This window comes from Haemaphysalis longicornis, unplaced genomic scaffold (assembly GCF_048455015.1).
Source record: "Haemaphysalis longicornis isolate Haplotype H1 unplaced genomic scaffold, Haemaphysalis longicornis Haplotype H1 scaffold_12, whole genome shotgun sequence".
In the NCBI taxonomy this organism is placed as follows: Eukaryota; Metazoa; Arthropoda; class Arachnida; order Ixodida; family Ixodidae; genus Haemaphysalis; species Haemaphysalis longicornis.
In genome coordinates, this window is record NW_027526225.1 from 24924035 (window position 1) to 24996123 (window position 72089).

Below are 72089 nucleotides of genomic sequence, written 5' to 3' on the forward strand. Positions count from 1 at the left end.
TGCAGCCAGCGCGGGAAGCCGACAGTCCGGCCATGGTAAACCACGACGTATTGTGTCACGTGACCCGTCCTCCCGGCCAGATCGCGCCACGCTCCCACTTCGAAGTTACAGCGGTCGGGAGCGCTCCGAGTCGGAGGCTGACGTTTCGAAACAACCAACTGAAGGTAGTTCGAGCGCTCGAATTCTACCAACCGAAGGCGCGGCCGCTCTTCAGAGCACTCCAGAGCGCTCGTAAGCGCCCAACCGAATACGCCATTAGTGATCAATGGTAAGTGCTGCAGGGCCCATTTAAGATGTAAAAAAGACGTTTCGTCGTCCTTAGGGAAGCATTGTTCACTATGTTTTTTTTAATAAACCTTTGGTCGGCGATGCCACCTGTTTTCACAATGAATCCTTTTCCCGAACAGAGGACATTCCGTCAAACCTCATATATTACGCAGTCAGTTTTCGCCGCAGAAAAAAAAATTGGTGCGACCGCTTCAGGGAGTACCCGGCGCCAAACCTTGACAAGACGGCACCATGGGGTGCGGAAGCCTGGAGAGAAAAGCCCGGGCGAGGCATCGTCGGTGCCGGTGGCGTACCCGACCGGTCCGCAGGCAGACCACCCGCTGGTGAGTGTGCGAGACAAGGCGCACACCGGCGACGCGAGCGTCGCAGTTCAGGAACCGGTGACCATCCGTACAAGGCAATCGACGTTAGCGTTGCCTCTGCCTAATGGCGAAGAGTCCGAGTCACAAGAGCCGAGAATCGCCGGCCAGACACCAACCAAGATATCGGGTGCATCCGACCAGCTGGACGGTCAATGCAAGGACGCGTCCGCTCGACCACTCTACCAGATCGAGGCGGTGCTCCGCGCGGCCATCTCTCCGCCGCAGCCTTCTTCAGCCGGCAGGAACACCAAGGGGGAGGTATGTTTCTTTTTCTTCAAAAATACTGCAGCCAAACCATGAACCACGTGTCCCAGCTTACTACCGTAGTCCAACTCATAGCTGGGTACCATGTCATACCTGACTTGAAAAGATCTTGCGTGTGCATTTAAAGAAAAATTAATGCCGTTGCATTCGACGTGAAAGCTCTGGGAAGTACAGAGCAATGATTCGCCGTACTGAGCTGTAGCGCCGTGGGCCGCTCACTGCTACCACCCATCACGATCTTCAACGCCCCGTCTCATTCCACCCTCCATGAATTGAACGGAGGCGTGTCCAATGCAATTCAAATTTCGCGCCTTCGCAGTACTCGTGCGCCATCTGCGAGTTACATGTAGAGCGCTGTTTTTTCCTTAGTTTAATGTCGCATGTCCCTGCGCCTTACTACTCAATTTGGAACGCACGTTTTTTGGCGGCCATTCTTTCCGCTGCTATCGTAAAAGCCAAAACAACGGGCGTTCCAACTAAATGGACGCCGGGCCTGGCGGTTATATACACAGATTTTGCATAAATGTACCAGACGTTTTAACACGAAAGTGTTTTAATGCGGTATTCATGAAGATTTCACTTATATCATATCCGTTACGGAAGTGACGCCAGAGCAACTGAGCAAGCAGCCTGCAAAGAGTGCACCCCTGAACAGATGGCTTCTTGTGGGGAAGCAACGTTTAGTACTGAAGAGTACGTTGTTAAGCGTCTTGTTCAATTTTGGGTTTTATATTTTAACAAGAAAGAGTTTGCTGCTGAGCCCTTACAAAAATGGCTATTGAGATCGAATTGAAAGTATTGACTTTACTCAGTACATTGTGCTCACAGTCAATTGACTCTGAAGAGAAATTTCGTATTTAGTGCTAGTTGAAAATTTGCCGGCGCGTTTCAATTGAAACTGAACTCTGTGTTTTAATTGAAAGTCTATTGACTATAGGCAACATGTCTGTTGATTTCCAATACACTTTTCTTGCTAGTTCCTGTTGTGACGTATCAATTAAACGTCTATTAAGAGAAGGGTGTTGCGTTTCAGTTGAGTCTCTATTGATCCTCATGTTGAGAAATGTGAAATAAAAACCTACTGAGCAGATTCAAGACAGCCCGTTCGCTTTCATTTTATTTTTTTATCAAGTTATTTCAACAATTCCCTAGTTGAGTTGACTGTACTAAATATATACTAAGTCTGCTTCACTAATGCAAAAATGTTCCAAAAACTTTCATCAAGGTGTGCATTTAGCAGGTGAAACAGTGATTAAAGTTGATGCTTGGGCGAGTTGGTGTTCCATAATCTTGAATTCACAGCGCAAACAAGAAACGAGGACGCTAGGGAGAGCACGACATACAGGTGCTGACTAACAACTGAAGTTTATTGCTGTGACGTCTGGCATATAAATACAGCAGAAATGAAGGGAACAAAGAAATCGACATATAACATGTGAAAATAAAATATAACAGTTCCGCCACGACATCACTACCACCATGTGCTTACAAACCGTCTAGATAGTTGATTTCTTTTGATGATAGCGCGACTGAAGGGACGCTTACACACTTTTCTGCTCTTTTTGCTATCTTATGAGCCTCAGTAATTTTCCTCGTCAGTTTATGCTTATTTCTGCACAATACTGCGGTACTACTGAATATAGGCTCGCACCAAGGACAGTCCCAACAATGTACTCCTAGACGGCCACTTTTGCTTTTTTCCACGTTGTAACTGTGTTCCTTTAGCCTGTCATTAACACATCTCCCCGTATGCCCAATATATTCTCTGCCACACAATAAAGGTATGCTGTAAAGTACGTTTGTGGCACATGGGATGAACTGTCGCTGGTGCTTCTTCCTACAAACCTCAGAACTTGGGGTATCGCTGTTCACGTGTCTACATACTCTGGAAAATTTATCTAGAGCTGAAAAAATAACACTTACATCGGCACGCTTGGCAATTCTTTTTAGATTAGGCGACACCGTATGTATGTACGGCAATACTGCAACCTTCCCTTTCTTTTTGTTATTCCGATCATTTTTGCCTAGTCTTCATTTTCTTCAACAAACCTTCGGCAACGGACGTTAACAGATACGTCGGATAACCTGCAGTAATTAGGCAATTAACCTGATCCATGAAAGTAAAGCACGTCATATGACCGCATGACTGCTTGAAGCCTGTAATAGTAACCCATGAACTAACCGTTGGAGGGTGTATCCGTTTTCTCGATCTTCACCTTTCTTTTAATCATGAGCACATTTGTTGGAAATACGAACCTCGAGGCAAGACGTCGCTTCTTGCGTATGACTCGGCGCATTCGAAACTGGTTAAAAGTATAATTGCGAATCTGTGCCTGAAAAATTCACTTGTTAATGTGCTAGAACAAGGTGCCTAATACCTGAGACAAAAAAAACAAACAAGAAATTCACGGAAAGATACGTGCAGAGGATTAGAACTTAGTGGTAAAAGACTAATATATGACAACATTGTGCAGTCTGTTTCCAACTGCCACACTTATGCAGCAGGTTTTTTTTTTCTGCATTGGTTTTAAAGCTAAAGTACCTGCTTTCCTTCAGGGTGTCAAGGTAACGCATCAGATTTGTGTAAAGATGCTTTGGGTTCAAACCCTAGCTTCTACGGATATTGTCGTCTCTATTTTGACGTTTTTTTATCTGACGCTTTCTATGATCGCGAATTAGCCTTAAAAAATTGTGATGACCCGCTATTCCCCTATTGACTGCAGAAATGGGCCAGCTTCGCGTGCGCTTTATTTCGCTTTAAAATACGCTTTATTTCTTTTTTCCTTAGCGTTAAAACAGCCTGTTTTAATTTTGAGTTATAAAATAACACACCATTCTTTGCGTTTTTTTTTTTGTGGCACTATGTTGGAATATACGGCCAATAAACGTTTCAATCCAATCCAATGACGAAACTAGGGCGGGCTCATGGTATAATTGCGGCTAATGCCGAAGCAGATGGCGTTCATATGAGCCGCAAAGACGCTACCGCCAGATTCCTCTCTAGTGTATATAGTAGGAAACTATCTGTGCTGAGCGCCACGGTGAAGTGCCGTAGCAGACGACAGAGAGGTTTATCCCCCCTCATGCGGTCAGTGCGCATGCGCCTGCTGCCTTCGATTCTCTCCACATCTCATCGCCGGCGCTGCGCAGAGCGGCGAGGCCATGCGCTCACCGATTCCCTTTAATAGTGGTCCGCTGTAGGGCAGTTGTGTGAAATGATAATTGCTCGCTAGAAACGTAGACAGATGGTTTATCCCGTTCGTCTCTGAAGTCAAAAACATATGACCAGGGGCAATTGTGACGACGGAAATATGCCTAATGAGCTATCAAAGATACGGTTGAAAGCCATGGGCATGTTGCATGGCAAAACCGAAACCGAAACTAGCTTGAACTTTCCGAAAATAAACTACAATAACCACATTACTACGCATAATGTTGGGAATTGAAATAAAGTATTTCCGAAAAAAACATGCTTTACACAAACGCAGTTGCTTATGCTTCAACTGTAAAATGATGATCGTAGTCAACTACATCGCAAGATGAGTTTGCCTCATTACACGTCACTGCTTCAGTTGTTGCGGCCGCCACCCACCTCCCATGGTATTTTCTTCTTCTTTGGGGCTTTTAAGCCTAAATGCGGAGTTACCGACAGTATAAAAGGCGAAAACGATGTTTATTTGCGCCCGTCTATGCATGCAAAAACCAATAGAATTAAACAAATAAAACAGCGGTTGCTTACGCATTAGCAACCCATTATCTAGGCTGCTTAGTATCCGTAGAATTCCAACGAGTTTTTCTTTCGTGGTGAGTGCAATATTTATAAGACCCTTCATGGGCTCAACTTTCACCAAGAAGTTCAACGAGTGCCCGAAAATGAAGACCGTCACAGATTGGTGTGAACCTTCGGCAGAGAGCTCAGAATAGTGCAACAGTATTGCTGCGCTTCAAAGCATTGATATTATAAATGCATTTATATAACAATCACGCGCTGCGGTGGCACAGTGGCTAACTATGCAGCTGAGCCCGAGGACGCGGATTCGATTCCCGGCCACGGCGACCACTTTTTTTTCTGGAGGCGAAAAGCAAAAACGGCCGTGTGTTCGACATTTGGGCGCATGTAATTATCCCCAGGTGATAAAAAATAACCCGGAGCTCTCCACACGGCGAACGTCAACACCTGTGCAACGTCGGGGCATTAAACCACATAATCAGTCAGTCATTTATAAAATAATTTAGATTGAAACCATCCCATCCCTAGAATATGGCAGCTAAGTGCATGAATAAGGTACCACGCAAGTGCACACGAAGTTTCGGTTTGATTACTTGCGACGACAGTAACTTTTTTCATCAAGTAAAAACAATGCAGCCAAACGATAAAGCGGCATCAGCAAAAACGTCTATGTACCTCGAGAGTTGCGCACGTTCAAATCATTTATGAGTCCGAAATTCATCCGTAGCCCCTCCACTCGCTCCGACGGCTGTCCGCAAAGCCTGAAAGTATCGTTTTCTCCGAAATTTCAAGTTTCAACTGAATTTCAATAATTTGAAAACATTTGTCTTCCCTAGATCAGTTTTCCACTTCCGCACATGTATTATTCTACAACTGTACTACAATGAGCAGCTTCATTTAAAACAACGCAGTGAAAGAGTCACAGGGCTGGTTTCTGATGCTTTTGTCTCCACGTTTGTTCCCGTCAGACGTAACATGATTAAAGTTTCAGTAGGCTGCCGGTCACCACATTAGGACAGATCATGCGTTGATTTCAAAGAAAGTGACAAGTGCGAGAAGTTTGTTTTCCTAGCAGCATGTCATTATCGAAATGGGATTTGTCGACGCCAGCGTTTACGTGTATGTAGTGAGGACACCACACTATGTATGGCGAACCCAACGGATCAGGCACTGAGCTATTGTAATACTGAAAACGAAATATTATTGTTTGCTTTAGTGACAGACAGCATTGCTGAAATGAACCTGCACATAGCGGACAATGCGCTCACGTGCAACAGGTTACATAGGCGCAAAACTGAGTCGTGCATGCATAAGGGTAACACATTTGTGATAATAGTCAGTTACGTTTCGTGGTGTAAACGTTTACGCAACTGATTCAGACCCGTCGCTGCCAACGTTATCCGAATGAGCACACAAAATCTTTCTTATTGCTGAACCTTTAGTTTCGGTGAACCTTTCATCTCGATGGACATTCAGGCTCGTTTGGACATTCCATTTCGGTGGATCTTTCGTCTCGTTGGACATGCAGGCAGCAGGTGCCCTGAACACACACACACGATGGTTAGGAAGAGTATTACGACGTTTGTCTTCTTCACGGCGGGTGATGCGCAAGACTCCAGAACAAGTGGCAATGGCGCTCAGAACAGCATATAAGCTTTGCGTCCAGAATCAATGCAGTGGGAATTACAGTATTTTTGCGCTTCTAAACTTCACCCGATTCTAAGCACCCTCTCCTACTTTTGAGAAAAATTTTGTAAAAATGTTTTCATTCGAATCTATGCACCCTCTTTTCTAAGCAACCATAACAACGTAGATTTCAGACCTGTGAAAACCGGCCCAAATTGATGTTGTGGTCAAGTCATTTATGAAGTTTTTCATTATAAACCATTTCGACGGAACAGAAGGCGACCTGGCGGGGGACACTGGTACTTTTGGCATAAGCGGCACAACAGACTTGAATGGTAGTGAGGATTACTGAGTATCAGGCGTAAGCGGTAGGTCCACTTTACCTACGTTTCTTTGGAATATTTGCCAAATAAAACATTATTTGTGGCGCGAGTCTCGTTGAGATACGGCGGCTAAAAAAGGGGCTAGGGAGAACGTTTTCCAATCTAAGCACCCCCTCACATTGGGCATCGGGATTGTGGAAAGAAGGGGGTCGTTAGAATGGCGTAAATACGATTATTTTACGTGGGAAGCAGTAAGTACCTCAAAAGTAACAATATATTCCCGTGGAGGCATATGCAATGGAAGGGCTTTATCACACTCGTAGTACGGAACGCTACTCAGCGACCGTTAGGGCTCTTCAAGACGTCCTCCCTAAGTTCTCCTGAAGTGAACTTGCTTCTCAGGCATATTACATGCCATGCCCATAATCCATAACTATACCCATTCTCATCACCCATGCCCATAACAAAGCGGGGTGGGGTTAAGGGTTCCTGCAGAAAAAATTCCCAATTAATTATTATGTTACGCGAACACACGCGAAGACAAGTGCATTTCGGCTTCCAGCGGCAGCTTTCACAAGTGCATTTTCTCGTTGCAGATGTCCTTCTCGTTCCAACGTTGCTTATCAAAGGCCTGCATGGTGCTCATCATCGGAATGTTCGTGGTGGCTGGGCTGGTTGTCACCCTGTTAGTGGCCAACCTGGCATCCTCACGGCGTAACTTGCCGAAGGTGTGCCACTCCGAGCAGTGCCGCGGATACGCGCTCCGGCTCTCCGAGTCACTGAACACGTCCCTGGACCCTTGCGTGGGGTTCACGCGCTTCGTGTGCGACGGCTGGAATCAGCGGCATCGGCTGTCGGTGCGCCAGGAGGCCTTCCTTGCAGAGCTACCACGGGTGTCTTGGATGCTCCGCTCAATGCACGTGCAGAGCCGAAGACAGAGCCCGCTGCAGAGGGCGGCCGCCTTTTACCGCAGCTGCGAGGCCCTGCACGACGCGAACGTCGACCAACTGGAAGAGGTGGGCGAGCCTCTCGTCGCTCTGCAGATAGGGAGGGTGTATGTGCCGTAGGGCACAGGAAGTCAGGCCACGTCATTCAAGAATATACTATCACGTACTAGCGGAAAATACAGTGCCTGTGGCTGGGCGGGCTGCGCTTGATGTAAAAGTTTTACACCACCGGCGTATGGTGGGGGTGGCACTGACAGGTGAGTGGGAGGTACCCTTCCTAAGGGTAGTGGCGGAGGTTGGCAATATTTTATGCGTGTTAGATGATTCGCGTCATGTAGAGTGGTGATAATGTTTTTTTTTTTTTTTTTGAAGCCCGGAGTAATGAGGTATAGTAGTATATTCCAGGTTGGCCGGTGGCGAAACGTTTCCGTTAGCCCGCCGCAGAGCATGAGCCAATTTTTTTGGCATACCTAAGTGCGTATCGCGCTGCACCAGCTGCGAGCTGTGCGAGCCCCTTGTTCACCTTGCGTTTACGATACCACTCCATGATTCCGAGGCGGCCATCCCACATGAGGAGAAGCCAGGCGTTAATGCACGTGGGGACAGCGGTGCTCTGTAGCTTTTTGGTTTGTGCCTACAAGTCTTGGTGGTCATCACAGAGCACATGTGTATCCTGTTTGACTAAACCCGCGCATGATCAAATCTGTACGTATCACGTCATACACACGAACGCAAGAAAAAAATCAGAAAAAACATTTTAAACTTTGCATTATCTTATGTCGTCTAACAACTTAATTTTCTTATCGGGCAGGGCTACTGACGATTTACTTATGCACGTTCCCTTCAACTTTGACATCTGCCAGGCTTCCACTATATCTCTTGGAGTCCTGTTTTGGTGGTGGAACTCCGCCGTCGTTAGTCAAACAATGGCTCGCAGTTTGCTGTTGTGCACTGCGCACTATGCTAAGTCGGGTGTGTGTATGCCGACCTTTAAGGCTGGACGCGTGTTCTCTGAGCCTTACATTCACACATCTAATCGCGTGACCGACGTGTTGCTGGCCACATGTGAACAGAGTGTTGTACACAACGTTTTTTCTGCATTCTAAAAATATATACGTGTGACGCATGGTACATTAGTAGCCTTGCTTTTAGCCCTTTCTTCGTACGTACAGGTTAACCGCTGGGGAAACGCGTCCCACTGTGTTTTTGGCAGAAAAAACCGCTTTCGCGTTGTACCTGGCGGCGGCTTTTTTGAGTCTGTGACACAAACCGTGCACATATGGGATTACTGAGATGCTTTTGTTCTTGTTTTCGGCGTTTTTCCTTCTCCTTACCCTCCATTTTACTCGTTTTAGTAGCCTTTCGCTAGCTGTCAGCAGCATCGTCGTTAGGTACCTTGCCTTTTCAAGACGGTGTCTCTGCGCACAAAACGCTGCTTCCATTCTGCGTTTGTAAGTTTTGTCGAGAGCTGATTTTAGATACCCCATCACTCTCCCACTCTTAGGTATCCTTTAGTGGCCAGACATGTACTCTAAGAGTGGTTTTTCGTCCGTGGTGAATACTGCCAGCACATGTGGTGTTCTTCAAAGGTTAACTGCACTTCCAGGATTTGTAAACAGTTTTGCCTTGGCATCTCATAGGTGAAGTTTAGCCCTCCCCCTTTTAACGTGAATACGTCAACTACCGGTGCACTGAAAGTTTCTATTTCCGTGAAATGTTTTAGTACCAAATAGGCGTCAACATTTCTGAAGATCCGTGAATGCCTGACGATGCGTGGGCGCGTGGACGCGTCCTCTCTTCAATATAATGGATCAATCCAGGCGATATGGCAGGATCAAGTTCATTCGGGGAAACTTCCAATATCGTGAGACCACAGTATACACCGAAGCCGGGGTGCACAAAAGCACGAGGCCTCAATTGTGGTGGTTGACTACTCTGGCAATGTTTGTGACTGCATGACCCTCCAACATACAAGAACAAACATGTGGAATTTGGAGCCATCCTCTTGTCAATCCGAATAGTGCAAGTATCACATAGAAACGCAACATCATTACAACCTCATAAAACATTATAGTCTTTTCTGCAGGCAGAATAACTAAGCGCTTGATGGCATTAGTCCAATTCACAATAGAAAAAGTTAAAAACGTCGCTTGGACACCCGAATCCAATGGTTTGGAAGAGAACGACGCACTGACCAAAGGCTCGTCAACTCGCATACGATGCTCCTTTTGACAAGACTACCACCCTGCCCTCATCGAAAAACACTCAGAGCGAATCCTAATCCTATGCCTACAAACACGGTATTTCTCCTTGCTACAACTACGTCTCATTGGCATAGAATCTTGAACTCTGTGGACGACAAACATACACAAGTATTTCAAAAGCTGTGTGCGTTAAGGTGTTTGTAGGAACACGTGCGCGTTAAGGTCTTCTATGGCAACACAAGACATTAACCTAAAACTGTGCTGAAATATGGGAAACTTCCACCCTCTTGCACGAAACCTAGCCATGTCCATGGGTATGGTTAGGGGGAACAACTCAAGCAAATAACATATTCCACTTCTTCGAGACATGGGAGGCAGATTTGACCAGCTTGTAACCTCAAGATCAGCGCGAGCTGATTGAGAGGGCAAGGGAAGGAGCTGCTGCATCTTGTGCCGTAGACAGAGGTTCCACCTTTAAGCTACCTGCTCTTTACCCCATTTTCCTACCAAAACTATTTCTCCCTGAACAAAGATCTTCTCTATCATTCTTTCTCTCTCTCTCTCTATTCAAAAAAAGCAAAATCGTTCAGCCCGGCCTAGAAATAACAGAATCATCATTGTCATACACTGACAGTGATGCCTCCTCGCTAAAACATACCAACACCTCGCATCCGCAATCTTTCAGGCTCGCATTTTAAGACCCAGAAGCGCAGAGAGCTTTTGTCTCTTCTGGGCCACAGCGATTAAAAACCACCGTTGCCAGAGTCTATTGTCGATTAACTTCAGTGCTGGTGTAGCATAGATCAAAAATACAGCAACTGCGTAGGAAACGCTCCGTGGGGATCAAAGTATCGCTATCATACCTTACTTTTACGAACCAAACCTTCATGTCTCTGATACTTTTTTGTTATCTCCCATCGTTTACAAAGCTGGCCAAACTATGGGCGATTGTTTTTCGCCGAAAACACTCAATCACAACCATTGACCTTACAGAGCATTGCCGCCTCTCAAGTCGACAATTTCCCCCGCCTCATCCATCCCTTACCGTAAGCCAGGCGCGTATTTAGAGGTTCTTGCAAAGGGGCGCCTTTCCAATCAGAGCTAGCCTCCATCATATCCATCCAACAGAAGTTTCTTCGTCAGCATGTCCTGTCTGTTGGGAGCAGTGACATCGGGTGAGCTCGCGTTTCTGATGTACAATGATATCTGCGCGGATGGTTGTCTAGCCACAGCTGGCGCCTCACTTTGAGTCCACTTATTGCCCTCTATACCTGAATATGGGGGAACCCAAGCAATTACCGGCGACAGATACTCCGCCGCCTTCTTTGGGAAAGGGATGACCATACTGAACAGCATGAGCACCCTGTTCCTCCCATGCCGTACGCGCTACCGCGGGGCACATAGACATTGGTTCCCCGCCTTGCCACCAACAACGCCTTCTCCCTGGGGCTTCGCCACAAATTCTACGGCGATGCCACCGCGGAAAAACTCTGTCGGCGCTGTCGTGTGCCTGCAAGTTCGGTCATTTGGTCTGGGACGGTGAGTGTTACGCTCTCTTCTTTGATCGCCCCCTCCATGCGTTCCCCGAAGACATTCGTCCGACGGTGTATTTCGACTGGGTGCTACCTTTCACACGGGGAATCACCATCATTCCTTTGTTATGGACCTTTCTTGTCGCGTTGGTATGTGCCGACGAGGTTTCGAGGGAAGTGTTACGTAACTATCGGAGACAGTCCCGCCATCCCACCCGCACTCTTCGACGACCCTAACAACCTCACAAACCAGCACTGATGCAGACGGCCAGATCGCTTAGGTTAGGTCTCAAATAAACATGTATTTTTCCCTCTCTGCCCCTGTGGGGAGCACGCCTCACTAAGTTATGCAATATGGGAGTGCCCCCAAGACCCCTTCCCTCGTTGGCTAGCTCTGACGCACCTATACAAGAATCCCTCATAAAAAGAGCCACCAAATTCGCCACCAGCCTTAGGCCGGTGGCCGCCGTGCTTCTGTGACCACTTGCTTGAATAAAGCTTTCTCCTTCTCTGCCCCAATCTGTGGAGGACGTCCTATTACAAATTAAGGGGTCGTTTGTCGTTTTTGAGAAGCAAAAGTTAAAGCAGTGTAATGACGGGGTAAAACTTGTTTACGGACGCTGCGTAAGTTGACACCAGCGGAGAGAATGAGACCAGTCGTACCATTCTGTAGAACTTGGACAGATACCACGCCACTCCAAAAGCAGTACTTTTCCTAAATAATGTAGTGGTTGCCTAGGCTCGGGGTGGTTTCCCCTGCAATTGGACGACGTATACCTCTGTTATTTGTTTTCGTTGGCTGACACATATACTTTCAACCCCTTCACACACTCATCTCAAAATGTGCCTATCCTTCTACCTCTTCGCGACAACCTACTTCGCGAAGATATGCAAGCGAACCTCACTGAAATTTTCTAGGTCCTCTACCCTGCATCGATCACTGTCCTGCGGGCGCTGGACCACTCATGGATTACAGTAAATCCGCTGGTATACTAAGTGACCCGCGGAATTACTAGCCGTGCACTGGTGATCTCTCGGCTTTGCCCATCGTGGCAGACAACGCACATTTCCACAAAAACACTTCCAACCAACACTATCAACACCTACATCACTCGCTACAGACACTTCGTCCCCCACACCTCCCTATCTCTTCGTGCGATCCAGATGAACACCCTCATGGCTCCAGGACTACTCTACCTCCATAGCGTTATCGCTCTGACCAATTCTGTCCCAACTCCCCTCTACGTACGGAAATTTCGAATACGTACTTTTCTGCTGTCTCACCTCCCAACAGTCTCCTCATTATCCTAATCTTCCTCCTACCAACTCTCTTGTGTGCTTGGCGTCAGCGGCCTTCGTAAACCAGCCGGCCTTTCTTCTCGTGGAGGAAGAATACAAGTTATTCTTTGTCTGACCGCAAATTAAGTCCCTCTCTCTCTCTTCCACAGTCCTCATTACCATATGTTATTGCCTTAAGTTCTCCTTGGGGACATTATATGCGCTACTTATATATAAGTAAGAAATAAATATATGGCACAAAATATATATCAGAACTGGCGGGTCGTGCGATAAAGCTATTCAAGGGGGCTTTCATTGACCAGAAATAAAAGAAATAACCAAATGGAGCGACTTTCTGCCAAGAAAAATTTGACATCCAGGCGAGGACGAAATTTCCAAGAGCGAAGATCCTCACAAAGCTGCATAGGATTCCTGTGTAGCCGCACGCGTGCATTTCAGGTGGACGTGAATTTTTCCTTCGCTTGAATAAAGGGGCTTCCATTCCTGTCCGTTGTTATCACCGCTAATAAAAAAAAAACAGCACAACACAGTATGTGTTCATTCCATGTTCACTATTTTTGCCGACTTTCGCCTCACGCTTCTTTTCCTACTTTTTAGGTGAAGGCGGCGCTGTTAGAGGCCGGAGTTTCGTGGCCCAGAAAACCGAACAGTTCGGAGCAGATGGACCTACTGTCGTCGCTGATTTTCACCTCCCTGGGGCTTCACTGGAGTTCCCTCGTGCACGTCTACGTCGAGCGGAGCAAGAACGCAACTAGAGTAATGCTACTGCTGCCTCGAGATTACGGGCGCATCGTGCAAAAGCACGAAAGCCTGGCAGGAAGCATCGAAGACGCGAAGGCGTATTTCGAACTACTCAGGTGGGCTTTCGAACTCGGATACATTATGCCCTTTCACTTTGGCTATGCTATTGCTAGTGCCTTTACTATATTGTCACGTGTCCAAAGACGACGCAGTTGCCTTGATGGAAAACAAGTTTATTGGAGGGAACTTGGGCTCCCCTAACAACTCAAACAATACAGGCAGCGAAGCAGCAGTCAACCAAGTGGCGTGCGAAGGCGAGCGTCAACGATTCGAATGCCGCGGCGCCTGCTTATCTGAATGAGGTAGCCCGTGCGGCATAAAAATAAAGAATGGAAGACGCGCTTCGCTTGGGACACTGATAACAGAGCCGGGAGTGGTCGGGCAGTAAAAACAAACAATAAACAAACCTATACATGGTTCTAGGCAATATAAGGGCCACAACCTTGAGTATATTTTTGCGCCGTTCACGCCATTGTGTTTTGTAAGTATATAGGATGTTTGGCAGCCGGTGTACGCGGAGAATTTGTGAGCTCATAATATTGCTCGCTGGTACGCCATGTGATTCACCTTAGCCAAAGCGCGGTCGTGCGCGATCTGTATGTTATCCGCTTACTAGTGGGCTTCGAAAAATTCAGTTATAGTGTTCACGCCGTCAGAAGATGTGCCATAGATTCCGTGATAGTGGTCACCGCCAATCCGGGTGGCTATTTTTCAGGTTATCTGCGTAAACGCCTGTTTGTTCTAGATTTCGGCGACCGTTTAAGAGCCCCAGGTAGTCAACATTAATCCGGAGCTCTCCACTACAGCGCGCCTTATAGCCTGAGAAACGTCGTCGTGTTAAACAATAAATGAAATCAAGTTTTCTGCGTGCTCTACTCGACTCAGGAAAAAAAAAGTTTCACGGCCTGACACACTCAGTAAACATATAAACTTGTACCGTAATGAAATCTCTGAGCTTAAAGAATGAAAAGCGGTCGAAAGATGCTTTATTTATTAAATGGGAAAGCAAGAGCAGGAGACAAAAAAAAATGGCTCCAATCTAAGCCTTGACGGTTATTAGAAAGCAAAGCTTTAAACGACACACCGCAACAATTGCCCATGCGAAGTCACTTGGATTCGCACTTGCGGCGCTAAAAAAGTGAAACCAGAGATTCTGCCAGCCGTTACCTGGGGTTCGCGGGGGCGGCGTCCCGAACGCACCAGCAGCGTCGGCCACTGCGTGTTGGAGCGGCGGACGGGGCCGCTGTAGCCCGGCCACGTGTCGGCACATGTTCACGTGCTCTGTATTTCTGGACAAATTACTAAATAAACTGTATCTCGACCGCCACTTCATTTGTTCAGTTTAGGCTGTCTATAAATGTGCACGCTTGTTATGAAGGAACCCTGTCTTACCTTTGGTCACACTTTTCAAAATGTGAAATGTTTTCAGTCAGAGAGCGCATCATAGATTAATGTTAAAGGGCCCCAGGCGAACATTGATTTACACTTACCACATAATAAGAAAAACGCTCAAAATGTACCCTCACATTGTCGGCGTTGGCATCGTTTTTGCAATTAAGTTAGTTCATCTGAGCTGCATGGAAGTGGTTGGCCGGCTTCCTTTCCTTTTTAGGGATAAACACATTGGCTCAGCACTTTACACAACACTGCAACAAAAAGAAGCGCAAGCAGGAAGGCGTATCTGTCGCAACGACAAACTCACGCCGCGCTGCTTTGTGCAGGTGATAACTATTGCTTTCACAGTGCTTCCAGGAACTAGGAATGAGAGGAAGAATTTATCGGCAGTGCAGCAGCGTTGCGTTCTATTTGCAATCCCCTTGTTTTGATTGCATCTGGCATATAATGCATTGCCAACGCCGCGCTGATCTTGATATATTGCCATATACTTGCATCGCCCCATTAGCAAGTCGTCAAAACTGATTTAACGAGCTTCAATCTGATGAGAATAGACGCTAGGCGTCACTTTTCGTTAAATGGCTAAGGATCGGCGACGATGCCCTGTAGTTAGGAATTATGCAATGCGTTGGTTATTTAGACATGCTCTGCAGCACTGTTATGAAGTCTACGGGGAGAAAGATGATGGCCTAGAGATGAGTTCGCCGCTACTGGAAGCAGGGATGCCGCGAGCGACGCCCTTGATGCCGCTTTTTCATGTCCTCGTAGCTGCGAATGTGGCCATAAGAATCCACTTGACGAACGGCGACGAGTTGTGAAGGTCAAGGTTTTTGCCCGTCAACGCGTTCTTGTCTGCTTGGAAGCTGATAGTGGATGCTTCTCCTCTCGGCTTCCTTGTGAGTCCGCGTAAAATTACAATTATTGAAAATGTGTCTTTTTTTATCCTACCTTACCTGTGCACTGTTCTGTGTCTGTGCCGCTGGGACTGAGAGATGGAAAAATTGTTTCTGGGGATTGTTAGAGATTGACATTCGGCTAAGGATCAGAGCGCGAAAAACATGGACAAGGCACACGAGATGAAACACACGTACCGCCACGGGAAAGTGCCTGTCCTGCGTCCCTTCTTGTACGCTGTCCCCGCAGTTTGAGCAGTGCCCATTTCAGATAGAACGAGCGTTCTGCATTCCGAAACTTGCGTTTGGTACCCAAAAGAGTGTTTAACCACGCGAACCACGCAGAACGCACTTCACTGATGTCCGTGGGTCCACTACAGACGTTGTGGAGACGGTGACGTTTGAGGATACCTGGGACCTCTGTAGGACGCACCTGATCCCTCTTTGGGAAGCCGCTCGTGAGACCACCGGCTTCCGGGAGTTGGAGACAGGCGTCCTGTTCGGTACAGTACCGCAGCTTACACGAAGGCGTTGGATGGCGTCGCTGGAGTTACACAGCGACGGGCCATTGCGGGAACCCGTCTCCTTCGGGTCGGACCGACCAAACTTCGTCGAGAGCTTCTTGAAGTTGTGGAAGAGCAGCGGTGATATGAAAATGCATCAATTCTTTTCGTGGTGCACCGTTCAGGTGGCAGCGCTGTACGCCAACCGCAAGCTGCTGGTCAACTTCTATGGGAGGTGAGGCTCACGGCACCAGGAAAGCTGCCACCGTATTTTTAAACAAGGAGCATTGAATTTTTATTCTAATGAATGGTTCTACGCGTAACTACTGTACAAGAGGGGCACCAGCAACAAAACTGGCCGAGGCTATAAGGGCAAGCTACAAAGGGATTCCCTACAGCTAAAGCATTTCTTACTCGGTAGGTCCAAAATCTGATGTCATGACCGAGACCTGGTGTATGAAATACTCAACGGAGGGTACAAAAATGGCACGCGGATGGCGAACGAAAATAGGGTACAGTTTATTTTATAAAAAGGGGGTAAACTAGTTCCTAAACTGACAGGGCCTTCGTAATTAAGCTTCCTAAAATAAAACTAATGGTTTAGGTTCAAAAACCATTTGCATTTTGGGTCCGGAATACAACTGCGTTTGTCCAGAATGCGAGACGGGAACTCGGTTCCAATATCATGCGTATTTGTGGCTCTGCTCTCTAAGGCGAACCTAGTGACTCCGAATTAGAAACGTGTTAATAATCTACAGAGCCTAATTGAGTTATATAAGCCTTCTAATTACGCGTTGACCAATTAAAGGAATAGGAAGGCGCATCGATGCTAAGTGTCCTATTTGCTTTGTCATGATAGCAGGAGTATGTTCTGCATCGTAAGAATAGACAAAACACAAGGGGAAAAGAATGATGATTTATTGCAGTGAGACGGATTAGCGGTAACTTCAAGTACTTTTTAGAAAAATCTACGTTCAACACTGAAGTACTGCCGTATGTCTCTGTTTATGTGCCACAGAGAGTTAAAATGTTTCCGGGTGTCATGACGCGCCTTGTTTGGTCAATTAAGCCGGGTTTAAGGTTGCTTTCAGGTTTTAGTGTTGGCGCAGGTTTATTATAAGTTTTGATCTGACGGGTTATGCGCAATATTTGTTGTTCGTATTAGAAGATTTTGGTCATGCGCGCAGAAGCTACGCAGTGTGCAATCGTGCCCTTGTTGATTAATTTCTGTTTTCTTCCTCAATTCAGCCCCCTAGACATTCTCTACAAAATTGTGCACTTTCCGTCCCTTGGTACATTCATCGTAGAAACGAAGTTATGTCTTCAGGAACATCTTCAGCAGTCGCTCCAAGGAAAGGTTACAGGCTTATGGTACCATATAGACTGTAAATTCGACCCTATGTATTGTCCGTTTTCTCTTTCACCCTGACAGCGCCACGCGATAGGCGACCTTTAACGTCGCCCTATACGGTATACCTTTGTTGAAGGTGAGAGCACGCGAGTTTTGCGTTCGTACCATCCAGAACGACAAGATGGTAAACGAAGTCGACCTCATCAGGACGCCGCCATGTGCGGCACTGAGGCCACCATCGCAAGAACATCTTCGGGCACGTTCTTGCTAAACGGTTTCCGGCAGATCTCTAATAAATATGGCCTAGCTGAATAAGCTCAACTCATGGGAATCGCGGGAGCTGCCCACTCCATCCGCGATCATTCTGACACTCTCTCAGCCCGGAAATATTTCATTTCATTTCATTTCATTTATTGTACCTTCAAGGCCCGAAGGCGTTACAGAAGGGAGTGGAGTTGATACATAATGCAAACACAGGAAAGGGTATCAAAAACAGGAAAAATCGAAGAAAAAGAAAACAACAAAAACGCGGATTAGCTAAAGTGTTTTTCTATAGCATTTTAAAATGCAGACAAATCGGTTATGCTAGCAATTGAGCCGGGGAGGTGGTTCCATGCAGTGGTGGTTTTTGGGATAAATGAGTAGAAAAATAAATTAGAGCGGCACTGTGGAACGAATAATTTATGCAGGTGATCAGTTCGAGACGATATGTAAGAAGGTGCAGAGAAAAGTTGACTTCTTAATTCCGGATTGTAATAGTAAATTTTGTGGAGTAGAACTAATCGTGCTAGTTTCCTGCGGTGTGAGAGGAGAGGGAGGTTTAAGGTAGTCTTCATAGATGTTACACTAGCCGTCCGAGAGTAGTTAGCAAGAACAAAACGTACACTACGATTTTGAACAGATTCTATTGCATTTGTTAGATATTCTACTGCAGGGTCCCAGACAGAAGAGGCATATTCAAGCTTAGGGCGTATTAGTGTTTTGTAGAGAAGTAGCTTTACGTTAACTGGGGCCATTGAGAAATTGCGACGGAGGTAACCAAGCATGCGGTTGGCGTTGTTAGTGATATGGTTAATGTGAGTCTGCCAGGAAAGGTTAGATGTTATGTAGACGCCTAAGTATTTATAAGAGGTAACCTCTTCGAGTGCAGAACCCATAATGCGATAATTGTGTAAGTTAGGCGGAGCAGTACTGCGGGAAATTCTCATTAGTTTGCACTTTTGGCTGTTAAGACGCATCTTCCAAGTATCACACCAAGTAGAAATCTTATCTAGGTCAGATTGTAATGTTAGAGTTTCTGAATTTGATGATATTACACGATAAATGACACAATCATCGGCAAATAACCTTATTGAGGATGTTACGGAGTTAGGCAAGTCATTAATATAGATCAGAAAAAGCAAAGGTCCGAGAACAGAGCCTTGCGGAACCCCGGAGGTGACCGGACAAAGAGCAGAATCAAAGTGGTTAGCAGAGACAAATTGTGTTCGGTTGGACAAAAAGGTTTCGATCCACAAAATAATATTACGGTCAATGTTGAGGGCACTTAATTTATGACAGAGTAATTGGTGAGAAACAAGATCAAATGCTTTAGAAAAGTCTAAGAAGATGGTGTTAATATGAAATCCATTATCTAACGCGGCACAAATGTCATGTGTAAATGAAATAAGCTGGGTATCACAAGAAAAGGATTTACGGAAACCGTGCTGACTGGATGAAAAGAATGAATTTGTCTCTAGAAAGTTAATAAGCACGGAGAATATTATATGCTCTAGAATCTTGCATGGAACACTTGTTATAGAAATAGGACGGTAATTTAGAGGTGAATGCATGTCGCCAGATTTGAACAATGGAACCACCTTGCCGACTTTAAAATCTTTCGGCAAAGAACACGACAAAAGAGACTGCGAAAAAATATTTCCCAAAATTATAGATGAGTACACTTCAGTATTTTTCAAGAACTTTGAATTGATGCCATCTATTCCTGAAGAAGACGATATTGTTAAATTACGGATCAACTTCACGACACCATCATAATCAATAATCAAGGAATCCATTGCCGAGAAGTTCATCTTAACAAGTTCAGGTAAAGAAGTGCAAGGTAACAGGTCCTTCGAAAATGATTTAGAAAACACGTCATTCAATACAGAACAGCATTTTGCAGGTGGAACAACAGCACCGTCCAAATCAGTTAAAGATACAGTGTTATATTCAGAGCCCTTGATGATTTTCCAAAATTTTTTAATATTATCAGACAAAAGAGATGGCAGAGTGGTGTAAAAGTAAACGCGCTTAGCTTCTTTGATAGAATTTTTAAACAGTGCGGCAATCTCATGCTGTGCATGCCAGCTATCACTCGTGTTGCGTTTCTTAGCTTGCCGGAACAGCCGCTTTTTTTTATTCAAGATACGTTTTAGAGATGCATTAAACCATGGTGACCGATGGTTACAGCGAACGATTCGGAGAGGTATGTATTGTTGTACTAAATCATTAACTTTGTTTTTAAAAAGTGACCAGTTCTCTTCTACGCTTCGAGCGTAGAAGTCCGGCATATATTCGTCTATAAATGCTTCAAGTTGAGTGTTTATTGTTGCGTAATCGGCTTTCCTGTAGTCTCGGATGCGTTTTTCTTTACGGTTGGAACGAGTAACGTTTTCTTTAAGGTTGAAATGAATAAAACAGTGATCACTAAGACCTGGCAAAGAACTCAAAGAATTAACAAGGTCGGGAGCGGTCGTTAAAACTAAGTCAAGGATGTTAGCGCTATGCGAAGTAATACGAGTAGGCTGAGTAACAAGCTGAGTAAGATGGAAATCGAAACACACGTCTAGGAATGCCTTGCTATCCAGGGAAGAGTCAGATACTGTTGGCACAGTACCCGACCAGTTTATGGTAGGGAAATTGAAATCCCCTAACAAGAAAATAGGTGAGTGTGGAAACCTTGTTACAATGGAATTAAGTAAGTCGTGAAGCTGTGTTGCATCATTATGGAACCTCACGTCGCCCTTAAAAAATAGAACAGATTATTTTTAACATATTGTAAGGTCACGAATATACTTTATGCCATTCGACACCTTAGCTGGAAGGCATCGCCATCCTCATCTTCTGCTTCACGGGGCACACTCCTGGGGCACACATTAACCACACGGCTCACCCAACCGCCTGGGAGAGACTTGACACTATTCCAGTGGTTTCCACTGCACCATTGCACCACCGGCCACGGCCACACTGGTAACATCACCTGAGAAAATTCAATGCAGAGAGTCGCAGGAAGCTGCAAGCTACCACCCCAGTGTGTGCCCACTCAAGAAGCTGACATGCTCGGGGAGGGGATAGCTATTGAGGCCTCTACTAACACGGACGTATTCCTCATGTAGTACACAAATGGACCCACGCAGCCAGCTCGCACATCCAATGCTGCTATTCTTGTGACGAGACATGCATTCCTAACCTATATATATGCATATGTCACTGTGCACACTTCACGGCTGGTCGCGAGCCGCTATTGGAACACAGTTGCACTAGTGCAGATGAAAAAGCGTATTTGCAACGCGTTCGCGTTCACGACCCCTCAGGGCAAGAGAAAATGATTGAACATTTATTAACCCGTCGTCTCTGCAAGCTGGTGTGCTAACCTAGTCCGACACCGATCATAAATGTGCTTGAGCACCAGTCTCTTCGGGAAATCTACGCACTAAATCTGCACGGAATCATCAACAAAAAATGCCCTTGATTCAAGTGATTGAACCTGCAACAGCAATACCTATTCCATTATGCCCTCCTTCTGTGACCCCCTCCTTTCCCACAAGGGCATTCATACCCTCTCACACAATACAGCTACTCCTCCTCCTATAAAAGACGCCCAATGTTTTCCACGCTTGCCCGCGTATGTTCTATGGGAGCGGTGACTGCGGCAGCACGCTAAGAAACGGATGTCTGAAGAAATTCCTGTGACCGCTCATCGGGAGGTCCGCTATCTGTTTACGTCATTCACAAGGTAGCTAATGCCACCGGGCAACCTTTTTGCATCGTGAATTTTTTTCAAAGCTTCCGTCATAGTCCAACGGCGAGAGCCTGATTGCATTTCGCTGGTTTACAAAGCCGAGGTCGGTTTGTGTCGGGTTTTTGTGTTCCTGTGCGGACTGGGGTGTGGAATCGAGATGCACAAGCCGTATTCTCCTCATCTGTGCATGACGCTGATTAGCACGGCGATGCCTGTGTCATGGCGCAGGTCAATTAATATGCCAGTCTGTCGGAACTGTGTAATTACGCGCGCGAACAGCGGTGATAAATTTGTGTTCAGTGTTAAGACCTGGTACTCATGAGTACGACTCGTGTCTTCGAGGCTGCAGGACTGGCGAGTGGTAGGCAGAAGAGGGTTCCCTGCGTTACGAGGAGATTGAGTTAGAGACTAAACTTGAACTGTGTAATTCCTGGCGATGAAAGAACAAGAGGTTACAGCAGACTAGGGTGCGACATGAAAGCGTGAAAGGCCAGTGTAACATCCTCCAATTCTGCCCAAAAAACGCACTGATACGTTCGCCAAAAGAAGAGAGCATTCGATGAAAATTTGCGATTGTCAAACATGCCTCGGCACGAACCTTCCCAAGCAAATTTAACCACACATAAGCTAAATAGCTCCAACTGATTCGGTCGCCGCGGTGACTCATAGGCCTCGGGTAACGTGGCAGAGCCGGCGCGCATGTGTTGGAAGATTTTCAGCAGCGCCGCAACTCTGTGCTTAGGCGAGTGCACGATGCGACGCGAGGAGTGAAGCCTCTAGGTTGGCTTCCCCACCATGCACCATATTTTACTGCAATGCCAGATCTTTTTTGTGGCCGACATAGCTTGCTTTGACGCCTCTCACAGGCTCGTTACAGCAATTACTCTGACTGTGGCTGAGCGAGTGTTGTAAGTAGGGGTAATCAAGATCAGAAAATTTGTGCGGAATCACACTTATCTATCGTGTTAATTTAGGCATAGATCAGGTTTTACGCCGTTCTCTACACTCTATTAGAATACGGTCAACGCAATCGCGGCTGTTTCCTAGCCTTTCCCTTCTCTGTTGTGGGTGGCCCGCTTCGTTCAGCATCACGTTGCGTGACCACTCCTGTCATTGCTATCGAACACTTCTGCTCAAAAATAACACCATCTATGCTTAACACAAGGCATTATTTCGCTCAGTAGTACACCTTCGTGAGCTCGCATTTATTGATTACTAGCGCTCCCTCCCGGTGATGCCCGCGTGGGCCACTATAACAGTTAAACGAAAGGGTACAACACTTGTGAAGTTATTTTCTTGTAACTTCCTCTTTATCATCCTTCGAACAGACGATGCTAATCATCATCATTTCATTACGGTCGTCATGAACTTCCACATGCTCATGTGGCTGCGTCGGCTCGCGCTACTTCTTCTAGCAGATGCCATTAAAGCCTTATCCTCTTCAGACGTGTCGCTCCCCTTCCTGAGCATCGCGACCCAGCTCGAGGACCCAGAGGTCCAACACATTTATTATCATATTTATGTAACACTTGTGAAGTTATCTCTTACTTGTCACATTTAGGTACTCTACTGTGGAGTTGCACACAAGTAGGAAGTCCTGCCGCTATCTATACGCCTGTATTCCTCTACGAGGCGTGTGGTTGTGGCCAACGGCTGGAACTTGGGCTTTATAGAAACTATCCCTAAACACCGAGATGCTATACTCAAAGAAATATACTTATGGTTTACCTCGTAGGTGTGGAGGATACCAACACTTGCAGCTTGAGAATAAATAACATGGGCTCCTACGGGGGTCGTGTGGTTACAGAAATTCTCAACAGATGGCGAACCCTGATCTATTCCGAAAACTTGAACAGAATTCCACTTCAAAAGTGTAATTAAAAAATCCAGCTCGCCTCTTTATAGGCTTGTTAAGCCAAAATCGTCCGATTAGTTTGTGCACAATTTTGTGGGCAGCGTTTATAATCAAGTACAAGTTGGATAAATCAAAGGGCTCAATTGCTATTCATAAATCTGTGATAACAGGTAATTTGCCAAAATCTTGATTATACGTGTTACATGCCCGTTATACCAACCTTATAAAACACTTTTTATACAGTTATGTCGCTCATGTATATAAAAAAAAACTTGTTCAATATCTCAAAGGGGCTACGATGAAAACAAAAAAAAAATGCGGTACAATACTTAGGGCTTCTCCGTCTATTGGCCTACAGTGACTGTACTGGCACGGCCGCTGAATGAGAGCGCACGCCAGTGCGCCTTTCATCCAGCGGCCCTGGTACTGGTTACTCTCCCCTCTTTCTTGTCTTCGGCAGTTTTGGGCTGGGCACTGATGGGTCGGTTGGACGGTCAGACACTTCATTTTTTAATTATGGATGCAGAGCCTGCAGTGAAGCCTTCTTTCTTGGGGCTTTTGAATTGGACGGCGCGTAATCGTGGTGCTTTCCATGTATGGATTTCGCTATAAATAGTAGTCTCGTATACGTAAAGCGAGAATATAAATAGCGAAGCAATAGAAATGAGAAACCGACTCAGTACTATACCCCAAATTTCAAATGAATGTACGTAGTTCTGGTCGCGCTTGACAACGATGTTGCACGGAATATTTTCTTCGAGGTTTCTTATCTATCGCAAACACAAAATTGCAGCATTACGTTTAAAAATCGGTTTCCGTGTCCTCAAACATGTGTGTCTCTGCGGAAATCTCCCAGATAAGGCCGCAGCATCAAAATTTCGTCGTTGAAAGAGCATAAACTCGCATTCCTCTGGTTGCGTATATACGCCTAATTAGGCAGTAATACCTTTAATTCAGTTGGCCAAAACCACAGTTTTAGAATTATCCGCACCCAGCGTTTTAAACGCAATGGTGGAACCTTAGTTCTCGTTTTTAAGTGATTAATTTAGGCTCGCATAATCCTTGAAATGCGCACATGCTGGAATTGATAACAAAGCCACGGATACTCGGACATATTCTTCTCACGCAGAGTGGGGGTTTTGCCAGCTTCTGGACTTATTAAAAAACTCGCGGGAAGTTCTTAAGCGTCCATTACCTGTGCCCTGATTGGCTGGGGATGTATACCAGGAAAAATTAACAGTAACCGTTACAGACAGTAAGCTTTTAAATATTCCCGGATTAACTATAAAGTCAGGAACCGAAGGCGATGTACAATTTCTAAAACGCAGATAGTCTAGAGTTAAGAGTGCCTACGTTTTTTATTTTCGAATGCACAGGTGAGAGTACAATAAGGCTGCTCACCACGGAAAACTGGCCGCGAAGAATGTTAGACTAGGAGTGATGACGCAGCTATTCTTTTACCCGCAGGCATACGCCGAAACGTCCAGCTATATGCGTTAAAGCAGGGATGTTATTTTTAACAGCAGAGATGTTGTAGGATGAGCCTTTACTGTATGTCTGCTGCAGGCGGTATACCACGCAAGGGTAGGAGCAGGTTCCCAGATCCACCGGCGGCCGCCATTGTAACCACCTCACCGGTGGTTTCGTGACCCTCCGATACAGGTCGCAGTTAGCATGCAGGGACAGGATCCTCTCCCTCTGCTTGCTGAAGGAGGGTAGGAAATCTCCTGCCACTGACGTTTTGCTGCCGATTCCTGTAAGAGAACCGTAGAATTCCCGCGGCAGCGGCAATGCCGGTCTCGCGCGAGCGCCCGCATTTGCTCGAGCGTACACGAGAGAATGACAGCTCCGCTCTTTAAGCAGATTTTACACTGAGTGGAGCTGGGTTTATTTTTTTCCAAATCAAAGCTTGACAGAAGCGAATAAGTTCCAGCCACACCTTTGTGATTGCTTTTAGAGGGAATAATAAACCACGGTAATTGATAAAGTTGAAGCTTCATGTCCCAGTACACAGAGTTTGCACTAAATCGACGAGTATTTAGCACAAATTTTGCACACGAAATGCACCAGAAAATTCTGGACACGGACGCATACAAAAGGGCACGCAATCGACGCCACGTGCTTTACGTGCACACGCAAAACCTGCAAGCGCATTTTCATACCCCGTCGACGAAGCCACTTGCACGTCGCGTTTGCGTACGCTCGTGTGCACGTATACGCTTGCTAAATATAAATGAAATATCGGCTTCAACTAAGGGGTGCACGAGCAGAGTAGTCAGGAAGTACGTTCAAGGTCCGAAACCCGAAGCAGGTTAACGTCGGAACGGACTGGATTGTTTTTAAAATCTTACGCCGTTGCTTTGAGAAGCAAGTTTAAATTAACGGGACAAAATCCGCATGCTTAAAAACGCACGTGGTTAATCAGAAAATGACATGAATAAAAACACCATACATGACGTCCACCCGGCCGTGCATTGCATAAATTTACTCTCGCCGGCCAAATAACGGGCACTTTTTTTTACGGTTACAGACATGCGCTTTACAGAAGAGGTGGCGGGAATGGGTCGGGATAGTTTTTAGGTTTTCAATAGCACTTAAAGACATCGCGATATCGTGCACATCCAGAGTCTAGGCGCGTGCTATTATTTTTTGTCAGAGCCCAAAATATCGGGAAAAAACTATGAAAGAAGAGCACATTGAACACAGCGATGAATGACAACTGAGATATTTTGCCCAACATACCCCTGCAAATGTCAGCCTGAAACGTACCGGAACCCATATACCACCTAATTTGGCAATGCCCCCGTGACCCACACCCTCTACTATTTCCTTCCCAAAATTAACGGAAAGCCGGCTGACCAACTCGCGGCTTCAAAACCACGAATTACCGGTCAAACGGTCCCCAACAGCAGCGGCAGCCAGCGGCTTTCTCGAATGCAAAAATGATACCCACTTTTCTTTTAACCGTTGGGCGGTGTTACAGTGAGCCCTTTTGATCGTTCGTCACGCCGGGCTACGCCGGATCAGGTCCTGATACCCGCCGGCGGCCCCTATCGATGCATCTAGAAACCGCCGGCAAGGCAGTTCCGATTGATTGTAGGGTTTAACGCGCCGACGCAACGCAGGCGATGAGGCGCGCCGTAGTGGAGGGCTCCGGATTAATTTTGACCACCTGGGGATCTTTATCGTGCGCCGAAATCTCGTACACACGGGCGTTTTTGCTTTTCGCCTCCATCAGAAAAGCGACCGCCGCGGCCGGGAATCGAACCCGCGACCTCGTGCTCAGCAAAGGCAGTTCCGAGACCCACATCTAAAGGGTGAAAGGATTTCGCATAGCTGGTCTCCTCTCCGTACCGCTAAAGGCCTCCCACCGTTGACGTTCAGCTGGCGCTTTCCTTGCAGGAGCCGTGGTATTTTCGCGACCCCGGTGATCCCGTTCTCTGGGTAGCGCCTGTTTAAAGGAGCCCTGGCAATTTTTTCAACGTGTTTTGAGATCTTAAATGCTTGCACAACGTAGTCACCCAACACACCAAGTACTTATATTTATCGGTCGCAAAGTTCCTCAGACAAAAATTACTCCTCTATTCCCATCAGATAACTTGGAAACTCGCTCAAAAGATTTTGCTCTTTTTTCCGGTTTTGACGTTATGTGATGGCTCAAATTACGTCGGGGCATAGCGGCCCTCGGGCGCTTTTCCTTCAGTTGGGGCAGTCAACGCTTTTCGATAGCGTCTTTAAAAATAAAGCCACAAAAACAAAATAGAAACGGGAGGCATATCTGGTGCGAGGAACAAATCACGCAGTTCCGCTCCGTGCTGCCGATAACTGTTCCTATCGCAGTAGTTCCAGAGACGAAGTAAAGAGTGATAGCGTTTATCAAAAGTGTTGCAGGGTCGCCTTAAGTTAAACCCGACACAAAAAAGCCACAGCTCCGTTCTTTGAGCAGATTTCACACTAGGTGGAGTTTGATTTAATTTTTCGTTTTGTTTATTATTGCCTGAAGCAAACGTATTTTTTTCTCACCCCACTCGCAGTGAGAGAAGCGCGGACCTACACCACAGTGCCAGGTGCCTGAGCCGGGCGTACCTGTTATCTGGCAACGACGTCTTCCTGGAGTACTTCGACGGCCTCCTGCCCGGTCCTGCTCGCGCTGTGGCGGACGAGGTTATTGCAAGCACCCACCGCGCGTTTACTCTTCGGCTCGGAGAGTGGCCGCTTCACTTGTCCTATCGGACGGCAGTCGCCAGCTGGCAGTCAACGGACATCGTGCTCGAGTACTTCGACCCGCGTATCTCGCCGCACGGAAACAACGCGAAATCAGGCGAGGCAAGAAGGTTACTTCAGTAAAACAGATTGCTGCGCAAGTCGGGGCATAGTTCTAAAAATTACAGCGGGGAAACACAACTGCACAGAAGAAGGGCGACACGACAGGAGGGTCGTCTCATAGTACTTCTTCTGTGCCGTTGTGTTTTTAGATGCAGAGCATCTGATTCACTCGCCTTGTCCCTCCGGCGTCGTGGTCGTTGTCGTCGACGTTGTCCACCCCTCCCCCATTCTCCTCGCCGCGCCAGCTGCGCTCTCCGCCGCTCACCCCCTCTCCCTCCGATAGCGAACACACTCTCGCGAGGGGCATTGGATTGGATTGGATTGGATTGGATTTGATTGGCTTGGCTTTGCTTGGCTTGGCTTGGATTGGATTGGATTAAAGTGGATTGTGTTGGATTGCGTTGCGTCATAGCCGCGGCACGTTGCGTCATAGCCGCGACAGACGCGCTGGGGCCGGCGCATGTGCAGTACTCTCTCTTCCGCGGTTTCCTCTCCTTCGGTCGCGCTGCGCATATAACCGGTGTGCCGTTCTCCGGCAAAGCAACATCCACGCTTGGCTCAAACACCTAGAGTCCGCGCCGCTTTACAAGTACGCCATCGTCGTCATCGACTGGGACCGGCTTACGCAGTCCCCTCAACGTTATGCGCGCTATAAAACGCGGTCCCTTCGCCGCTCCGCCTATGCGTCGCATCTACACAGGGGTTCCCGCGAGGGGAGGTGGGAGTTTTCCGGCACAAATTTTTGGAAGAAGGTGGCTACGTTTTACAGCCGTGGATCACACCTCAGGTTTCTGCGGCTTCGAGTAAACAGACCCGCGCACGGTGCACCATGCGTAATCTCGGTGATGGCATTGGCGACACCGCGAACACCGAGCACCCAATATAGGCTGTAACCTATCGTGGGGATTTGTTTTAAGGGGAAGGGTAGAAACCTCAAACGGTGGCCGTCAGAGGCCTTGTAAAGCTTCGGCGGATGGGCTCCCTGTCTGTTTACCAGGCAGGGAGCTCCGGGGCCTCTCTCAGTATCAGGGTAACCCGACTGAAGAAAGTAGCCCCATCCCCTGCTTTTTCCTATGCCATATGGTAAATCGAAACCCCCCTCTAAGCATGATCGGACCCTGAAAAGGGTCCGCACCGAAATATTTTTTCAACCTCTTCCTGCCATCAACCCCCCCAAACCCGACAACTACCCCCACTTTTTGATAGTTGAATTTGTTGACAAATCCCAGCCTCTTTCTTCACAATCCGTATTCCTTGTATCTAAGTTTTTTGAAACCATTCTTGGCAAGAGATACAATGCTAAAAAATTAAAAAACTGGGGAAATCTTAGTTGAGGTCAACACGCAGCAGCAAGCCACAACTCTCATCAGCCAAACCCGCATAGCAGACCTGGATATCAGTGTCACACCCCACCGCAGCCTCAGCAGCTCCCAGGGTGTGATATCTGAGCCAGATCTCCTAACTGAGACAGAGAGTGTTCTGCTCGAAGGCCTAATAGACTAAGGCGTGACAGGATTAAGGAGCATCGTGATAGAGAATACAACAAAGAAATAGCCGCCAAACACCAGATACTGACTTTGACCGCTGCACACTGCTCGAGCATGTCAACGCAGGTTTCATTCGTTGTCCTGTCTGGCCGTATATCCCGAACCCGTGACGCTGTTTTAAGCGCCAGCGGTTCGGGCGTGGCCCCAACAGCTGTCGCGGCAGAACATGTGCCAAATGCGCCCAGTGTTAAATCTCCCGCTGACTATGCGCCAGTCATGATCATCATCGTGTAGATTATCCCGTGTTAGTAAAGCTGTCGTCCCCGCTAAGGGCAGCCATGGCTTCGATCTCGCTTCTCTCGTTCTTCCGTTAACATTTTCTGGTGCCGTTAAACCCGGGAGGATGACCGCACGCGACGACGAAAGAGACCACCTACGTCCCCTCCTGCTTGAGGTTCCTGGAACCCCGTGATTTCGACTGTTCTTCGGCTGATACGCCCCGCCCTCAGTCGGAGGTTGGCATGGCTGGCCCTGACCGCCCACCTAGGACTGACGGGAACCTTCAACAGGACGCAGATACGCCCCATCACGTCCAGGGTACCATGCTTGGGAGCAACTGTACGTCCCCCGAGTACCAAGCTGGTGACGACCTGGACGCCCTGCGTTCGTTGAGAAAGGTTCTTCGCGCTGCAGTTACGAGGCTGCTCAAGGCAGCGACCGCGCTCCGGCAAGCTCCCTCGCCATCTGCGTTGGAGTTGGAGTTGGCTATCAACGAGCTCGAACAGAAGGACGTCGAACTCAACAAGCTGAACGATACGGTGGGTGAGCTGCTGGAAGGAGACGAGTTCGAACACGATTACTACGAGATTTTGCACTACCAGGAGATGATATGCGGGGCCCTCAGTCGGCTGCGATCGACTTTGAACGATCTGCGGGCAGCCGGCATTAAGGTTACCGGAAAGGGAACTTCACACCGTCCACACGACCCCTCCCATGTCGGCTCGCACACGTCGACTTCGCCAGTTGTCCTGCTGGTGCTGCAGGTTTCAACTTTCAGCAGTGAGCCACGTGGGTGCAAAGGGTATCGGTGCCGTGTCGAGAAGACGGCCCACAGCCACGTTCCAGCTATTGGCGACGTGGGAGCCAGCACCGAGTTAGCGTCGAGCGTTCCAGCGAAAACCAACTGTGAAGAACGCGAGGCCACACCAACCGCATACAAGGACAACTCAGCTGCTCCCATCCAAGTAGATGAGAGAACACGTGAAGTAAACGACGTGAACAAAAGGATAGAGCCACCACCCTGTGAGCTTCAGTTGGAGTACCTCTTCTTTCCCGAATTCGTGAAGGGTGAACCGTTATCGGACATTTGTGAAGGCAGGCTAGCACCAATCGTAGACGTAGTCCGGGAGGTTGCATCCAAGCGCACATATGTGTCCTTCAAGGTACCTGATAACACGAAGGCTGAGCAAGCTTTGCTGACTACTTCTCGTCCTTGTGCCAGGCCTGGTAAAGAAGCAGGAGAACCTCATTGGGAGCTGACGCCTATCAGGAAAATGCGCTGGTCAGGAACGGAGTCAGACAAGAAAACCCACGGGAGGCTCAAAACCAAGCTAAGAACAGCGTTCGATGCCAAGACATTCCAGGTTGCACGCCGTCATCTTCAGGACAATCGCAGCAGAACACAAGGACATGATGTCTTTCGGGAAGCAGGGCGCATAATTCGGTTGCCGTCCGGGTCACCTTTTCGGCGCTTGGCTGTTCTGAAAGCGGCAAGACGGCGCAAGCACCGCTGGAAGAGCAAGAGGAGACAGGGTTTGCCTACAGCGTTGCAAGGATTGACCTCCTGGAACGAAACGAAACTTTCCGGTTGTGGACCTATTTTTATCCACTAGGAACTATCTTGCGGGCCGGGGGAAATGTTAGATCCCCAGCCAGGTATACGCTGCGCCGCAGGGCAAAGGTTGCAGCGTTCCAAAGCCACAAAGAACTGAATCAGTGTGTTCAAGTTGTACCGCAGGGCTGAGGTGTTCAAGACGTGAAGAATCAGCGCGTAGTGATCAGAGCCCACTTGAATCAAGCTTTCGGATTAACTGCGAGACTCCCTGCGCGTACATCATCCTCAGAGAGACGTACTAGAGGGCCATGTTGGAATTTGGCCGATACGCGGTCGTGATGCCAGCTGGAGAAGCTGACGACTGGCCAGCAAGTACGGTGTGCTGTAGCGCGCTTCTGCAGCGGCAGACACGCACGTTGCGCGCGCGGGAGGATGTTAAATCTCCCGCTGACTATGCGCCAGTCATGATAATCATCGTGTAGATTAACCCGTGTTAGTAAAGCTGTCGTCCCCGCTAAGGGCAGCCATGGCTTACATCTCGCTTCTCTCGTTCTTCCGTTAACACCCAGCATAATCATCTGACCGACAACTGCATTGCAACCAACTTCACCTGCCCGAACTGCCAGGGTCCATACGCAGCATACTCTCGCGCTTGTAAAAAGTTTCAACTAGAGAAAAAAATCCTTAATTAAAGGCAACGGAAATCACCACCTTCCTAAAGGCGCGAAAGAGGTTCGCCTCTTTCTCACTAGGGAGGTACGCCGACTCACCTCACCGGGTGGCGGAGCGGCGTCTCGTTTTGGTGGGAACCCAGTACCGCGAGTACGACATGGTCCCGCCCCCGCCCCCCATCAGGTTGCCTCAGGCAGCCCAACCCGTCACCACAGCGCTTGCTGAGCCATCAGTGGCTGTGGTGGCGATATTTACCGTCGGGACCGATGCCCCTTCGGTCCCTCTTTTCTCACCCTCTCTGCTTCCATGGAGGCTGCGGAGAGGGTGGACACCGGGGGTCCTGCATCGGCTCTCACCTCGGCTGCACCGGCTTTGCCACCTGTGGTGCTCCCGACACCTCCGGCGGTAGCGGATGAAAAAACCAAAGGTACCCGAATTGGTGCCAAGTCCTGGGGGCGTGGTCCATAGCGAACACCTAGGGCATCAGAGGATGAGATGGACGTAGGACCGTTCCTCTCTTTGTCGCAGCGGAAGGAACGTGTCCCTGCATCCAAACCTGTAGAGGCCGAACAAGCCCCCTCCGGGAGTCCATGCCCCGAAAGACGACACATAAAAAACAGGCTCCAGTATCTCCGAACGCTTCATAATGGGAAGAGAAAACATCATCCAAGAGAACTGCAGACGCCTTCCTAAAAATGCTGGCGATGTATACAAAATACTGGACGCTAATCAGCCAAATGTAATGTGTGTTCAGAAAACATATTTGAATTCCAATCACATGAATTTCTTGAAAATTTACGTGGTATTCAGAAATGACAGGGATGGCTGCCCACACTTTTCGGGAGCTGTGGCAATAATCGCCAGCAATTCCTTAGCATGTCACCCTGTCACTCTGAACACTTTCCTCCAGGCTGTAGCAATCCGTACAATAACATTTAATTGGTTGATAGCGATATGCCCAATATACATTCCTCCCGATTTCGCACTTTTGAGCTCCGACTTGGAGGTGCTAGTTGACCAGCTTCCCGAACCATATATCCTCACAGGTGACCTTAATGCACACAGTTCTCTTTCGGGCTCTTCTCGCATGGATGCCCGAGGTCGCCTAATAGAGCAGTTTTTAACATATTCGGGAGCAGGCTTTTCAACAAGAAGCAGCCTACATACCATAACGTAGGGCACAATACATACTCAAACCTCGACTTCGCTATTGGTTCTGCACTTCTCTTTGCATGTATTGAGTAGGGTGTGGGCACGGACCCATATGGTAGTGACCACTTCTCCACGTCACTAACATATATAGGTAAAGGCACCCGCAGCCCATCGTCCAAAAACAGGTTTAATGAAGCAAGAGCTAACTGGAATACATTTCCAGAGACATCCAAACTATACCACACATCCATAAAACACCTACACGTTGAAGAAGCTACTCAACTCCTCACGGCACACATCCTCGACGCCGCCTAAATGTCCATTCCTCACGTCTCTGGTGCCCCGCGTAACCAGAGGAGGCCGTGGAAGAAGGAGGACTGTAGGCGGGCGCGGGAGGCCCAGAACAAGGCGTGGGGTGTTCTTCGACTGTACCCCACGTCGGATAATCTCCTTTTGTTCAAGCGGGCAAAGGCGTTTGGAAAACGTTTGCGACGTGTGAAAAGACGAGAGATTTGGCGTACCTTCTTGACATTCATTATCTCATACAGCGACACACACAAAGTCTGGACAGGTATACAAAAACTCAAAGGACATCAGACACACAGCCTGCCCCTCGTAAGTACAACAGGTGACACACTGGAAGACCAGGCTAACACACTCGCAGAGCACTTCCAACACGTGTACGGTTCAGCACACTACACCAACGCTTTCAGAAAACACAAAACATCCTGTGAGAAGGAGTCCTTGCAAGAGAGTAATAGGTCCACCTCCTCTAATAACACCATCTTTTCACTTCATGAGCTGAAGCTTGCAATCAGTACTTGTAAACCTTCAGCTCCAGGCGCAGACAAGATTACATACACTATGATACAACACTTATATTCAGACGCCATTAAAACACTGCTTCACCTGTTGAGGAACTGGGCCCCGGGCCATGGCACCGCTCAGAACGCTTTTATTCCACCCGTATTCCACTCACTAATGATGGTGATAGTTCTATGCTCTTCCTCGTCCTCTTTCCTTAACATACTCTCGCCCGCGACAATGGTTCTTGTGCAGACATTCAGAAAAACTGTGGAGGAAACACCACTAAAATAAATGAGGGCCAGTTCAGCATTCAGTTATCGTTTCGTCCGGTCGGTCTCAGCTCGTCCGTCACTTCCTTCTCCAACGATGCTTTGAGCTGTGGTGTCGCTTCCTAGTAACCGCTCTGTTGAACACGGGCAACTGAAGCCCATCAAAGCTCTGTCCGGCGGTATCGGCTAAATAGTGGGCTATCCTGGGGCCATGTTCCTTGCAACACCAGGTTGACTGGGGTACCCGGTGTCTCGGTCGCCATCCTTGTCGCCTCCCGGTCGGTTCCTGGTTATTCGGTCGCCGTTTCCTTCGGTAAAAGTAAGCAGCAGCCGACATCCCACTCCTTCGAGGGAATGGGTGCCCTTTTCGTTGTTTGGATTCAGCTGTAGTTACCGTCTGAACCTCAAATCGGCCAGACCTACGTTGTCTTCTGTCCCGTGGATTAAGCTTTTCTGTCCTGCGACGATTTGACACGGTGTTCACGAGGGAACCTTTCCCATCCAGTGGAGCCAGAGCTGAATGCTCCTTCACACACTCGACGGGTTCTGTTCCTAGTTTGTCGGCCTCTTCATTTCCCTGTGTTATGCGCTCGCTCAGCGGCTGCAGAGCGACACAAGACGCTGAGTTTGCGACGCATACCGAAGACTTAGTGGCTGCCTCCAGGGTCGCTGCTGTCAGCGATTCGTTGGCAGGGACAAAGGGTTTTACAAAGGTAACTGGAGAGGCGAGTGGAACGCTGCGTGTCATTCGGAGGGACCCACCTTTAGTGACGATTTCAGGGGGTCTACACGACGTCTTGCCTTTACTGTCTTGCGGGGTTGTGCACACGTAGCCATTTTTCGATAACGTGTCTCGAAGCAGGAAAATAATTCGAAAAATCATTCCGAGGTATAAATCAGATTCTTCATATTCCTTCGTGTAATCATCAATATCCAATAGGTTTCTGACCTGATTGTCGAGCTGTGCGAGGGTGATCTGTTTTGCTGTGTGGATTCGTAGAGGGTTTTCAGCGTACCTGGTTTCACAGGGCGCTGCTCCAATGCGCGGTCTGCCGCTTTGACCAGGTCGAAAATCTGTACTCGGAGGGTGTCTCTGAGCCGTAGCAGTTGACTCGCGTCCTCTGCGTCGTCTCCGGGTTCAGTGTAGGGGGTGTGGAGCGTCGAGCAGCCGGCCATTGCGGGCGCTGCCCAAGGGCAAGGCCTCCGAGATGAAGGGATCACAAAGTATCCCAACTAGGAGTTTCCCAGGCCCTGCAAGCCTTGAAGGTGCGCTGCGCCCTCATGTAGTCCACTGGGCCGTTCCTCCCGGGTTTCACGGCACCAAATGTTGAGGAACTGGGCCCCGGGCCATGGCACCGCTCAGAACGCCTTTATTCCCACCCGTATTCCACTCACTAATGTTGGTGATAGTTCTATGCTCTTCCTCGTCCTCTTTCCTTAACATCACCTCTACAAACAAATATTTCTTTCGTGGCGCCTTGCAGGGTCGTGGAGGGAGGCCATTGTATTGGATTTTTTATGGAAGGGAAGGACCCTTCCTCTCCCGCAAGTTATCGTCTCATTGCCCTGACAAACTACCTGTGTAAGCGCTTTCAGAAGATGATAAACAAGAGACTCTTGCACTTCTTTGAGTACAACGGTCTTCTCTAGGGTGGCCAGGCAGTCTTTGGGGCGGGACGATCTACTAAAGATCAACTCGTTTTATTATATAGTCGTATATCAAAGATGCGTTCCTCCACACGCAGCATGGTATGGCAATATTTTTGATCTGGAAAGGCGTACGATACCGCGGGACGGTACGGCATCCTCAGCGACCTGAAGTCCTTCGGCATGTCGGGCAACATAATAAACACGCTTGCCAGATACATGTCTTAAAGAACTTTTCGTGTAAGAGTTTAAAGTGCGCTCTCTAGAGTTTATGTGCCGGGAAATGGCGTGCCGCAAGGTGGAGTTTTGAGTTGCACTCTGTTTCTTGTAAAAATGAATTCAATCAAAAAGGCATTACCACCATCAATTTCGTATTCAATATATGTAGACGACGTAAAATTATCCGTTAAAGCTTGTAACCTCTCTATCTGCGAGCGCCAAGTCTAGCTTTGTGTTAACAAGGTAGCGGTCTGGGCAGATATCAACGGTTTTAAATTTAATCCAGGAAAGTGGACTGGTGTTTTATTTTCGAAAAGGCGCGGCATTCGGCCGGATCTAGACATCAAACTTAACGGTGTCACAATTCCAGTCCGAAATGGACAGAAGTTTCTAGGTGTAGTCTTTGACGAAAAGCTCACATTGATACCATATATCAAACAACTTCACATAAATTCTTAAACGCTAGAATCATACTCAAGGTTCTCTCTCACACCTCATATGGTGCTGACAAAGAACTTCTTTTACGTGTTTTTACGAGCCTGATAGGTTCACGATTGGACTATGGAAGTGTTGTTGATGGGTCAGCAAGTAGAACATTCCTCAAAATGTTCTACCCAATGCTTCATCTTGGGCTTGCTCTGCCATGTGGCGCCTTCCGCACCAGCCCGGTCGCAAGCCTGTATGTGGAGTGTAATAAATGGTAAAGTTGACTTTCATGCAACTTCATGCAGTTGGCTTTCATGCGTTTTACTCGGATGAACGACTCCGCCAGTGAGGCATACAAAACTTCGCTTTAAGACATGTTTCACCCGTTTTAGGGTGCTATTTGATTCAAAAAGCGTTTGTTTAGAATGCCTTCGAGACGGCTGAGTAGCAGAGGTATAATGCTGACATTGCAGGAGCCTGTGACAAGCCGCGCCGACATGGGCGGTTTGCTGGTGGAAAACTGGCGTGCTGCCACCCTCGACCACGTGGGAATGCACGACCGGATGGCCTTCGCGCACATCGAGAAGGCGCAGTCGTTCGCGGTGCTGCCCGCGTTGCATGACATGGCTCTGCTGCCATACGCATTTGCCTCTCCGGCCTTCCACGGTGACGGAACAAGGGCCATGAACTACGGGGGTCTTGGGACCACCGTTTCGTTGGCACTCAGTCGCCTCATCTCCCTCAGGCAAGCCACAAGCGTTTTCTCAGGCACAACAGTTTCCCTTATCCCAGATCTATTTGTATGCCATTCAGCGAACTCGGTGTTACGTGGCAAAGCAGTCGTTGGTAAACTTTATATTTTTGATTTTGGTGGGGCCAAGTGATGCATACCTGAGTGATAAAGTAGCGCAAAAAAAACAGGACAACGTTGGAGAACACAGGCAAAGCGCTTACCAACAACTGAAATTTATTATCACTTAAAAAGCAATAAGAACTGGAGGAAACACGTGACTTCTGACTCCAGATTGGGATTACAAGCATACATTACAAAAACAACAATACCTACAACGCAGGATTCGGCAAAGCTGAGACAAATCGTAGCCGCCAGCAACCGTCTACCAGAGCAGGGCCGGTACTTTGCATCGAGCAGCCGTCACCGTGGGCTCTAACGCACGCACAATCCCCCTTAGGCACCTAGAAAATCAGTGTCCTTTCGCGTAATTGTGGTGGAGGGTGCACGGACATAATCTTCTTTCAGCGTCTTACTTTTTTCTTTCCCAAGCTTCTGAAATCTATTTCATTATCATTTCTGGGTACTGAGCCAGCACCTGGCCTGCTCGAACGGAGGCGCGCATGAGCATTTTGCAACGTGCACAGCACCCTACGGAGTTCCTCATTTCACAGGAGCGCTCCCGTAGGCGTTGGTTAAGGCAGCGTCCCGTTTGCCCAACCTACGAGCGTCCTCATTTGACCTCGTAGGATCATTGGACCTTGTGGATCATTTTGTGTTGGCCTTGAACAAAGGTCTTTCCACGTTTCTCCGGGCCGCTGTTAGTTGCTCTAGTTAATTTGTATCTTTTCTTAGGTGCGTTGTATCTTCAAGTCTCTTCAATTTATCAGGTGTTTCATGTGGGCTAATTGCCGTTTCCGCTTCGGCACGTACTCCATCAAGCACAAGGTCGCAATACCCGGCGTCCTACTGTTGGTAAGACCACTTCCTCCGCCACGCAACAACGGTCCGCAATTTTCTAGCACCTTCGACGTGTAGCCAAGAACCAAGCCGAATACACCAAGGCCTGCGTCAGGCGGGCTTGCTTTCGAGAAGCACCTTCCGCAGGAAACGAAAAACGGCTACAAAATTCTTTGCACTTCGTTCCCGTAGTGACCGGCTCTCTGGCACGAACGATCTTTGCTCATTCCCAGGAAACCTCGCACATCTCCGGCTCATCAGGCTGTCCCCTTCCTGGACACGCCGACGTCACGGCAGGGGCTAAGATGACTTAAAACTTGGGTACAAAGGTCTGGGTGCGTCCCTGCAGAACAAATGACGGCTCCCCTCCGCGGCTACGACTGCCGCCGCCAGTGCAAACGCGCGACATGTTGACCGGTGCATGAGTGAAGGAGGGAGAGTTGTGCGGTCTACGCCAAACTCAACAGTGCCATCCGCACGAGGGAACTGGTATCCCGGGTTTGTGACGCATCCATAAGGCTTCCGTTATTTGACAAGAACGGTGGCTTTGTCGTGATGCCGTCGGAGGCTTCAGCAGAAAAGGCGGAGCATGCCATCGCTGACAATTTGCGCAACTTTCCTAGTTTCGATCCGCTGAAAGTAAAGGAGCACTCATTGAAGCAGTGAGAAGGAATTAAGTTCGACAAAGTCATTTCGTCGGTATTTTTCTTCTGTCAGTATTTTTCTTCACGAGGATATGGAAGCCGGAATGCCCATTCAATGTGGTCGTCTCTAAGCACGGTATTGAGCAGCACTCAGTAGGACTGCTCTTACAGCGGCGGAAAGCCATGCACCCATTTGATGGTCTCTTTCGCATTAAAAAGGCGCAAGAAGTCTTTACATTGCGAAATAGAAGAGCTGGGCACTAACAGGAAATGCCCATGTGGCCCTCTAGATTATTTCACACACTGTTGAGCTGGGCAGCTGTGAGACTCCCTCAGGCCGGCAATACCAAACTCCATATAGACAGGGCTTATTAGCTAGCAGACTGGACTCTTCACGAGTAAATTTCACGCACATGCTTTTTAGGGCAGGAACCTGGTGTGGTAAGAAATGGAAGTTACGAACGCACAAGAACAGCACCATTGCGGAAGACGTGCAGTGTGCCGTTATAGGTGCACACGCACGTACCGGCGTATTGATATAGGGGATCTGACTTAAGCGACATATATAATTGCATTGTGACTCTGTCAAGCATACCAAATGTTTGACGGAACGATTACTATCAACCGTAACAAAAGTTACCAATTTACAAATCCGGTCAAAAAACAATGCGAGTGCGGACAACGGCCCTAGGCAATAGGATAGTAGCGTCAGCTAGGGTGACTGGCCGTAAACAAGGTCTTAAGCCTTTGCCTGCTGGCCTAGTCAGCGTACCAACGTTCGCAGAAGTACCTGTGCTGAATATGTTATAGTAACTGTCACGAAATATATGATTCAGCAGTAGAATATAAATTTTGGGTCCCATTGTTCTATTTCTGAGTAAATGAACCAATCATGTGGTTCCTGGAAATCACTGGGGCAAGAGAAAACACAGTTTTTTGAATTAACAAACTGGCATTTTCTTTTCATGGCCCCTTTAACATTGAAGTGTGGGCGAGTAATTTGGCCTTATTCAGAAAGTGAGATGCTTTCGTAAGCTATGTGCATAAAACAGTTCTGTCTGACCTCAAATTTAAGTTCCTAGTGTGTTTTGTCATTTCTGGCATGGCCTATAACAATTTCACAAATACTGTACATTCTAGTGGTGTTCGTGGCATAACGGGGGGGGGGGGGGGTACTTTGTTCCTTTGTGTGGTGAGTTTATTTCACCGTGTATATTCAAGACGATAGTCTTTCTTAGGCTACTTGGTCTGTCTGTTTTGTATGTAAATTTTGGTCTGTCGTTTGTATGTAATTCTATTCAGCCACCCGGCCAAAGTAAACCGATATTGCGCTATAGTCTTATGTACTCACAGCCAAATGTAAATGTCTAAACCCGGTTTATATGTTCATACTTGTCAACTTTGTTCAACAAGAACAAGACATTACGCAAATATAAGACAGGAAATTAGTACACAAAGGATATTTACAGTGTTCCTTCATTAAAAAATTCATGGATGCTTGGTTTTTCGATAGCAAATGATATTCTACATATACTGCAGAAAACCGCCGCCTCCTGGCGGCATATCAAAAATCACGCGGCAACTGCAACGAAAGGTTCCATTAGCTAGGTTCCACGTTCTGCTTGGAACGCACGTGCAGCACGGCCATGCAGTTGTATAAACCTTGTAGTCGGCTGCCTCCATTCACGCGCGTCTCCGCCGTACTGCAGCGCTGGCATCGAGGAACCCGGCCTGTAGCAGTGGAACGCGGTAAATTCAAATCGCCTTGCGCAAACCTTTAGTGGGTTTAACTTGGGATGAGCGCGACGGTACAGGAACAGCATGAGAGGTGAGCGGGAGAGCAAAGGGGGGCATTTCTTTGGCAAATGTCTACAAAGACTATCGTCTTTTGATTACATTTGCAACGAAAGGAGCAGATACGCGGCCAATTGTTTTAGTTAGCTTTACGCGCGTGCACACAGTTCATATAGTTGTGCATGCTCCCACATCCGGCAATTTTAAATACCCACATTTGAAACAATGCTTCAGTCTCATGGGGTGCCTCTCAGGGCGCGATTGTGTGCGCCACACAGCGTAATATTACCGCCAGATATTGGCTTGTATTACGCACTTTTGGTAGACAATGAAGGTAAGAAAACCACACGTGCCTGCCGAATGCTGTTTAGCATTCGGCAGGCGCGTTTAGCGTGTCGGCTACCCTTTTTGTTTCACATGTATACCACGAAGCTATGCCAGCGACCCGATACACGACTTGCTGGTGTTTTATGGGTGCAGCCTCCGATGCAAATGTAAAAGACATTTTTTTTTTCAGAAGCGTGTAAGACGCAAAAGCAACACCCCGAATTCTAGAATCCTCCTGATTACTAGGCGCGTTTTGTATATCAAAACAAATTGGTGGGGCATTAGGCAATCAATCGGCGGCCATATTTTTTGCTACCGCTTAGTGTTACATTGTACTGGTAGTGTACCGCTGCGGTGTTCTGCGCTGCTCTGCCGCTAAAAGGCTATAAGCTTGGATAGGGTTCCCCAAGAACACCAAAGAAATCCTGTCAAAGAAACTAAGGAGGACAAAGATAACGCTGCATATATTACGGGATAACACAGGAATCGAATATAGAGTTATGTGGGATTCTTCTTCTAAAGGTTGCGAGTAACTGTTAGAATGCTTCATCGCCTGTATAGGCCGCCTTCAGAGAAATTAATTTAAAAAAACTACTTAACAAGGAGGGGAATGGCAATGTGATGTTTAGTTTAAGAGACGTGTTGCCCATTCCTCCACGTAATTTCTGCAGTCTGAAAGTCTTCAAGATTTGGTTTGCGCTGCTAGCATAGAGAGTGGTGATCATGGTTTCTCGTTTTTCCTTGTTTCTTTTCGTTTTTGTGCAGTTTCTTTACTGAAATAGACCCTATGCGAAATTGCTTGGTGATCTAGCAACACTGATGTAAACAAGACCGTCCGCCATATTGGTACGGGCGACGATCGCGAAGTCTCGTATTGTTTACTGTGGAAGAGTACGTGACGGTAACGCGGTATGGCTCAAACTGGACTGCGTTTTCCGGGTCCCGACCACGGATTGTGGACGAAGAACTCGTCTGCGCTGCCGACTGTGTCTGAGGGCTCATACCACTCGTGGTGCCGCGCCAAAGACCCATCCGAGCGACAGCGGAGCAGGGCATGCCGCCTAGCCACCGAGCCGCATTGCTCGCCTTCATCAGTGCGGACAAACACGTGCGACTCGCAGTAAGTAAATGTTTGTTTTTTCCTTGACGCGAGTTAACCGGTATGAGCATTTGTATAGCACTTTGTTCACCGTTGTTTACCATGCAAATGCGTATCGGGGACCCTGTTGCAGTAACCCTGAAAGAGGAAAGCGACAATAGCCAGACCGTGCCGCTAGTGGGTGGATTGAAATGGCGTACGTCGGATTTACGGGATTATTTTTGGCGAAGATGTTTACGGAAAGGTTGAGGCGGTTTTCTGTGACGGTCGTCCGCCCGCGCGTTTGCCGCAAAGCATTCGTGCTTTGCGGCGAAGTCAACTACAAAAGTGCACATGCGCCTTGAATTTTCTTTTTTGTGTGTGTTTTCATTATTTATTGCGCATGTCCTGCCGCAAAAATCTGTTTGTGCGTCTGGCTCGTCCTTTTTTGGCAGTGGGGTGGTTGTGGTAGATTCTAAAGCGCATGTTTTGAGTGTGCCCGAACAGATAATACCGTAAAACCTCGTTAGCTCGAACTCACTGAACTAATTTTTTTTTTAATTCGGTGGGTCATCGGTATAGCCCGAATGTTTACGTGTTTATCTCGAAAGGTTTTGGAAGTGAGTTCCAGATAATCATAATATTGCTCGCTTAAGTTATGACGAACACGAATATGCGGGAACTGGTATCATTATCCACGGTGAGGTTTATTAATGTTAAACTTCCTTCTCTTGAAAGTACATTAACAAAGCATGCAGCGATACTTGCACGCTCGAACTTGAAAAACAATTTTGACATCATTGCTGTTTGAGGTGTAGATTATTGCCCTTGCAACAGTGTTAAGCAAGACACAAAATCTGGTCATTTTGAGTCCGTTTCTTGCGGCCACTGCTTTCTGCTCTGTCCCTTTAGCATAAACTGTAGCGGACTAGTCCTGTTCTTACCTGAGTGCTATTTACTGTTACTCTCTGTTCTTGCAGGTTGGGCCTCATCCATGTAATCAGCCGCTGCTTTCGCTCCCAGTGAAAAATTGGCCGGCCCTATGTTGTGTGCCTCACCTCTGAGACGGACAGTGGGGAGATTGTGGAGGCAGCGTGCGAGTGCCCGGTGGGTTGCAGTGGAGCATGTAGTCACATCCTGGCGGCTGTGCACCTACTCGTCCTCTTGCAAGCCCAAGGTTTTAAAGAGGCGCCACCGGAGCTTGCGTGCACAGCTGCCACAACAGTGGGGACGTCTGAGACAGCAGGGCATCAAGCCAGCGAGTGTCCAAGACATTGACTGGAAGCCCGAAAGAAAATGGCCCCTCCCTTCCTTTGCCAATGCGTCTGTTCGGCGCACGTCGAGTGCAGGAGCAATGCGAGCAGCAATAAAGTGCCATGCAAGCGCTTGGGAGAAAACTTGGTAGCCTTTGGAATGGGTTTTTTGCCTCAGTTTTGCTGGCCTCACCCCCCACAGTAACAGAAACAAGGACTGGCATTGCACCTGGAGGGTCACCTATGAGCTACCATCAAGCATTCAAGCCACATCACGCCGTGGTCATCTCGCGAGCACGCAGAGGCTGGTCAACGTCGTGTTTACTAGACCGCTGCATGCAGAGGTGCGCGAGTGCTTCCCTTTGTTCCATTTATATCCACAGTTTTCTATAGTGCACGCGCTATAATTCAGCGAAATATTGTAATTTACTGGGATTTTCACTGTGGATACAAAAAAAGCAAAAGCACTCAAGCTGATGCGCGGCGGACTGATGCAACTCTGGCCGTTTTTTTTTTTTTTGACAAAAACTTGAAAATTGTCTCAGCTGCCTACATCAATGGCCACTATCATTACGTTGGAGGCATGCATACAGTATGTGACAAACTAGATGAGTGAGTGTGTATTTTAGTCGCAAAATAGTCGACAGTAAATACATCGTGGCTGAAATGACAATGGGCAACAAGTTAACGACGTAAACAAACCTGTCAGCCGGCAAATCGGGAACCAAGTGCAGAAACTCAAATTTTCCAACGTCAGATCATCATAAAACAGTGTACGCCACTTCCGCAACGACACGCGGCTAAATGCACCGAAAAGAAACTATATAACAACATACTCCGATACCGTGCGCGCCCGCCACAGAGGAAATTTTCAACCGCGCCGTGACGGCGTAGTGCGGCAACAAAAGTTTACAGCCCTAGGTAAGATAAAGGCTCGTGTAGAGGCTAATAGGTACCATTTAACAATGAAATGAAGCAGGCGTAGAGCCACAGGGACGAGTGAAGAAATAAAGCCCAATTTTGACAACGTGTGGTACTGTTTCCCCGCTCGAGCGCCGCTGTCAGTCATAAATAGGTGACGCACGCTCAGGCTTCATTTAGAATACAAAGGCTGAACCACGGAACTCCAACGCAGCTGTATTTTTCATCCGGACAGCGACTACGAAATCCCACGCTTAGCGAACCAATGACAAATATTCGCTCCCAGCGCACCGCGCGCAGCGTGTCACAAAGGTTGCTCGCGCCGGCATAGTTCGCGTCAGAAAGTTCTTTCGAAAGCGTGGAACTTCCCGTGCCTTTTCTCCATCTGGACCGGTATTTCCTCGTTGCGTGCACTGCGGCACGCAGCAATGCTCCGGCATTGTAGTCCATCACCAAGAGCGGTCAATGCCCGCCTTCTATGTTTTGTTACTTGGTTTCGGTTTCAAACGACCGTACCAAAATGGCGGACCTAGTTACCGGAGTCGACGTGAGATGGCGGGGCGCATTTTGCATAGGGTCTATTGGACAACGTTTACACGCAACAGCACTGGGTCATTGTTATCTGTGGGAAGGATAGGGTAACTCATCTCTGAATTTTATGCTTGCCTTTCGCAACGCTTATTCTCTAAAAACAGTGCTGATTAGGACTGTTTTTTGGGGAAAGAATTGTGCACAAAAAACTACTTTCAATTTTGCGCCCCACCCTTACAAAAATGGTTACTGAGATTGAATTGAAAGTCAATTGACTTTACTCAGTACAATGTGTTGAGAGTCAATTGACTTTGAATAGAAATTTTGTATTGAGTTCTCGTTGAAAATTGGCCGCCGTGTTTCAATTGAAACTCAACACTCTGTTTCAATTGAAAGTCTATTGACTATAGTCAACATGTCTGTTGATTTCCAATTCACTTTCAGTTGACTCTCAATACACTTTTCCTGTTGAGTTCCTGTTGTGATGTATCAATTGAAAGTCTATTGAGAAAAGTCGGTGGAGTTCCAGTTGAGTCTGTGTTGACTATCTATTGATTCTCATGTTGAGTTCCTGTTGAGAAATGTCAAATGAAAACCTATTGAGCATATTCAAGACAGCCCGTTTGATTTCATTTTAGTCTTTTATCAAGTTATTTCACCAATTGCCTCGTAAAGTTCAGTTGACTGTACTAAATATATAGCGAGTCTGCTTCAATAATGCAAAAAATCAAGGTGTGCATTCAGCAGGTGAAATAGTGAGGTGTTTCATGGCAACGCTTGCTTTATTGCTCTCGAAAGCAGCACGGGAGGACTGGAGCCTTGCAGGGTCCACTTGGCTACTTGACTGTGTAGCCTGCAAAATACAACAAGAAACAGCCTTGTTTGTTTCAACCAGTATAGTACGAAATGATTGCGTCCCTTCTTATTAAGCATGCTGGTCTAAGTAGCTTGCTATTTTATATGTTAGATGGTTTGTATTTTCGGAAAGCAAGGCAAGGAGACAGCAGTTCAACAAATGTATAAGCTTGTTTCAGGTTTTAATGCATCAAGGCAAGCTAACCACATCAATTAATTCTACAATGGGTAGGGAGTGGAACGCCTTTACTTGAATGCCTTCCGCATTAAAGCACCTGAAATCTAGAGGAATGACTATGTCCGCAGGGAGCCACAAAATCACCCGCATCGTGTCTTCCACATCTTTGAGGCCCAAAAGAAATCCGCTTAGGCCTATCAAGACTGGGTGAGCCACTACCAAACCTGTCCCAAAGCATACCTGTCAACCTGTGGATTTTGTTTTGTGAAATATTTCAATGCTGGAAATGTCAAAAGAAAATTAGATAACTGTCAACTTGCATGAGCTGGTTTACAAAATTGTAGCCTTGATTAAAAAAAAACTAGTGTCAGATGGTACTGTAAACTAAAGTTACTACAGCAGGCAATTATTGCAAATGGCTTTATGCATGAATGAGCGCATAATACTTTGTGCTTACCGACTAGTGGAAAAAAATTATATGAACCGTGAAAGAAAAAAAAAACTTGCCAGAAAGAACGTGACAGAAAAAAATACGTAAGTTGAATTTCGCAGTCTTTCACACTCTTGTAACGCTGAAGTATGGTGTGTGCCTTGCAGTATGTATAACAAACAAGTAGCACTAAGCAGCAGCTTGAAGGGATCATATGAGATATGGGTATATCAACATTTTTGCCTTAATCGTAACAATGCCAGAGGAGTGTCCCAGTATAACAAGGTCGTGATGCCGGTTTACACACAACGAGAACACGAAACAGTTTTGTTTGGTGAGAGGAAAAAACAGCAGGTTGCTGTAAATGAGAAAAAATATAAAAGCTTTTTTTTCCCTTTGCTTGGCGAGATTTTCTATACAGCAGCAGCACTAAAACAGTACAGTGGTACTGTGCCGACCAATCATTTGGGTAATTCCTAGAGGCAGAACATTTGTCACAACAGATCGACTAAGCCCTCGCGCAATGCCGGTGTAGCATCAGTCAGTGGCACGTCTGACGCCACGTTCAGCCAAAATGTTATTCAGTGATTTTGCTATTACTCACACCACATTCAGCCCAACTCATTCAAAACTGCTTCGAGAAAGGCAATCAGAAGGTTGTGATTATAAGCAATGGCAAATTTCAATTTATGCTAGCAAGTCGAGCAAGTGCTTAGTCAAAACCGGTATTCATCAGTTTGAAAGTTTGACGCCTGTACATGTTCTAGCGCAAACTGCCTAGCACCTGAGACAAAAATTGGCAAATGAGAAATTCCCAGAAAGATACGTGGAGAGAATTGGCACTTTGTGGTAAAAGACTAATATATAACAGTGTGCAGTCTGTTTCCAACTACTCCTTACGCAGCACATTTTTTTCTTCATTGGTTTTAAAACCAAAGTGTCTGCTTGCTATTAGGGTGTCAAGGTAATGCATCAGACTTGTGTAAAGATGCTTTGGGTTCAAACCCTAGCTTCTGCGGATACACAGTCTCTATTTCCCAAAAGCAATAAATGAATTTGTTATATTCTTGGGCATTATTTCTTTAGCTGGAATGAAGTACGTTTTAGGCCACGTTTGTCACCTGAGTCACTGCTCTGCACTCAGGGAACGCTGTTTCTCCAAACAATCGTTCAAATTAGGAAGCAAATATATTGCCGGCAGCCAGCACTTTAGCTTGTAAGTATATTTTACCGCCACGTCTCCTAACTGGTTGAACACACTATACTGTTTGTGACTGGTAGATCTGCCTCTCAGCCTAGCGCTGTCAGGTGTGTTTGCATAACGCAGTATTCGTGCGTCTGTTATTGATCCGACAGGCACTTGTTCGATTCGACCTCCTTCATTTTTTTTTTCATTTTCGTTAACTTGGTTCGTCAAACATTTTATTTACCTTAATCATGGTGCTCTTTTTTTTATGACGCTTCGTACCAGGCAATACAGGGCTGTTGCTCCGTTCTGTAGCGGCACTGCGTCTAGAATTTTATTCATTCGTCACTTGCCTTCAAAGGTTTTGTTAGACCTTTAGCTTAAGATACATACAAATATACTACACGCGAAAGCAATACAGCAGCGCGGAAGACAGTAAAACTACCGATTGATGTCAAAATGTGTGCCGGTACAATACCCCCTTCGATTTGTTACACTTACGTACAGTATTTTTGAAAAGCTGAAGTGAAATCGTACCCTTTAGGTCGATCTCGAGACGGCATGCATAAAAACGCTGTTTATATAGCGACCAATAATCAAGTCGCGAGTATAGCCTTTCAGGTAGGTCTGCACAACGTTAGTCATGATGAAATGTACAGGAGCGCTCGGAAAGAATGAACTTACCTTATAACAACGTCGCTCCCAGCGGGGCTCCCAGCGTGGTGAAATTGACGGATTCCAAAGCGTGGCTAACAGGGATGGTAACACCTCACTTCGCAAGCTTCTTCACCGTACGATCACAGCGCACAAACACAACACGACACACAAAGGATGTTCACCGGCGGTAGAAGAGCGCATACGATGGCTTTTCCTTCAATAAATTCGATGTATCGCCAGCTGAACTGCAATGTCTGACCTTCGATGCTGGTTGAAAAGATTCGCACACGGCACATAAATCGCCAACAACACCAGGAAAGCTATAAATTTGCACAGAACCGCGAGAACGCCCGCACGACCGCACCACGCCCGACCCCGCACATCCGGGATTGCATGGAGGAAAGAAAAGCTTAGGAGAGGCCCCCAGCTATCCCCGCGCATTGGCAAAAGTGTGGAGGAAGTCACGTGTTTTCGGCGGCCATTGGAAGTCGCGTTAGCAACGGCGTCCTAGCAACGGCCCGCCCGCCGTTCGCCAGTCATGGAGGAAAGGCAGCGCCTGCCTTGTCGTCCGATTGCGAAGATTGCTGCTTCGCTTTGCTGCGCTGTGGTCTTGCGGAACTCGAAAAGGATGTTGCGAGTTGCGACAGCTGCGCCGATGTGAATATGTCATTTAATTTCTACTTGCAAGTGCACCTTGTACCGCGTCAAGCTATTGCTCCGGTCGCGATCACGACGCGCCTATTGAAGTGCAGATATCGTGAACGCGCCGTCCCGTAGTACGCGCGGACACCCGTCTGGTAGATTTTCGGGAAGTGATACACGGTGTGCAGTACGTAGGCGACTTGCAACCGAACGATTCGCAACTCAATTTTTTGGTATCGCCGCTGCAATATATAGTTTGCTAGGCCGGCAAAGCGCGGCAGTGCTTTTGCAACTGTTACAAGGTAGATTCCCAGTAGATATAATTCCATCGTCCTATTACCTTAGTAGGTGTCCGTCTGTTGCAGTGGCGGTCCCAAGGGGGGGGGGGGGGCGAAGGGGGCGGTCGCCCCCCCCAAAGAGGTCCTCAGTTTCTTATTTTTAGTTTTTTAAGCATGAATTGGGGCAAGGAGGGGAGCGATTCTTTATTCGCCTCGCCCCCCCCCCCCCAAAAAAAAAAAAAAAAAAAAATCGCCCCCCCCAAAACCAATCTCTGGGACCGCTACTGGTCTGTTGACTGGAAGAGTGCTGGATCTGAAATCTGGATCTTTTTGTGGTCTCGCTCTGGATTTCGCTTTTCAACGCTTCATACTGCGAGGTTAGTGTATGAACGTTTTCAACTGATATCACCTTGAATTTATTGACACTGAGACAAGTTGAAACTTGGTGAAAAAAAGTTTATTGACGCCACCCACCCTCTCATTTTTTTTTTACTCAATAAAACGTTTTGCCTCCTCCTCCTCCTCCTTCGCAAAAAATTCTATCGAAGGCACGCGAACAACGGTAAAAACATTCCACAATTTTTTAGCGTGAAATCTGCATGAAGTACTGCTTACCTATATATATAGAACGGCCGTTTAATTGACTAGTCATCTCTGGGATTGCCAGTGAAACTGCAACGCAAACTTGGGCACTTTCCAGTCCGGTAGCCGCACGGCGTTCGCCCACTGTTTGCGGCGTTCTCCATCGCTTGGGAACCTATAAACGGCGGCGATTGCAAACAAAGGATGAATGCACACCAATGTACAGCAATACTTGTCAGCGGAATGATGCACTAACCGGTGGAAAGTGACGCCCAATTCCTTGGGTACCGATCGCGACTTGCAGCCTGGCACCGAGCATTGCGGCATTGTTAGAGCGAGCCGCTTCGCAAACCTGCTGCGGCCACACTGAAGACGTGTAACAGTGTAACCGCGCGTTTAGGTTCACGGTCACGCGCTGCAAAACGGCCTTCTACCTGCCTATCAGCTGATTTCCGCCGGCTCGGCGCTGGCAGATGCAGACGACAAGAGAGGCGATACAGGACGGAGGAGGCGGAGAAGGTGCACCGAGAGAGAGAGGCAAAAAGAGTCCGCCAATGGCATGGAGGGCCAATGGTCCGCCATTCGACTTACAGAAATGGCGTTTCCGGCTGCGCTGGGTGTGACGTCAGGGCCTCTCCTAAGCTTTTTTTTTCCTCCATGCGGGATTGCGACCAAGCGACATTGGCTTGGTTTCAAGTCGGTTTGCGATGGCTATGCCACAGCTACGCATTCTTGTGAAAACTGAGCGTGAAAACATTGACACGAGATACCAAAAAAACCTACGGCGGCTTGTGAGTCCTATGTTAATATTTCCAATAATTTTTTATAGAATTATTACCAACCCCTCTAGCAGCAGTAATAATATTATATTGCAGATAACCGAACTCCGCCGAGGTCGCAATGTTGGCTGTCAGCGCCACTGGCGGCAGTGGCAACGCCGCGTACTAGACATTCGTGACAGCGCGGTCACTTTAGCTTAGCGTGGGAGGGTCGGAGGGTGCCAGAGGAACCAAAAGAACTGATTATCGCCGGGTGTGGAGGTGGATGGCACGTCTTTTGTGTCCGGGCGCCCGCTTCGGCTAACTGCAGCAGAAGAGAGGACGGAAGAATTCTGAAAAGTCCAATCTTTGAAAACAGCTTCAAAGTTCTTGATCTGCTTGCGGGCGCAGGATATTTGCGAGGCGCTTGTGTTTGAGAAACGTAGTCCGCGGACGTGTTGACATCGTTAGCGAGAGAGCGGTTCGGAGTGTAACAAGCGGCACGCCAGCCCACTAATTTGTTCGGTTTCTCTTTTTTTGTAGTGGCGTGAAGCAGTGTCAGCCTCGTTCTTTCTTTTTGTGACCCTGTGCAGTAAAGATGAGTTGTTAATCAGCGCTTCAGTTTGTCTTTCTTCATTTTTTTTCTTCGTTTGTTCGTTCGTTCAGTTCGTGTGAGCGGCGGCGCCTTGGACTGGCGTACGGAGTTCTTTTGCAGTGAAAGAACTGTTTTCACCTGTTTTAATAGAGCGTAGATGCGCGTTTGCTCCTTGTGGGATTCTCTCCATTCCACATTGCTGTTCTACTGTTGTTATCATAGACAGTTCACGGTATCCTCAAGGAAAGTTATGTATGACGGGGAATAGAACTCGCGTCCTTGGGCTCAGACCACGGTGGGGTGCGCGAGTGATAACTGGAGTAATGAAGTTCACGAGTGAACGACGATGAGGCCAAGCCTGCGTTCGCTTGATTTGAACGCTTGTTTTAAAAGTTCGCTGTGTACAAAAATTTAATTGTTCTTTTTTCGACGTTTAGGGATTCACACAAAAGTTTTGCTGTTTTTTTTTTCTGAGTATTTATAGGCACAATTTCGTCACTGGAATATTCTTGTGCGTTTGGGTTTGTGAGATAAGTATTCATTTCTGCAAAAGAGCGCTGTTAGTATCGTGCCTCCACAGAAAAACACTGAATCATCGCACTAGGACGCGATGTCACATATGCCTTTTGTAGATGTAGCAGATTGAATCGCGTTTTAAATGTAGCTCCTCCCCACCTACCTTCCCGGAACACAAGGTATCACAGCATTGTATGTGTGAAAAGAGGTAGGGGGAGTGACGACTTTTTTTTGTCCCCAGAACTGGGACCCGAGATGTGTAGCCTCCCCCCCCGCCTTTCCGTTTTTTCCCGGCCGAGATATGCATGCTTCATGATTCCGCTCCAACTTTCCCGGAAGACTTACTTGGAATATGTCCACTGCCGCTAAAGCGGAAGCTTAGCAGCAGTAGTGGAGATTGCTCACTCATTATGTCAATGCGTGCTGAGGTATAAAGAAGAAAATCCGCTGCTATAGCAAGGAAACGATTCCGCGGGAGTCACGTGCCAGAAGAGATGAGTCACTAGAGTTTTGTCAATGTTTATTTCTTCCATTGTTTTGTGCAAAGCATGTTGCGGCAGTATTTGAGGAAATGCAGTAAAAAATTGTCCAGTATAATTGATTTCCCCACTTAGCAGGTATAATTATTATTTGGGCGAAGATGCTGCTGGTAAAGGCTACTGGCCTAAAGAGTTTTATCAGCTTTGAAAATTAAGCTCGAACTATAAAACATGGACAAAAAAGGACACTGGTATATATTTCAACAACGTAGCACCAACTAGCTCGACTCTCAATTTTACCTGATTTTTGTCAGTAGAAACTATATTGAGTTTCAATTAAACGAAGTCATTTGATATTCTGCTGAGTTTTGTCCATTAAAACCTTGTTGACTTTTTATTGACTGCACTCGATAGAAATGTCAATGTATAATAAAAAAAACATAAAAGTAACCTAGTAGTCTTAATTCAGCAGACACAGTGGGCAGCGCTGAAAAAAATAGCCCTTCAAAGTGTATGTTTCAGCCTGATGAGTTTTGTCAATTGGTTCTCCAAAGAGTTTCAATAGACTGGTGTCAATTGCTTTTGTATTGCGTTTTCTCAATACAAATCCTTTTGAGTTTCTACTGACACATCTCAATAGCCAATTGAGTTTGAATTAGGTTTCTGTTGACTCAATAAAAACTCACCTGGAACTGAATTGAAACTCAAAATCCATTTTTGTAAGGGCAGTACACTGCGCCCGTCAATAGCTTCTGCGGGGATGACCATAAATGTCGTGCACCAGTGAAAATCTAACGAGGCCCCAATGATTCTAAAAGCGTGTATATAATTACTAAGCCATATATGCTGTTTTCAAATATTGCGGCATGTCTGCGGGTGTTGAGCGACATTAAACATATATTTAGTGTCTTGTTCACCGCCGCCAAAATCGAAGAACATACCCGCACCTTCCGTAGTGGCCATCTCCTAGCAAAGACGCCTCAATTCTACCTTGAGAGTGAATTTTGATTGGCATTGGGAGTTGTGAGGAAACACAGGTACGGTGTACGATGAGCCTTTTGATGGGTGATTGTGTTTAACAGGGGTGGGGGGTCGTTTCTCATGAGCGGTTTAGTTGAGCTAGGCGTCAGAATTAGTAGTAGTATTACGAAACTTCAATGAGCCATAAAGTAGGAGGGGTTCCCTAGTCCGGGAATCCCAGTGATGACCGGGCGACCAATGGCCCAGCTGCCAGTAGTTGCTGGACGTCCAGGTGGTCGCTGTTGATGAGGTTCTGCAACAGCACATGAAGGGTAGGGGGGAAGGGGGGGGGAGGTTGCTGTTCAACAATAACTGTCAATGATCATAGCACAGTTTCCGTTCATAGCGCATTTAAAAATATCATTTTTAAGTAAGTTTCCCATAACAACGCGTGTAGGATAAAGGCCTTACAGTAAAGCCCACCCTAAGAAGCTCGGTGATGATGATGAGATGAATTCATGCCCGCTGGTCGATGGGTTAGCCTTGGGTGATTTGTTAAGCCGTGGAGCCGGTGGGTATGCAGGCACGCGCTCATGAGTGTAATCATGAGTGTGCTCGCGAGCGTCATGCCGATCCCGAAGTCTCCAGTTTCACCAATTAGAAAGACCGGCGAAACGACGATGGCGGGTTGCTGAAGAGGTTCAGCAACGATGGTTGGGCAGTTGGCTTCAGAGAAATTTCACACTGTAGTGGGTTATGGTCGCACAGCGTTCGATAACCTCCATTGTTGCCGTGTTGCCGGTAGCTGGGTATGGGGTGAATTTTAGGGGCGAAGCTCCTTAGGGCGTGGGTCTGTCCATCCTCGACGTATGTATGTAGCCACCTCTAGTTTAGTTCTTGGATTGTTTACTAGATGGCGTGGCTACCTCTAGTTTAGTTCCTGGATTGTTTACTAGATGGCGGTACTTGTATATGATGAAAAGATGCGCTTGGATTGTTTACTAGATGGCGTGGCTACCTCTAGTTTAGTTCTTGGATTGTTTTCTAGATGGCGGGGAGCGTTGTAATAAAATCCGTTCGCTGTTGGCGCGCGCTCGGAGTCGCCCGATGGATAAGGCTGCAGATGTGCGAGCCCGCGAGGCAGAAGCGCTCCGTGAAGCTGCGCGACGCCGCCGCCAAGATCCTGCCGTACGAGAGCGGGAGGCCGAAGCCTGTCGTCTGGCTGCGCAACGACGCCGCCAAGATCCCAGCGTTCGAGAACGAGAGGCCCAAGCGTCACGGCAACGGCGTGAGGACCCTGCCGTACGCGAAGCGGCACGGCTGCGGCGCGAAGAGGATCTCCAAAACGTCAGAGAACGGGAAGCGGCGAGAAAGCGCGCGTATCGGCAGGCAGACCCCGATGCAGTGAGAGCTCGTGAGGCGTCTGCAAAACGCATCAGGCGAGCTCAGCCCCAAGGTGCCGACGCGCGGTTTAAGCGAGACTTTCTAGACGTTACGTTCGGACACAGATGTAGTGGGCGAACTTTCACTGAAGAGTCACGGTTTTACCGATGATTTCCCCTCAGGAGCTTCGCCCACTCATCATCATTCACCCCGTGGATATGCTGTGAATTTTTCTTTGCTTACTTTCATGCTCGTACTGTGCCGACTATTGGTATGGCCATCGCAATGAAGCAATATTTGGGTTGTTGGGCGCGCAAACAGTAATATATATATATAGGACGAGTGTATTGTTTTCACCGCAATATTTTTTACTGGCTCTCTTGCTCTGTGCGCAGCTACTTACAATCTCCAGATGTCGGCCAGCTTCCATGGTCGCCAAAATGCGCGAGCAACGAGAGCAGCCAAAGCGTCGATGACCCCTTCTCTGACAGCCTCTTGCTCCCACTGGACGTGCTCGCCATGCGGGCCTCCTTCGATGCTTTCCTCGCAAACAGAGAGGACGAGCGGCTCGAGGGCTTCGAGGCTTACACCGCTGAACAGATGTTCTTTATCGCCTCTTGTTACATGTCATGCCAAGGAAGCGACCTCAGCTGGGCGATGACCTCGAAGCACCAGTGCGACGGGCCGTTGCAGAATCTCAATGAATTTGCGATGGCGTTTAGTTGTGACCCAGGCAGCCCGATGAATCCTGTTGAGAAGTGTAGCATTGTTTGAGCCGTCCGCGGCTAGTCCAGTCATCTTTTTCAAACATAACCTGGACGCATTTTGCTTAGTAGAGTGTGACAAGATATATGGATTTATAACTTCGGCTGTTGTAATCACGAGGTTCATGATGCTGATATATCGAATGCCAATAAACTGATTGTTTCGTAAAGTGTACCATTGAAATCTCAAGATGTGTGAAATGTCATGACCCCCCATACGGAAATACCCTTCACGATGCTGTAGGATGCATGTTTCATTCCACCTAATTAAAACAAAATTGTACAGATGGTGTTCAGCATGATGCAGTTATCCATCCGACAAAATACCGAGCAATCAAGACATGCTTTGTTAATTTTTGTTTATATATATTTGTTTAAGCCTTTACCTTTAGCAAAAACATGTTTGTTACGTATAACTTGTAACTATCTGTTTAATCTTAGAAAAGGCACAACCACTGAACTTCCCAACCATTTGCACTGTCCTTTATCAGACTGGTTGGACTACCTTTACAAAAAAGAAGCCATCCTGACTTCGCTCTAATATTGTAGTACTGGTATTCTGGAGCACGCTGTGCCCCATGTGTTTGGGAAAGTGTCATGGTCTTCTTTTACTTATAGTCTGCCTTATGGCTGTCTCCAGATACGGCCTAATACTGGGTCAGAATGTCTGGCAAAAAAGATCCCTACCGTGCGTGGTGATTGCATTGTCTTGTATAAATTTTTTCTTCATTTGATTGGTTAATAAATAAAGAACTCCCTGTTTGCGATGCGCAGCTCGAGCGCTTGACTGAAATAAAAAAAAAGCGGCATGAAAGAGTTTATCCCCAAATGCAAACCCTGTCGTTGAAAACACCCCCCTGATTTTCTAATGAACTTTGTACCACCCTGAAATTAAAAGACCGCAGCCACATAAAACATAAGAAAAGAGGGCTTGATGAATAAAAAGTGTGCTTCCGCTCTTAGCGTAAAATATGTAAAAGCCTATCTCGATTCTGCGGAGAGCTGCGTAAATTCCCAGCCTGCAACCTTTTCAAGATATATTCGATCTCGTAACAATAACTCACATGAGCACATCCGTCTTGTTGATTCCTCTGGGGAAGAAGTTCATGAAGTTTGCACAGCACTTTTGTACAACGTATGTCCAGCGCGATGACACTGCAATCAACCCAAAGTTGAATCGTGTACAGGGCTCTAGCTTAGTACTATTAGACGAACAGCTGGTTCTTGAGAGTCAAGGCGCGTGAAGCCGTCGCTCTCGTGTGGCCCTCACGGTATACCTCCTGCTATTTTAAAAACATTCAGCAGCATTTTGGTCATGTTTCACCTGGGATATTCAATTACTGTTTTAAAGAAACCCTTTTCCTTCGCAAGTGGGAAATTTCTCGAGTGCGTCCCATTTTCAAGTCAGGCACCAAATCTGATTAAAAAAACTACGGAGCAGTTTCTCTTCTTTTTGCTGCCCCCAAGATGTTTGATACATCACTGCACAAGGTATCATAAAGTTTTGCACAGCATTTTCATACAGGTAAACACCGCGGTTTTTTGTATGGAAGCTTGAAAACTAATCTCACGTTCATGCAGCAGCCTTTGTCAGAGAAGCCAGTTGAACGTTGTCTAGTGTTACGTGACCAGAGCACTTGATGTTGTCAGCCACGCGTGGCTATTTCATAAGCTTTTGCAGTCGGGCATTGATACACCACTCGTGGCACTGCTGTGTAGGTATCTGGGCAATCGGTTCACTTTCGTGAGCGTTATTAGGCAGACGTCCTCTATGTATAAATCAACTCGTGGTGTACCCCAAGGCTTTGTGTTGGCCGTATCTTCTTCAACATTTTTCTAAATGATAAATCAGCCGTAAATAAAAAGTATTTTCTTTTTTACGCCGAAAATATTAAAATATTCAGAAGACGCAATGAGTCTATCGATGACTGTTGCCCTAAAGCAAGATATATTCTCATTTGCTAATTGGGGCTAGGTTACAGATTAAACCATAATCCTGCGAAAACAAAGGTCGTCTTATAGCCAAAAAATGAGCCGCATTTTCTTTCTCTACAGTATTTATGGCGGCTTTCTGTCTAGAGTCGGCGAGATCAGAGACCTGGGACTGCTCTTCGACAGCACCTTAGCTTTCTCACCTCACGTCACTCAGCTGACTCGGCGCTCCGCTCGCTTGGTGCTGTATGCAGGTATTCACGAGACGTCCAGTCTCCTCTTTCGTTCCTTAAACAATCTATAGCACTCTGTATTCCTGAACTTGAATATGGCTTTGTCATTTGTAATGGAACCTGGAGATCTAATTGTCAACGTTTAGGGCGTGTGCAGACCAGATTTTCATGAGTATTTATGCATTATGTTCCTCACGGAGCTTCTCCCCATAAAGGCTTCTTTAGGTTGCCGGAAAAATCATTCACACCTCCTTTTCTTACACAAAGAGATTCATGGTACTATTTGAAGCCCGGAACTGCTTGCACGAATTCGTTTTCGTGTTTCGAAAAAGCAACAAGGCTTAACCACCCTGTGAACACAGCATAAAAACTAGCAGATGTTCTCCTCTTGCTAGAATGCAGCTCTATATAACTTTAAATCCGGGAAACTCGATATTGTGACGGGACATCCCTCATGAGACATCCCTCATCGTGTCTCATCCCCGGGAGCGTGGCCTGTTTACCGGAACAGACGACGTTGATGTCGACGACTGGCTCGGCCTCTATGAGCGTGTCAGCGCTCACAACAGGTGGGACCCTACCATCATGCTGGCGAATGCGATCTTCTACCTGAAAGAGGAAAGTCCCCCGCGCAAGTGGTTTGAGACGCACGAGACCGAAATGACCAGTTGGGAGGTGTTCAAAACGAAGCTGCGAGCGGTATTCGGAAAGCCTCTTGGCCGTCAGCTTGCTGCCCGAAAGGAGCTCGCATCGCGCGCCCAGACGTCGACCGAATCTTACGTCGCCTGTATCCAGGACGTCTTGGCCCTTTGCTCGAAGGCAGACAGCACCATGACGGAGACCGATAAAGCAGGCCACATTCTGAAGGGCATTGCGGATGATGCATTCCACCTTCTTATGTGCAAAGACTGTGCCACAGTGGAGTCGATCATTCCACGCATACACGACGCCCTCGACTGCCTGCATGGTGCCAGATACTTTTTGTCGATTGACCTGAGATCTGGTTACTGGCAGATAGCCGTTGATGAGCAAGACCGCGAAAAGACTGCATTCGTGACCCCTGATGGCCTTTACCAATTCCGGGTTATGCCATTTGGTCTGTGCAATGCTCCGGCCACATTCGAGAGTACGATGGACTCCCTTTTGCGCGGTTTTAAGTGGACCACATTGCTTATGTTATCTAGACGACGTCATCATCTTCTCACCCACATTTAAGACACACCTGGAGCGCCTGTCAGATATCCTTATAATATTTCGACTCGCTGGTCTCCAACTAAATTCCAAGAAGTGTCGCTTTGGCCACCGCCAGATAACAATTCTTGGGCACCTGGTCGACGCCTTTGGAGTTCAGCCCGACCCCGACAAAGTTCGAGCCGTCACCGATTTCCCCGTGCCGCGCTCGACTCACGATGTCCGCAGCTTTGTCGGACTTTGCTCCTATTTTCGCCGTTTTATAGAAAATTTTGCCCACATCGCTCGTCCTCTCACGGACCTTTTGAAGAACGGTGCCACTTTTACATGGGGACCCGATCAAGCCCAAGCATTCAGCACTTTGATTGCCTTCCTAACGTCTCCGCCAATTTTGGGTCACTTCGACGCTTCCGCTCCCACCGAAGTGCGTACCGACGCAAGCGGCCACGGGATCGAGGCCGTATTGGCCCAATCGCAAGCCGGCCAAAACCGCGTGATTGCGTACGCCAGCCGTTTGCTGTCAAAGTCCGAGCGCAATTATTCCATTACAGAGCGCGAGTGCCTTGCTCTTGTCTGGGCCGTCGCAAAATTTCGTCCCTACTTGTACGGCAGACATTTTAAAGTCATCACAGATCACCATGCGCTGTGCTGGCTTACCAACTTGAAAGACCCCACCGGAAGGCTTGGTAGCTTGGCATGACGTCTGCAGGAGTATACGTTTTCCGTCATCTATAAGTCGGGTCGCTTGCATAAAGACGCTGACAGCCTCTCACGTCACCCTGTTGAGCCCCCTGAGGCCACCCCACCTACTGATGTCGCTTGCGTGTTCGCAATATCTGACTTTCTCCACATCGGTGACGAGCAGCGCCGTGACCCGTCGCTCCGTTCCCTCATTCAACGACTTACCTCTTCATCACCCGATTCTTCCACGCGCAACTTCACCCTACGAAATGGCGTCTTATACCGCCAAAACTTCCGCGCTGATGGTCCGGACCTCCTCCTCGTTGTGCCCAGCCACCTGCGTTCGACCGTCCTGTACCAGCTACACGACGTACCCACCTCAGGCCACCTAGGGATAACCAGAACTTATGATCGAGTGCGGCGTAGGTTCTTCTGGCCTGGCCTTTACCGATTTGTACGCCGCTACGTTGCCTCGTGTGACAGCTGCCAGCGTCGGAAAAAGCCTTCCACACTTCCTTCTGGAGAACTTCAACCCATCGACATTCCCCATGAGCCGTTCTTCCGGGTGGGTCTCGATTTTCTTGGTCCCTTCCCACTGTCGTCAGCGGGAAACCGGTGGGTCGCCGTTGCGACAGATTACACGACGCGGTACGCCATCACCCGCGCCCTTACAACAAGCTGCGCGACTGACGTCGCTGACTTTCTTCTCTACGACGTCCTTCTGCACCACGGCGCTCCCCGCCGGCTTCTAAATGACCGCGGGAAAAACTTTCTGTCCAAAGTTATCGACAAAATCCTCCGCTCTTGCTCGACGAAACACAAGCTTGCCACGGCCTATCACCCGCAAACTAATGGCCTCACCGAACGCCTGAACCGGACGCTGACCAACATGCTGTCTATGTACGCGTCTTCTGACCACCGAGACTGGGACCTTGCATTACCATTCGTAACTTTCGCGTACAACACCTCCCGCCATGACACGTCCGGTTTCTCCCCATTTTATCTACTGTTTGGCCGTGAACCGGCTTTGCCTTTGGACTGGCTCATTCCTGCCTGCTCCTCTAAATACGCTCGCGATGCTATCACTCGCGCCCATCAAGCTCGTCAACTGGCTCGCGACCAGCTTCTTGCTTCGCAAGTCTCACAAAAGACGCGGTACGACGAACGTCCCCGCGCGGTCCACTTTCCTCCGGGATCCCTCGTCCTGCTCTGGTCCCCTGCACGTCGTGTTGGCCTGTCCGAAAAACTGCTCCAACCCTATTCTGGTCCATAAAAAGTGTTGCGTCGCGTCACAGATGTGACGTATGAGGTTGCTCCTACCGTCTCTACTTGGGCCTCGTCCTCTACTGTCCCGCCTACCAGTGTTGTCCATGCCGCCCGCCTCAAGCCATATCAGCCCCGCTGACCGATTCTCCTTAGACAGCACCGAGACGGTGCCTCTTCCGCCGGGGGTCATGTGACGGGGCAATCCCTGTTCGCGCCAAACATGCGGTGGGCGCTGCGCCGCTGATAGAAGACGACGAGAACGACAACGCTTGGCTCCGGACTCACGCTGCTGCGCCTAATCCAGTGCTTCCCAGCTTATTTTGACTTATAAATAGCTTCACCTTACGCGTCTTTGCCCCGTAACAATATTTTCACATTCCCATTCAGGAGTATTTACCTTTGTTGTTAGCAGTGGCGCACTAACTTAATTTCGGCAGTACTCTGTTTCTTTGGTTTTTTTCCCTCATGTGTGCGTTGGGTTGACTGAGTCGATTCTGATTTGTTCGCGTATGATGATGATGATGCTGGTGTAAATGTTGCTTGTACTACGATGCACTTTTGTATTTAACTCATGTTACGTCCCGCATTTTTACGTCGCGCAATCTCTACTCACACAGTGACACATTTTTCCCGAACTGATTATTTTCTGTCTCGACATTTGGCTTCACGGAGCTTCACGGGCCAAATCTCGAGGTTGCATAATGCAGGCTACCCAAATGCGGTCCTGGTGTCGATCCCTGAGTCACTGCTTAAAAACAAAAAAGGAAAAGTTTCCTGAAGTCCGAGAGAGGCCATCGACAGGAGCAAGCTTGCGGTTGTGCCCTATCTGCATGGAGTAACACACAACATTAAGAAGATAGCGGCCAGAGAAGGGGTGACGGTTGTGTGCTCAGCCCCAAACAAAGGGTATGCAATGTGCCGCCGCGTCAACCAGCCATTGATAGCGAGCCAGCGCACAACCAACCACCGTACCAAGTACGCAGCATGTGTGCAGGGGGTTGGGTACAGGCTACCGTTATCGTGCAGGAAAAGCTACATTGGCCAGACCGGCCGTTGTATCAATGACCGAGTTCGAGAACACAAGGCCAAGGCGTCAACGAAAAGTGTCCCGTCAGGAAATTTGGCCACGCACCTCCGAGACTGCCCCAAGTGTGAAGCTGACTTCAATGGTGTCATTACCATGCATAAAAACAACAATAGGCTGGCGCGTGAGATCATCGAAGCTATGGAAATTGAAGAGGGCGCCGACGATTGTATCAGTACTGCGTCGGTTTCGCTAACCGATAAAGAAAAACTATTTCTGCGCAATGTTGCTCCGGGACCACGTGGCTAGAGGGTGTAAATGTACAAGGGGAGGCGTAATAAAATTCAGTTGTTTGTGCCAGCGCTTGAGCTTCGTTTCTTGGCATTGTCTGCGTACCTAGTTAAATTTAGGATGACCAGTATTAATTGCAAAAAGGTAATCGCCTATGCAAGCCGTGGTCTGTCGAAGGAGGAGAAAAACTACTCTGCCTCAGAAGAGGAGTGCCTGGCTATCATATGGGCCATATCAAAATTTCCCCCATACGTGTATGGTAGACTGTTCAAGGTTGTGACAGACCACTATGCGCTGTGTTGGCTCCCCAATTTGAAGGACCCCTCTGGCCGTCTTTGACGGTGGAGTTTGCGCCTGCAAGAGTTCGACGTTACAATTGTCTACAAATCCGGCAGGAAACACTCCGACGCCGACTGCCTGTCCCGCGCCCCCATCGACCCACCACCACAAGCCTCCGCTGAAGACAGCGCGTTCTTTAGAGTCGTTACTGAGGGTGCCCTAGCCACCCAGCAGCGTGCCGACCCCGACTTGTGCGTCATGATCGACTACCTCGAAGGACGCAACGTCGCCGTGCCTAGGGCTTTCAAGCGGAACTTGCCAGCATTCAGCCTCAAAATCTCCGTCCTCGTGAAGAAGAATTTCAGCCCCGGATCGAGAACGAATTATCTACTTGTCATCTCCGCAGACCTTTGTGACGAATTTTTGGAAGCGTGCCACCACGACCCGTCTTCCGGACACCTCGGCACAGCTCGCACTATTGCAAAAATTAAGGCAAAGTACTTCGGGCCCCGCCTTACATCCCGCGTCACCCACTATGTTCGGAGTTGTCGTGTCTGCCAGCGACAAAATACGCCGCCGACAAGACCCACCGGACCTCTACAACCGACCGTCGTCCCGCCGAGGCCCTTTCAACAGATTCGAATGGACCTTCTAGGCCCGTTCCCTACGTCACGATCAGAAAATAAGTGGATTGTCGTTGCGGCAGAACGCGCTACGCAGAGACCGCTGCTCTTCCGAGGGGGACTGAGCAAGAAGTCGCCAAGTTCTTTAAAAACCAAGTTGTGCTGCGACATGGAGCCGCTAAAGTCCTAATCACGGACCGCGGAACTGCCTTCACTGCGGAACGTATGCAAGGAAGCTTACGCTACAGCCACACGGATCACCGAAGAACGACGGAGTACCACCCCCAAACGAACGGACTAACGGAATGTCTGAACAAGACGATTGCGGATATGCTGTCCATGTACGTCGACGTTGAACATTACCCTTGGGACGAAGTCGTCCCGTATGTCACGTTTGCGTACAATACAGCGACGCAGAAAACTACTGAGATGACACCGTTCAAGCTTGTCTACGGAAGATGGCCGACAAAGATGCTCGACGTCATGCTTCCGCACGTAGAAGACACCCACCCCAACACCGACGTCCAAGGATACCTTCAACGTGCGGAGGTGGTCCGCCAGTTTGCTCGAGTTCGTATAAGTGACCAGCAGCTGGTGGATGCCGGACGCTATAATCTTGGACGCCGACAAGCCGAGTACCGCCCTTGAGATTGTGTGCGGGTGTGGACTCCCATCCGAAGACGCGGACTCAGTGAGAAGCTTCTGCGACGGTATTTCCGATCCTACCGAATTCTACAACGTGTTGGCCAACTTACCTACGAGGTGATCCCCGATGGTGATACCGTAACATAACGACGACGCACGCGGCCCGAGGTCGTCCACGTCGTTCGCTTAAAGCCTTTTTACGCACGATGACGGACTTTTATTTTTTATTTGTTCGGACTGTCGCTTATGTTAGCATCGGGTCGATGCACTCTTAGAGGGAGGGGAAATGCTGCGAACCATGTATGAGATTTCTTTATTTATGTTTTGCTTTTACCGCCCGGCTGCGCCGGTCTGTGCTATCTCTGCCAATGGAAGCGCGTGTTCCATTATTTCTTTCTGTGCCGCATGTGTTATCTCTTCTGATAGGGAGAGCATTCCGATATAACGTGAACTGCCTAGAATAATCCTCTTAGATCTACACTGTTCTAGATGTGAATCGACGGTTCGAGAACCGCGCGCGCCGACAGATAAAAAGCCTGCAGAGCAGACGCCGGGATATTCGATTCTCCGACGCTGGCCGAAGCACGTCACCTTGTTGACTGCTGCTTCGCCGCCTGTGTACTTTTGAGTTGTTAGGGGAGCATAAGTTCGCTCCAATAAACGTGCTTTTCTTTAAAGACGACTGCCTCATATTTGGCTCCGTGACAATATTTTGTTTCATGCGTTCATGCGAAAGTAAACCATCATGTTGCCCGTACTTGTAGACTTTTTTCTTCGACTGTCCTTGTGCTACTGCTATGCCTATTTGTATGTGGGCATTTTGCAATGTATTACACATTATAGTCTATTAAATAAGTGATATGTAGGTTAGATGGCATTATCTTATTTTTAAACTTTGTAGTGATAGTGTTAAATCTCCCGCTGGGTAGGCGCCATTCATCATCATCATCATTATCATGAACATTTACCATGCGAGTAAAGTGATCCCCGTAACGGGCAGCCATGGCTTCGGTCACGCTTCAGTCGTTCTTCCGTTAACATTCTGGTGCCGTTAAACCCGGGAGTATTACCGCATGCGACGACGGAGGAGACCACCTACGTCCCCTCCGGCTTGAGGTACCTAGAACCCCGCGATTTCGACTGTTGTTCCGCTGATCAGCCCCGCCCTCAGCCGGAGGTCGGCATGGCTGGCCCTGACCGCCCGCCTCCGACCGACCGGAACCTTCAACGGGACGCAGATACGCACTGTCACGTCCAGTGTACCACGCTTGGGAGCAACTGTACGTCCCCCGAGTACCAAGCTGGTGATGACCTGGACGTCCTGCGTTCGTTGAGGAAGGTTCTGCGCGCTGCTGTCACGAAGCTGCTAAAGGCAGCGACTGAGCTCTGGAAAGTTCCCTCACCGTCTGCGTTGGACTTGCAGTTGGCTATCAACGAGCTCGAACAGAAGGAAATTGAACTTAACAATCTAAACAAGGTGATCGGTGAGCTTCTCGAAGGAGATGAGTTTGAACATGATTTTTACGACGTAATGAAGTATCAGGAAAGGATATGCGGTGCCCTCAGTAGGTTGCGATTGACCTTGAAGGACCTGCGGGCACCCGGCATTAAATGTACAGGCAAGGGCACTTCACCCAGTCTAGAGGACCCTTCCCACGTCGGCTCGCGCACGTCGACCTCGCGAGTAGTACTGCCAAAGTTGATCGCGACGACCTATAGGCTCCTGAACGTTCCCGATACTAACAACGTGCAGAAGCCAGATACGTCGACGTTCACGTCTACCACGCTGTCTGCAATGTCTACTTCTGATAGTATGGGGCCAGGACGTTCACTGGACTACAACGGCTCTAGGTCGGAGATGCAAGCAGATCCAGTTCCGTCAAACGCGACGTCCGACGAGGAGAAAGCTTCTGGCCCCAAGGAGAACGAAAGAAGACAACCAAGGCTAATCTTTCTGGAAATGTCTCGCAAGTCTCCGTACAGGATCAAGCCGTCGTTGCAGGGCAGGAATCAGTATTCCCAAGTGCCAAAGACGAGGCTGAGCGCGAAGGCATGCAAGTCGGAGCCAGCTACGAGGTAGCGTCGAGCGTCCCAACGGAAGACAGGTGCGGAGAACACGAGATTATGCCTGCCGTAGGCCACGACGACTCAGTCGCTGCCTTTCAAGCAGACGACGAAAGCCGTGGAGATGCCAAGGACCTTAAAGAGAAGGCAGAAATACCACCGCATGAAATCGAATGTATCTTCGTTTCAGACACAGTGAAGAGCGAACGCCTACCGGAAGTAATGAAAGGACGACCAGCTCTAGTCAGCAAAGGGTTGCTAAAGGGTGTACCCAGCCACGAATATGAGTTGCTCCATTTCAGCGAAGTTGGGAAAGGCGAGAAACCCTGGCCGGTCACGTTTGCCGCGTACGAGGAGGCAGCAAGGCATGGTGGAGTACGATCCGAACCATACATCGAGGTTGCAAAAAGCAGGAAAACGATCTCGTCAGGAGTGGAAAAACAAACAGAAGGCAAGCACAAGGCCGGAAGGGGAACACTACTAGACTCCCTGCACCACAGTAACGATTTTACCCAGATATTTGGACTTGTACGACATCGACTTCGCCACAATAACTGCACGGCGAAAGAACTGCAACCTTCTGAGGCAGCTGTACACACAGTCTGGTTGTCGTCCGAATTACCTTGGCGGCCCTTGGCTGTCGTGAGGTCTGCACGACGGCGCAAGCACCGGTGGAAAAAAGTGTGGATAGCATTCCCCGACCTCGTCGCGAAGATTGACCTTGTGGACTGAAAAAGCAAAATGTTAGGATTGCGGATTTATTGTGCACCTATCGATTATCTCGGGCGCGGGAGGATGTTAAATCTTCCGCTGAGTACGCGCCATTCATCATCATCATCATCATGAAGATTTACCATGCGAGTAAAGTGATCCCCGTAACGGGCAGCCATGGCTTCGGTCTCGCTTCAGTCGTTCTTCCGTTAACAGATAGGGTTATGCAGGTTGGATGACATTATCATACTTTTAAGCTTCGTAGTGATATATTTTTTACATATTGAATTTTTTTACTGACTGTGTACATATCAGCCGCTGATATATTTTAGTGCCGCTTTTCTTTTCCGTCGCAGGGTGCCAGCACGAAGGTTTCGGGTGTTCTTGGACACTTTAATAAACATTGATTGATTGATTGATTGATTGATTGATTGATTGATTGATTGATTGATTGATGTTGTGCCAAGATGGCGCCCAGTACGGACGTGTGTGTACTGTGCTCCTCAGTTTTTTATGGACAACATAAATTCTTTCGGCGCATATCGTGCAAACAACGTGCGCATTGCAAATGTATTCAGTTGCTCGACCTGGAAATACAAGCTGTGAATTCTAGTGAGCAGCCCTTCCACTGTGATTTGTGTTTGCTTTCGGCGTCCGACGCAGCGAGTAGGCCTATAGGGACGACTCGGTACACGAAAGCTTCACGGAACGCAAGCACCCGATCGTCAGAAACTGTGCTCTACGACCAGGCGACCTTGGAGGAAACGCGGCCGATATCCTCCAAATGCTCCTGTACGCTCTCGAGTGCCTTTCAATCATGGCGGGCGAGGTGGCAAAGCTATTAAAGGGACACTGAAGTGAATTTGTCAAGCTCCCGTTTTTGATTGCACTGCGTAGACTGGCTCAAAGTAGCACACTTTTCATCGTTTATCCGGTTGACAAATCGGTAATTATTGTACAAAGCTCGAAAGAAGAAAAACTACTATGCGCGGTTTGCGGCGGCCGCACCAACTAAGGCTGTGACGTTGGGAGGAGGGGGAACCGTGATTGGACGATACCCAAGGTTAAAAATCAAACAAGTTTCGGTCTCGGTTTCGGTTCTGTAAAACACAATCGATGGCGTCGTTGGATGGGCATTCTCAATATCTAAGTAATCATCGTACCGCGCTTCTGCCATGTCGGCTGTAACGTGCATAAGATAAGCCCCCCAGGACGGCTTGGAATCTTAGCATTCACTAGCCGAGGCCTACGCAGTGCATGAGCGCCCTCCGCGTCCCCCCAGACGCTCAAATGACATGCGCTTTTCCCCCATATTTGGAGCTTGCCTCACTCATGCCTGTATCGTAAAAAGCGCGTTTGCACCAGGCCAAGGATCTGTTGATTCTGGCTTGTGCCCACTGCCCGCAAGCAGTCGGTGCTTATGGCAACAGCACGCAAACGAGAACTCGCTAGCGCGCCAGTGCCAGCCTGCGTGCGTTCTGTGAACTAGTTCGTGGAGCAATGAACGTTACGGCCCAAAAAAAGGTGAACGCAGTATAGAAAACATCAGCGGAAAACGAAAAACTTCACTTATAAAAAAAAAAACCCGTACCCGCGGGGATTCGAACTTGTGACTTGCAAAACACTTGCGGAGACATTTCTAGCGATCCCAACCACTCGGCCACCCGACGAGCGCGGCTGACTTGGGAAATGTAAGATTTTTTTTTCTTTATTGCCTGCTTGGCGACAACACAACACGCACTGTTCAGTACACAAATTACTACCTCCAGCCACCAATCGGCTGAAGGGAGTGGCTTAAAACATCTTAAATTGCGCTAGAACATCCAGAATGGGTAACCACTCAGGCTCTTCCGGCATCACTCGATAAACTTCTCTTATATAAGCAACGCTTTCAATGAAGTACTCTCGCACTGTGCGAGCATCCTCTTCGGCATAACCAGTTTACACTTTTATTTATTTTTAGCATTCCAAGCAGCTTCGGTGACTATTTGTTGTTTTGCGCTCGTGCAGTAAGCATCCCCCAAGTTTCCACAATATCTCACTTTAGCAATTGCATTTCTTAGACGGAAAGGCGTAGATGCGTAGTCGTGCTGTTGGCCGCTGTGCTTGTTCGCCCGGCGCAAAAAAGTGCTTCCCGCACCCTAGTTTTACGCTGTGCGGTAAAAATATCAGTTGATTTTATTTCCTTAGTACCTATATTGACTTCGCTGACTCTTCTCCCGCCTTCACGAGGCCTTATATTTTCCTACTGGCGTACCAGTCAGCGAAGGGTCGCATGTGCGCTTGTGTGAAGCGACCTTGACTTGGAGCTAGATACAGTGTACAAACTAACCAAGTAAATAAAGGCACATTCTTCCATTCACAAACGTGTCCTGTCTTCGTTTCAACTGAGCGAACGAATTGCGACGACCCGTCGGCGGCCGGCGGACGAAACGCTGGGCCGACTAACTCTGTCTTGAAGGCCGGGGAGCCGTGCAGTAGCGCAGACAATTGCGAGCTCGTCTCCTCCCGACGTCACACGAAAACGAAACAGAAAGTCGGCGAGCGTAAAGAGAGGAGGACAGCATTTTCTAATTAATTTTTCTACTCAATAAAATCGCGTAAACGCGCCCAGAGTGGTCGAAACATGGCCTGAGGACTCCGGACTACAATTTGCGCTAGTAATCCCGCAATGTTTACATATCACTTCAGTGTCCCTTTAAGGGCCTACGACCGCCAGCGTAGATTTATTTTAAATTTCTGCTAACAATAGAGCTTTGTCAACGACGAACCGTTGATTTTGATTTAGTTGCATTGTTTGAAGGTGAGCTGAGCTACACTTGGGATATCGTATATTTGGGTAAATATATTCTCCAGCGTCCTAGCCAAGACGGATTTTGTCAGGTTTTTCTTCCTAAACGCAGCTGGTTTAGTTCGGGAATGATTTAGTTTTAGCAATAGATAAGCAAAAAGTAGTTGACTGTATTTTCCTGGACTGCAAAAAATCATCCGACGTTGTTCCATTTGACCTTCTTGTTAGTACATTGCGGAGCTATAAACCGAATGAATCGGTTATTGCAGGGATAATCCAGTATCTGCCTCTAAGACAGACATCGGTCGTTCTCAGCGGTTGTTCTTCCGGATATCTTCCCGTGACCTCAGGAATTCTCCAGGGCCCAGTTGTGGGCCCTCTTTTGTTGCTGTTATTAATATTGGCCTCAAATCTTCCTTCAAAATGTTCGCGAATGACTGCGTAGTGCACAGCACTATAGAGTTTGAACGTGATACCCAACTCCTGCAGCATGATTTGAATGTAATGGCATCCTGGTAGGCCGATTTAGAAATGTCGTTGAATGTCAAAAAGTGGGTTGACATCACATTTACAAAGAAACTTTGACACTGATTTAATACGTATAGCTTAAAGACGCTTCTTTCAGAAGGGCCAAGGAATATAAAATATTTAACGAGTGCTTGGAGGTGAACTACGCGCGTCCACAACATAAAAGTTAAGGATTCACGTGTGATGGGTTTTCTGAGACAAAATTTGAACGACCCTCTATTTAAATTAAAAAAAACAGCTATTTCACTAATGCGCGCTCAATGTGGAAGTAGGCATGTGTTTGCTGGCATCCATACATCAAAGAGCTGGTCGATACGCTCGAAACCTTAGAGAATATGGCAGGGCGATTCGTTTTAGGTAATTGGATCGTCAACTTAGCATGAGGGAAACTGAAGTATACTTCAATGAAAGACGTGAAAGATCGCAGACGAAACCTCAGGTTGAGATTTAAGTGCGAAGCAACTTAGGGGCTGGGGCTGTTGGCGTCTCCTGTCGACATAGTCGTAATTGTCGTTGGTCTTATGTAATCACGGTACCGAAACACGGGGAAAGTTGTTTAGGCGTCGCGCTAGAACGTAACGCGTACTAAAAAACACCGGGACACTCGTTTACTCCTCGTGATGGCGCGCTTCGTGGCGCGTACTAGAAAAACACGCGGACACTCATTTACGACTCACACTAGAGAGCCTGGTGATTCAAATACGAGAGACTTTTGCGGCAAAGCTGAATACCTGTACCCCCAATGGTTTTGACTCCATTGTCAAAACGCTGAGTGCAGAGAATGCACTTGTATACACTGCATGCTTCGTCTCTCACCAAGTTGTACGGCAGTGTTGATGGCCCGAAATATAATATATATATATCCAAGCGACATTCTGCATATCCGAAATTGAGACCACATTAATAAAGTAAATTATTAACTTTCCTTAAAAGGTGGCGCCTTGCGCAATTCATTTTTTTCCAAGATCAATAGTAGAGTGGGATTATCTTCCACATATGGTAGTATCTATTGTTTATAATAGGTTTTTCACCGCGCTGTGTAGAATAATTTTGATTTGGTCTGAAATTTGATGCTTACTTTTATGTACCTTCCTCCTCTAATGTATGAAAATGCGAAGCAGTTATAAAATAAATGAATAAATACAGGCCCCTGAAAAGCGCCTATTAGTGGGCATCGTTTAATAAAAATTGTTTTCGCTCTGTGGCAATTGCCGTAACAAAAAAGGACTAACACGCAGTCATTGACGCTGCTGAAAGTGCGAAAACATGGCCACTGAAACGGTTATAGCTCAAGGCACCGCTGGCGCTCTTTTTGAGGGGCGTGGGAGAAATGCCACGTTAGATTCCAAAGCTGGGGGAAGGTGTGTATGCATAGGGCCGAGCCGCACGATCACCTCCAATGGCTGGAGAGCCTTTCGCATTCCAAACCGACTAATAAAATATGGATTATGTTATATTTGTTGCCGAATGCAAGGTTTGCTACGTGTATACTACCACTGCTATGGTACTGGCTTGAAACAAATTATGAAACTCTAGTCTTACGTCTTCCTTTGCGTGAAAACGAAGTTGGATAGAACTGCAGCCACCAGAAGGAGGGCCTCAGTCGCAACACGTCCTCAATTTTTTTGAAAATGTACAACATTAGAGGAAAATTAAGTTATCTTGAGCTATTAAGTTGTATAACGTACCGCATGAAAACAACGACAAAAAATTTGAAAATGAAGGTAATTGTTCGATCTCTCCTAGAATCTGTCGAGACACAGCCCGCATGCGCGAAGCGCCGGCGCAAGCCAGAAGGGAATCGTACAGCCGCGCTGAAGGTTACGAACGAAAAGCCCCCCGTTTATTCCGATGGCTGATAATATACACTCTCAAACATCACGTGACATACAGCTTGGCGGACGCAGCTTGCGCCCGCTATCTGTTGTGGCGGAACACTTCGAACACCGGCGGGTGATAACAGCACATCCCCCTTTCAAAGACAACAGCTACACATCCTCGTGCACCATCAAGGAAAAGAACATACATTATACAAACAAAAACAATTCCACCAGAACAACAACACCGCAGAGAACTACTCATCAATACCCAGCCTTATGGGCTTCTTCACCACTCTACCGTATCTCGTTAATGTGCGTGCAGAGTCACCGTGGGCCACGTCGCCAGTTCGAGGCACCGCGTCTGTTGCATTCAAGTCGCCTGTGCTACCATCCAATTGGGCAGGACTCGCCTGCGCGGAAATGTCTGCGTTTCCCCTTTCATTTGGACGACGGTTAAGCGACCCCCGGTTACTGTTAAGATCAGTGCCGTTGACCAACTGTGCAGCGCCCGGCTGCTCTTCATTCTCTGGGAACTCAAAGGTTTCTGTGCTTGCACGTCCTCTCGGTAGGCGGTTAAGCCTTCTCCTGTTCCTGCGGAGATCAACCCCGTCGTCTGTCCGCACCACGTATGAACGGGGTTGCGCCGTTGGTGCAAGGACTGTGGCCTTGCTTTTCAAGTCGGTCATCCACACCCGGTCCCCTACTTCCAACTTAGGAAGTGGCCTGGCGCGGTAGCGCTGGTTGTAATAACGGCACTGCCGCCTCCTGACCTCTTAATCAGTGGCCACTGCTACTGTCGGGCTGCTTTGTCCTGGGTTTCGGAGACGTGGTAGCATTGGGACTCTTGTCTTGAGTCGCCTACCCATAAGTATTTCTGCAGGACTCACTCCAAGTACTCCGGGAGTTGCCCTGTAAGCCAGAAGTGCGAGGTAAGGGTCCTTGGACTTTAAAATGATGTGCTTAATCGTCTGAACCATTCGCTCAACTTCCCCGTTGCCCTGCGGGTGCCTCGGACTGACGGTGACATGGCGGAACCCATAAGCCCTAGCGAACTGTTCAAAGTCAGTCGCTACACACTGAGGACCGTTATCGGTCACCACGCACTCAGGGATTCCGTGCCGTGCAAAAATGCTTTTCAGTCTTTCAATTACCACGCCAGATTGCGTGGAAGGAAGAATAGCAACCTCGGGGTAGCGCGAAAGGTAATCAACCACGACAAGGTAGGCCTGACCTTTGATCACGCATAAGTCCCCCCCGACCCTCTTCCAAGGGAATGAAGGGGTCGCAGTCGATA

The 72089-nt window shown here is 47.8% G+C and overlaps 1 protein-coding gene across 1 annotated transcript; it reads left to right on the plus strand.

The window, feature by feature from the left end:
- The first annotated feature begins 27231 nt into the window (after window positions 1-27231).
- Window positions 27232-55476, plus strand: LOC144161895 (neprilysin-1-like). The gene is made up of 4 exons (XM_077692457.1): window positions 27232-27334; window positions 27411-27702; window positions 36689-36960; window positions 54348-55476. The coding sequence occupies exons 3-4, from the start codon at window positions 36713-36715 to the stop codon at window positions 54724-54726; spliced, it is 627 nt and encodes a 208-aa protein (XP_077548583.1). The 5' UTR covers window positions 27232-27334; window positions 27411-27702; window positions 36689-36712; the 3' UTR covers window positions 54727-55476.
- The last annotated feature ends 16613 nt before the right edge of the window (window positions 55477-72089 follow it).

Excerpts from the sequence above, each read along its gene's own strand:
- LOC144161895 (XM_077692457.1), top strand. The coding sequence starts at position 36,713 with ATGGGCGGTTTGCTGGTGGAAAACTGGCGTGCTGCCACCCTCGACCAC. Across the intron at positions 36,961-54,347 it reads AGTCGCCTCATCTCCCTCAG|CTACTTACAATCTCCAGATG; the intron begins GCAAGCCACAAG and ends CTCTGTGCGCAG.